The sequence below is a fragment of the Eubalaena glacialis genome, chromosome 2 (assembly GCF_028564815.1).
Source record: "Eubalaena glacialis isolate mEubGla1 chromosome 2, mEubGla1.1.hap2.+ XY, whole genome shotgun sequence".
In the NCBI taxonomy this organism is placed as follows: domain Eukaryota; kingdom Metazoa; phylum Chordata; class Mammalia; order Artiodactyla; family Balaenidae; genus Eubalaena; species Eubalaena glacialis.
Genome location: NC_083717.1, coordinates 9,032,616 through 9,098,517, shown reverse-complemented (window position 1 = coordinate 9,098,517; position 65,902 = coordinate 9,032,616). Strand labels below are relative to the sequence as shown.

The window sequence follows — 65,902 nt, the reverse complement described above, 5'->3', positions numbered from 1 at the left end:
ATGGGAAATGTGAAGAAACATGAGTGAGCAAAAGAAACTTTTACGGCTAATAATTTTACACAATTAAGTCTTTAAATATTATGTTTAAAAATAATTTTGATCTGGTCTGGCATGTAAGGAGCTTGGACGTCATCACTCCTATCCTTATAATAAGAAAAAAGCCGAACAAACTTAAAATCGTCAACTCTTTTAAAATCTTTCAGAGAACTGAGGTCACAGGGTAAACCTCTGCCCCCAAACTGGAGAGACAGACAGGGAGATACAGAGAGTCGCTGATTACCAGACCAGGGTCTCAGGAGCAGAAACCACAGTAGGGAGCTAGTACCTGAGTAGGAAAATGTAAACTGTAATTGAAGAACTGCTTAAGTCTCAGTGTGGATGAGCTTGAGAGTTAAAAACTCCAGGGGGAGCCCAGTCTTAGGGGGAACCCTGCACTTTCATGAGTTTTACCTCCACAAGTCCTACCAGATTCCCACAGTAAAGATTAGAAAAAACTCCCCCATAATTCCAGCGGGGGCCGGGGGGCAGGCGGGAGTAGACATTTTGAAATACACCAGAGCATTCTGTTCTTCTTAAGAAGGCTGCCCTCAGGGAAACTTTTTTACCAGAGCCTAACTTGCTGGGATATTATCAGAGCCTGACCAACCTGGGGGAACAGATACACCCAACTTCTGCCCCCTTATTCTTAACACCTAAGGAGGAGGGAAAAAACCTGTAAAGGTCACAGCCCAGAGGCACAAGCTCACGAAAGGACTAACCACAGACCTATAGAATGCTTCCCCTCCCCGCTACCCCTCACCACCACATCAACAGGGCTTCTGTATAATAACAAGGGATTACAACGGAAAGAACGGCACATCTTAGACTTTCTCTAAGAAGAAGTCTATAGGGAAACCCAGAGACAACAGTGGAGACAAAAACAAGGGCACCAGAGGAAATCTTAGCATATGACACAGCTGCAGCAAACACTAATCACGGTCCAACCCCTAGCCAGATAAACAAAAAACCCCACACCAAAGGCCTATTTACCTCAGTTCCTTTTACCTAGTTCATCATGTTCAGTTTTCAACAAAACATTATAAGGCATACTGAAAGACCAAAAAACAGTTTTTAAAGATAAAGCATCATAACCAGACTCAGACATAATGGATATAAGACTGGGAATTTGAAACAACCGTGATTAACATCCTAAGAGCTCTAATGGAAAAAGTGACAATATGCAGGAACAGAGAGGTAATGTAAGCAGAGAGATGGAAACGCTAAGAAAAAGTCAAAAGGAAATACTAGAAATCAAAAAGCCTGTAACAGAAATAAAGAATGCCTATGATGAGATCATGAGTAGACTGACCATGGCTGAGAAAAGAATCAGTGCGCCTGAAGAAATGTCATGAGAAACTTCCAAAACTGAAAAGCAATTTTAAAAAAAGAATGAAGAAGAACAGAATATCCAAGAACTGTGAGGCAGTTACAGAAAGTGTGCAAAGAGAATACCAGAAGGAGAGAAGGGGACAGAGGAATGTTTGAAGTAATAATGGCTGAGAATTTTCAAAAATTAATGACAGGTACAAACCACAGATCCGGGAAACTCAGAGAACACCACACAGGATAAATGCCAAAAAAGTCTTCACCTAAGTATATCATGGGCAAAAAGCAGAAAATCAAAAACAAAAAAAAATTTTTGAAAGAAGCCAAAAGGGAAAAATAACTTACCTGTAGAAGAGCAAGGATAAGAAATATATCAGACCTCTCTTCAGAAACCATGCAAGCAAGAAGAAAGTTGAGAGAGAAGAACTACCAACCTATAATTCTGTGTCCATGGAAATTATTCTTCAAAAGTGAAGGAGCAGTAGACTTTCTTAGACAAACAAAAGTTGATGGAATTTGTTGCCAGTAGACCTGCCTTGCCAGAAATGTAAAAGCTCTTCAGAGAAGGTCAAAAACTCAGATCTATAAAAAGAAAAGAAAAGCATTAGAGAAAGAATACATTAAGATAAAGTCTTTTATTTTTCTTATTCTTAATGAACAGATAACAGGTTTTGTCGTTTTTTGTTTTTTGGTTTTTCTTTGGCTGTGCTGCACGGCTTGTGGGATCTTAGTCCCCTGACCAGGGATCGAACCCAGGCCCTGGCAGTGAAAGCGTGAAGTCCTAACCACTGGACTGCCAGGGAATTCCCAAATAGAAAACAGTTTGTTCAAAGTAACAATAGCCACATGTATTTGGTGATTATAGCTAATGGATAAATGAAATAAATGACAACAATATTATAAGGGATGTGAGGGAAGAATTGGGGATACTCTGTTACAAGGTATTTTCCCTACCCATGAAGTGATATAGTATTCTTTGAAAGTGAACTTGGATTAGTAGTTGATGTATATTGCAAACTCTAGGGCAACACCACCCCTACCCCCCCCCAAAAAAAGTTTAAAAAAGTATAATTGATACACTAAGAGAAGTGAGAAAATGCAGTAACATAAAATGCTCCATTAAAACCAGAAAAGTAAGAAATAGAATGAAAGACAATAGAAGAAACAAAGAACAAGGGCAGTGAACAGAAAACAGTAACAAATATGATAGATATTAATCCAATTATATCAGTAATCACTTTAAACAGCATTGGTCTCAATAAACCAATTAAAAGACAGAAACTTTGAGAGTGGGTAAAAAAGCAAGACTTATCTATATGCTGTCTACCCACTTTAAATATAAAGACACATATAGATAAAATGTAAAGAGATGGAGAAAGATACAGCATGCTAACACTAATCAAAAGAAAGAGTAGCTATATTAATTTCAGACAAAGAAGATTTCAAAGCAAGGAAAATTATCAGGGATAAAGGGGCATTACAAAATGATATAGGGATCAATTCTCCAAGAAGACATAAAAATCCCTACTGTATATGTACCTAAAAACACAGCATCAAAATACATAAGGCAAAAACTACAAGGAAAAATATACCAATCCACTAGTATAGCTGGAGACTTGAAAATCCCTCTATCAGTGATTAACAGACCCAATAGGCAAAAAAATCATTAAGAACATAGTTGAACTGAACAGCGTCAATCAACTAGATCTAACTGACATTTATAGAATACTTCATAGTGTACATATGACAGAATACACATTCTTCTCAGACTCTTAGGGAACATTTATCATGACCACATTCTGAGCCATTAAACACAGAAATTTAAATTTAATTTAAGAAATTTAAAACAACAGAAATCATACACAGTATGTTCTCATACCACAGTGGAACTAAACTAGAAATCAATAACACAAAGATACCTGGAAACCCTCAAAACACTTGGAGATTAAATACACTTTGTAAATTATACATGGATTAAAGAAGTCTCAAGAGAAATTTAAATATATTTTAAACTAAATGAAATAAAATATAACATCAAAATTTGGGGATGAAATGAAAGCAGGGCTTAGCAGGAAATGTGTAGCATTGACTGCATATATAGAAAAGAAGATCTAAAATCAATAATTAATGCTTCTTTAAAAAAAAAAAACTAGAAAAAGAATGGCAAGTTAAATGCAAAATAAACAGAAGAAAATAACTAATACAACTGAGGCCAGAAATCAATGAAATTTAAACCAGGAACTCAATAGAGAAAATCAATGAAACCAAAAGCTGGTTCTTTGAAACAATTGATAAAATTGATAAACCTCTACCCATGTTAACTAAGAAAAGAGAAGACTCATTACCAATATCAGTGTGCCATGAATAATTGGAACTTGAAATTAAAAAAACACTATAACATCTATATTAACACCCCAAAATGAAATGCTTAGTTATAAATCCAATAAAATATGTATAAGATCTGATGAAAGAAATTAAAGAACTAAATGGAGAGAGATTCCATGTTTATGTATAGGGAAACTCCATATTGTTAAGATATCTTCTTCCTAACCTGATCTACAGATTCAACGCAATTACAATCAAAATCCCAAGTTATTTTGTGGCTATCAACAAACTGATTCTAAAGTTTATATGGAGAAGCAAAAGACCCAGAAGAGCCAACACACTATTGAATGAAAAGAACAAAGTTGGAAGGTGGACACTACCCAACTTCACGACTTACTATAGAACTACAGTAATCAAGACAGCGTGGTACTGGTGAAAGAATAGACAAATACATGAATGGAACAGAACAGAGAGCCCAGAAATAGACCCAGAGAGTCTTTGACAAAGACTGGTCTTTGACAAAGGGGCAAAAGCAATTCAATGGAGAAAGGATAGTATTTTCAACAAATGGTGCCGGCACAACTGAACATCCACATGCAAAAAGAAAAATAATAATAATAATCTAGTTGCAGACCTTACACCTTTCACAAAAACTAACTCAAGCCACAGACTGGGAATAAATCTTTACAAAACACATATCTGAAAAAGAACTGGTATCAGGATATCCAAAGAACTCTTAAAATGCAACAATAAGAAAACAACCCAATTTTTTAAAGGGCAAAAGATAATGGATACCTCACCAAAGATGTACAGTTGGCAAATAAACATATGAAAAGATGCTAAACAGCGTATGTCATTAGGGGATTGCAAATTTCAACAAGATACCATCTCACACTTATTAGAATGGCTACAATTCAAAACAGTAACACCAAGTGCTCGGGAGGATGTGGAACAACAGGAATTCTCATTCACTGCTGATGGAAATGCAGAATGGTACTTTGGAAGACAGTTTGGCAGTTTGTTGCAAAACTAAGCACACAATCCTTGGAATTTACCCAAATGTATTGAAAACTTACATCCATACAAAACCTGCACATGAATGTTCATAACAGCTTTACTCATAACTGCCAAAACTTGGAAGCAACCAAGATGTCCTTCAACAGATAAATGGATAATCAAACTATGGTGTACATCCATGTGATGGAATATTATTCAGTGCTAAAAAGAAATAAGCTATCAAACCACAAAAAAAAAATGCAGAAACCTTAAATGCATATTGCTAAGTGAAAGAATCCAATCTGAAAAGACTACGCACCATATGAATGGAATTGTATAATGCTCTGGAAAAAGCAAAACTACAGAGACAGTAGAAAAGGTCCGTGGTTGCCAGAGGTTTGGTGGAGGGCGGGATGAGGGGTAAGAGCACAGAAGATTTTTAGGGCAGTGAAACTACTCTGCATAATATACTGTAATGGTGGATACCTCCGTCAAAACCTATTGAATGTGTAACATAAAGAGTGAACCCTAATGTAAACTATAGACTTTAGTTAATAATAATGTATCAATATTGGCTCATCAATTGTAACAAAAAGTCCCATACTAATGCAAGATGTTAATAATAAAATTGTGTGTGTGCCAAAGAAAACATACAGATGGCCAAGGGGCACATGAAAAGATGCTCAACATCACTAATTATTAGAGAAAAGCAAATCAAAACTACAATGAGGTATCACCCCACACCAGTCAGAATGGCCATTATCAAAAAATCTAGAAACAAATGCTGGAAAGTGTGTGGTGAAAAAGGCAACCCTCCTACACTGTTGGTGGGAATGTAAATTGGTACAGCCACTATGGAGAACAGTATGAAGGTTCCTTAAAAAACTAAAAACAGAACTACCATATGACCCAGCAATCCCACTACTGGACATATACCCTGAGAAAACCATAATTCAAAAAGAGACATGTGGGACTTCCCTGGTGGCGCAGTGGTTAAGAATCCGCCTGCCAATGCAGGGGACACAGGTTCGAGCCCTGGTCCGGGAAGATCCCACATGCCGCGGAGCAACTAAGCCCACGCACCACAACTACTGAGCCTGCGCTCTAGAGCCCGCGAGCCACAACTACTGAAGCCCGCGTGCCTAGAGCCTGTGCTCCGCAACAAAGAGTAGCCCCCGCTTGCTGCAACTAGAGGAAGCCCGCACACAGCAACGAAGACCCAACGCAGCCAAAAAATAAATAAATTAAAAAAAAGAGAGACGTACCACAATGTTCACTGCAGCACAATTTACAATAGCCAGGACATGGAACCAACCTAAATGTCCATCGACAGATGAACGGATAAAGAAGATGTGGCACACATACAATGGAATATTATTCAGCCATAAAAAGAAATGAAATTGAGTTATTTGTAGTGAGGTGGATGGCCCTAGAGTCTGTCATACAGAGTGAAGTAAGTCAGAAAGAGATAAACAAATATCATATACTAACACATATATATGGAATCTTTAAAAAAAAAAAAAGGTACTGATGAACCTAGTGGCAGGGCAGGAATAAAGACACAGACATAGAGAATGGACTTGACACGGAGAGGGGGAAGGGTAAGCTGGGACGAAGTGAGAGAGTGGCATGGACATATATACACTACCAAATGTAAAATAGATAGCTAGTGGGAAGCAGCCGCGTAGCACAGGGAGATCAGCTCAGTACTTTGTGACCACCTAGAGGGGTGGGATAGGGAGGGTGGGAGGGAGGCTCAAGAGGGAGGGGATATGGGTGTATATGTATGCATATGGCTGATTCACTCTGTTGTACAACAGAAACTAACACAGTACTGTGAAGCAATTATACTCCAGTAAAGATCTACTAAAAAAAAAACTGTGTGTGGAAGGGGCTATATGGGAACTCTGTTCTTTCCACACAATTTTTCTGTAATCCTAAAATTGCTCTAAAAAAATAAAGTCTATTATTTTCTTTAAAAATGAAAAAAAAACACTTTTAACTATACATAAGATTATTTAATATGAACACATATAAAATGTGTTCACATTAAATTATAAAATCAAGATTATGGTGAAAACTAACAATTTCATTTGACCCATAATGAAAGGGCTAAGTTGGAATTGCTTTTAATGAAATATCAGATTTATTATGCAATCATTAATGGAAGAAAGCTGATAGAACAGCTAATTGCAGCTTTTAAGTGTAACAGGAATCAAGTATATGGACCAATATTCAAATGTTTTAGTGAAAGGACAGGTACCAAAACTGCTTTGCTATGAAAGGCAAAAAGTAGAAATAATTTTACCATCTTCTTTGGTATACTTTGACTTACAGAGTTTGTCATTTTAAAAATTATTGAAATAACATTATGTTCTCTTTGTGAAGATATTGGTCATCACTGAGTATTGTAAGTGTTCTTTCTTTCTAGCTAAGTAATTGCAAAGATATGAAGTATAATACAAAAAAATATTGGCTTAGGAACTCTCAGTAAGCTGATAGGTTTATGTAGCAATTTTGTCCTTTAAACATATGGAGCCATAATCACGGGTAAAATTTATTCTGCGTGCATAAAGTATATATTGTAGTTATTAACTCAGCAAAACCAAGGAAGAAATGTGTTGAGCATTCTCATGAATTAATTAAAACCAGCAAGGCTAGAGTTTTTTTATTGGCTTCTCTTTGCAAAACATCAGTCGAGACGGAGGAACATACCCTGTTGCTTGAAGTAACCTCTAGATTGTTTGAAAAGCAATAGACATTTATTGGGGCAACAAAGACAATATTCTGTTAGGAAAATTAAGGAGGCTGGGTTTTCCTTTCTCAGGAGGGCCATTCATCTCCAAGTAGAGCACTGCCTCTGAGGAAGGATGACAGTTTTCTCAGTAAAGCATTTTTGTTCAGTTAGTTGGACAAATTCAAGTTCAGGATAAGACTCTAGAGAATTCTGTGCCATAAAGCATGAGATGTGAAGGCAGATGTAAACAGATGTCTACAGAGAGGTGGTGTGGATGCTTTGGAAACCGGCTGTTACTCCCAGCAGAAGATCTGATTTTCTGATTTTGAATAGCATTGTTTCCTGCTGGGCCGAAAGGTGGAAGCATCGATTTAATCGTCTGGTGCATTAACCCTGGAAACATACTCAAAGATACTCTGCTTCTACAATCTCTACTTTAGAGAACTCAGCTGCACTCACTAAGCCTACACCTGCAGCCCTGATATGTCCCCTTGGCTTGGGTCACATATCTAAAGGTAGAGCTGAAATCTCCCCACCATCGCCTCAGGCTGAACTCACATCTCTACCCTGTCCAAAGCAAGCTCATCCTCTATAAGTCTGCCAGTCTCTCAGCTGTTGCCAACCTGGCTATCGTCCTCTCCTTTTCTTGCCAAAGGTAACTTTCCTCTGGTCAGTTACCAAAGCAGATAGGTTTCCCTCATAACGTGCTTCCAATTCGTCCCTTCCCTTCAGCTCTCACAGTCTGGGACTATCACGATCTCCTATCAAGCTTCTTTGTCTTCAATTTCTGGTGTATCCAGTTCCTGAGCACCCATCTTTTGAATTTTTTTTCTTTTTGGCCGCGCTGCACGGCTTGCAGGATCTTAGTTCCCTGACCAGGGATTGAACCTGGGGCCACCGCAGAGAAAGTGCCAAGTCCTAACCACTGGACCGCCAGGGAATTCTCCTGAGCACCTATCTTTGTTAGCTTAATCGTCCTAAGCATTGCCTTATAAAGTAGTAAGAATAAAAGTTATTACACTTTTAATGCTTACATGTGCTGGGCACACTGCATATTTTCAAGTTTTTCTCATGAATCCTCACAATACCCTATGAAATAACCATGACTGTCCCTGTTTTGCAGATGAGTTGAGGCTCAGAGAGATTAAGTAACTTAGCCGAGGTTGCACAGTGAGCATGTGGCAGTTAAAAATCATGCAGTCTTAACTGCAGAGTCTGAGCACTTAGCCACACCTTTCTCTATCCATCTACCTTCCTCCCCCACCTGCTCAAACAGGGTCTCTTTACCGCTTACAGAATAAAGTATTCATCATCTGCCACCCAATTTGTTTTACCTACATTTTAAAATGTTTCCACCTCATCTTTCCACCTTTTACCTCCTCATCAGCAAGACTGGTGCTCCCTGGTAGTCACCTTATGTTATTTGTCTTTTGTGCAGAGGTCGCATCTCCCAAACTAGACTAAATGCCTACAATATGGACCTTGTCTTTGTCCAAACTTGTACACCTGAGGCACTAAGTGACTATGGCTGATAACCAGTGTGTGAAAAGGTACTTGAAATTCTCATTTGATCCTTCCTGAAACCCTCTAGTTATCGCTATTATCAGCACTTTACGGATGAAGAAATTGACCCCCCCGCCCCGCCCCCGCCAAAGCTAAGTGACTTGTTCAGGAGCAAATACTCTATTCGACATTTTCTCTCTGTAAACATTTCTTGTGTGCCAGGCACCAGCAGCAAGAGAGAAGACAGAGGAAGAGCTAGGAAGATGAAAAAGACACGGTCCCCTTGTCTCCCGATGCTGACATTTTGGTGGGAAGAAGCAGAAAACAGTTATTCCCAACTCTGACGCAATTAAGGACCACGAACTCCTCTGCAAACAGTGGTTTCTACTGGGTCTAAGAATCTCATCTAGTCTTTCCTTCTCATTTTACAGACGGTGACGACGGTCAGAGAGAGGTAAAAGTGGACCAGATTTTTGTTGGTTTGTTTTTCAGTCCCATTATCTCAACTGAACACGAGGTTGTAAAATAACCAACCGAGCGAAATTATCAACCAGCCTATTCAGACCTCTGTACAGTCAACCCAGCCACAGGCAATCTGTGAGGGCAGGGGGAAGGTCTGCAGTGGGTTCCGCGGTTTGAGCCTCAATATGCAGGCTTCTCTGCGTCAAGCGTAAGACAAAACGAGGCGCAGAACTGGATGACACGGTCAGTGCCGGAAAGTGTCAGGAACTAACTTCTGACCTCCTATGAAAATACCGTACAGGGACAGTTTTACTTCCCGGCGCCGGTGGGGACGCTAGAACACTTACCGGAGGAAGCCAGGGCTTCACCGACCGGAAGTTCCCTTGCCCCCAACAAAGAGGGCGCCGGTCACGTGAGCCAATCAAATTGCTCTACGCAAGGGTCACCTTCTCCCCGCCCCCTCGCGGCCGTTTCCGCCAAGACCTCTGAAGTAGCCAATCAGTGCAGCCCCGAGCCGGCTGCGTCTGACGTCAGAGGCGGGGGGGCGGAGTCGAGTTGGAATTTTGGCGGGTCCGGCTGTAGAAAGGGAAGGGGTGCGGAGCCGGGTAAGATGCGGGTCTGCGACTGTTGAGGGACTGCCCGCGCGCGTCTGTGGGAGAGTTTAGCGAGCTCCGAGGGCGGGAGGCGCGGAGTCCGGGGGCGCTCAGGTGGGCGAGGCTGGAATTGGGCGAGCGCGGGGGCGACCTGGGCCGAGCGCGGGACCGGGCGCGGGGGTGGGCGCTGAGTGCTGAGCGGCGGAGGTTCCGGGGCTGGGGCATTGCGGGCAGTTCCGAAATGCACCGAGAGGTGCCAGGCGTTCGGCCGTCCAGGCTGTTTAAGGATCCAGTTTCTTCTTTTTAAAGGTAACCTTTTAAGACGCTTGCTAAACGCGTGGCGTCTGTACTGTGTCTTATTCATTCATTCATTTGCTCAAATTGATGATTTGCTAATAGTTCCTGAATGCGTCACCCATCACTTCAGCCTTCGTGAAGTTTACACTTTAGAGTGGCTAACAGATAACAGACAGGTACACCATAGTGGAATGTGCAATAAAGTCGTGAAAAGGAGGAGGTGAGAGGGTTCCAGGGGCCTGGTTAGATAGGATGGTCAGGAAAGGCTTAGAAAAATGGAGAGTTAAGCAGAGACTGGGGGATGAGAAGGAGCTAGGGGAGAGCTTTCCAAAGAACCTGAGACCCCAAAGCACTTGTGTGTTCAAGAAGTTGAAAGCAGGCTAGTCTGGCTGGAGCATCCTTCGTGGGGGGCGCGGGGGGGGAGGTGGGCGGAGTGGTTTTAGAAGAAACTGAGGAAGTGGAAGTAGGCGGGAGAGAGAGTAGCCATTGCCTCGTAGGAACTTTTGTAAATTTTGTTCTAAGGGCAATGGAAAAATCATTAAAGAAATTTTATCAAGGGAATACTGCCATCTGACTTAACGTTCCTAAAAGACTACTAAGGAAAGAAAAGATTACTGTAGCTTTTGTACAGAGGATAAATTACAGAGGGACAGGGAGACCAATACAGGAAGCTAACACGGTAGTCCAGGCAAAAGATTGATGGTGGCTTGGACTAGGCTTTTTGGCAGTGAAACTGGGGAGAAGTAAAAGATTTGAGCAATATACTGGAGATAGAACCCCTAGCACTTGTCAGATGGTCCTAGGTGTGAGGGTGAGGAAGGGTGCGTGGGTTTGTTCGGAGGGAAACAGGGTTGGTTATACAAATAAACAAGAACAGTTTGCTCCTACCTAGCCCTCAGGAAGCTTACAATCCCGCAGATTCCCCAGTAGACAACACAGTGCAGGACACATGATGGGTCCATAGAAATGTTTGTTGAATAAATGAAAAGAAAGCACCATAATTAATACTTGACATCGGACTTACCAAAGTCATATATATTATAGAGCCCATGTAAGTTAAGCAATAGCCTAGAAAAATTTATATTTTCTTCTTGCAGTTTTAAAAATCATTTTAAATGAAAAAAGGAAAGTGCACAGAATTATATGACTTTATCCTAATTAGCTATGCCAACTGTTCCTCTGAGCTTTGCTAACTAGTACTGAATCGAAATCTTGATGTGACTAAGCTGCAACTAAGTAGAACCACACAGTAGGCTCTTATGGACAATGTAGACCTCAAATGTGTTACAAGAAATAAAACAGATAATAGCCCTACTATTTAGACCAGCCTTCATAATACCTGTTCACAATTTGTCTCATCTGTGTAACCTAATATCAAACAAACTACTCTGTACCTCAACCGAGTTTCTGTAACCATAGCTTGGAGACAAGAAAAGGGACTGCTTTCATACTAGGAGGCAGATGGTGTTGGTGGTGGGGTGAGAAATAGCCAGAGTCTGGATGAATTCTGAGCTTGAGCCCCTACAATTTGTAGGATTCTGGGTTTGCTGTATATGCGTGGGATGTGAGAGAGAAGATTCAAGGGTGACTTTTCTTATGTTCATTTCACGCAGCCAAGGTCCTGCATTCCTGCCATCTCCTGGGCACCTGTTCCTCCCTCACAGTTCTCCATCTCCACTGTTCTCTTGACAGCATGGATGGTGAGTCCTGGCCATTTTCTCAGTTCCTCTTTGTTTCATGGAAAATCACTCTTGTGTTCATGGGCTTGTTGTTACTTATTCCACTTATAAAATAGTGAAAATAGCTGCCCTCCCCTCAAGCATTGTCTGAGTGTTTCAAAAGAAATCTCACTTCAGTCAGTGAATGTTATTTATTTTAATCAGGTGAGATTTCTGTTCCTGACAGCACTGATTGTCTTTCATAATAACGGTAGTTGACATGTACTTACAATATGCCAAGCACTGCTCGAAGATCTTACGTATACAGTTGGCCTTCCATATCTGCGGATTCAACCAACTGCATAGAAAATATTCGAGAAAAAAAATCCAGAAAGTTCCAAAAAACAAAACTTGAATTTGCTGAGAGCTGGCAAGTACTTACATAGCATTTTCACTGTATTAGGTATTATAAATCACCTAGAGATGAAGTGTACGGGAGGATGTGCATAGCTTATATGCAAATACTACGCTATTTTATATAACGGACTTGAGCATCTATGGATTTTGGTATCCGTGCGGGATCCTGGAACACATGCCTTGTGGATACCAGAGATGACTGTATTAACCAATTTTACCCTCACAGCAACTATTTCATAGACAGGAAGACAGATGTCTGGGTGACTTGTCACAAGTGAAACTGTCAGAAGCAAGGATTTGAACCCAGGCAGCCTCACGTCGGAGTTCACATTTGATATTGAAATCTGTTGAAGTGGTTTTAGTCTAGCTCTGACTTAAATTCTTATAGTGCTTTTAAATTTTGTTCAGCTTGCAGGGATGTGTGCAAAATATTTACCTAGCAAAGCGATGTTGCTCTAATTAGCAGAGCTTAGCCTGAGAGCAGCACAAAAATGATTGTGCTGGGTGTGAAGAGACTCTCACAAGTAAAATGCATTATTTTTCTGGTTGCGTAATTTTGTTTATTATTTTTCAGAATTTTTATTGGAGTATAGTTGATGTACAGTGTGTTAGTTTCAGGTGTACTCTGGCTGGTAATTTTAACCCCCAAGTTTATTACACTTTGCCTTTTAAAAAAATTAAAACCAAACGCTGAAATTCATCGCACTGTGATAATATGTGAGATTGATTGTACCATTGGTATAATGATAGTTTCCTATTTCTTAAAATCACCAAATTACCTACAGAGCCATTGATGTAATACAAAGTGTAACTTTTTGCTATGAGGTGGTCATGAGAAGAAGTGGTGAATGGGTCCGTGTTCTCTCAGAAATCACTGTGTCTAAAAAAAGTCTCACTTGGTTGGCATGGCTTCACAATTTGGTCCAGTATAGATGAAATCAAAGGGTTTCCTGGTGCTAGGTGCTGTTGAACAACATCCATGTTTACATGCTAGTAGAGAGAGCAAGATAATAAAAAAACAAGTAGGAAAATATCAGGTAGTTGGTAAGATGGGAGACGCCGGAATGAGTTTGGATGCTGAGAGGAATGCGCCTGGAGACAGGGAAGAACCGGTGATGTGGGAGAGAGCTGGTGATTGTCAACTGAAGTCCTGGAGAAGCTGAAAGTAGTGGGAACCAGTGTCTAAATGGAGGAATTGGCCAGAAATAGGACTCGACGCTTCATCTGTCATCGCTGGAGGAAAAGCAGAGAATACAGGTTCAGGTTTGGTAGTGAAGGATGATGAAGTCTGATTGCTTCTATGTTTTTTCCTATAAAATACGAAACAAGATCAATCAGCCAAGATTAAAGTGGGAGGAGAGGGCATCAGAGGTTCAAGGAGAGATGTGTGAAGGAGTTAGAGAATAGGAAAGCAAGTGTATCAGGGAAGTGTGAGGATTTTTAAGCAGTAATGACTGCCCGCTTGTTATTGGCGGGTGTATATTTAAAGTTAGACCAGTCATGGTGGTGGGTCTTTGTCCAGGAAAGTTCACCAGCTGGAGTGCAGGCAGGGAGGTGGTGGCCTGTTGGATTTCATCAGGGTTAAGAACCATGAGGGCAAGAGAGACAAGCAGGGGAGTTAAGAAGCTTTAGAAGGCAGTGATTATAATGATAGAACATGGATCCAAAGTGAGGAGATGGGGGATGAGGGTGGTAAAAACACTGTAGGAGGGTTGATGGATTCGGACATCTTTTTTTTTTTTTTTTTAATTTTTATTGGAGTAGAGTTGATTTATAATGTTGTTTAGTTTCAGGTGTACTGCAAAGTGAATCAGTTATACATATATCCACTCTTTTTATTTTTTTTTTCTTAAGATTCTTTTCCCATATAGGCCATTACAGAATATTGAGTAGAGTTTCCTGTACTATACAGCAAGTTCTTATTAGTTATCTATTTTATATATAGCAACGTATATATGTCAGTTCCAATCTCCCAGTTTATCCCTCCACCCACCCCCATTATCCCTGGCAACCATAAGTTTGTTTTCTCCATCCGTGACTCTGCTTCTGTTTTGTAAATAAGTTCATTTGTACCCTTGTTTTTTAGATTCCACATATAAGCGATATCATACGATATTTGTCTTTCTGTGTCTGATTTACTTCACTCAGTATGACAATCTCTAGGTCCATCCATGTTGCTGCAAATGACATTATTTTGTTCTTTTTTATTGCTGAGTAATATTCCATTGTATTGAATATATATGTACCACATCTTCTTTATCCATTCCTCTGTTGATGGACATTTAGGTTGTTTCCATGTCCTGGCTATTGTAAATAGTGCCGCAGTGATCATTGGGGTGCATGTATCTTTTTGAATTATGGTTTTCTCTGGGTGTATGGCCAGGAGTGGGATTGCTGGGTCGTATGGTAGTTCTATTTTTAGTTTTTTAAGGAACCTCCATACTGTTCTTCGTAGTGGCTGTACCAGTTTACATGCCCACCGACAGTGTAGGAGGGTTCCCTTTGCTCCACACCCTCTCCAGCATTTATTGTTTGTAGATTTTTTGATGATGGCCATTCTGACCTGTGTGAGTTGATACCACATTGTAGTTTTGATTTGGACATCTTAATAAAGTGGAGGAGATGGCGGATGGGAGCACTAGAGTGAGTTGGCGGAAGGATAGGAGGTGGGGATCAGAGTGGGATGCTTGAAATCAGGATCTCAGAGGTAGGTTGTACCTTTGCTGTGATGACACGGAATGACCTTGGGAGTAAGTGGCTAAGATGAGGGGAGGACAGGACCATTGAAGGTGAGGTCAGGAAACCGAGAGATGAAGGCATTGGCTGGATCATCTTTGTGCAGGTTGTAGTGACTGAGAATCGTGACAGCAGTAGAGATGGAGGGGAAGAGGGAGGCATCCAAAGGGAAATCAGTCGGTGACAGCAACCGGAAGGGGATCTTGATGAAAAAAATCTTCTGTCATGAACTGTGGCTTGAAGAAAGTTAAGTGGTTCCAGAGTGAACAGGGATAAGCAAAGAAGACGTCAGAGCCCTGGAGTTGATCGCCAGATATCTACTGCACGCCTAGTGCGTTCTGGGCACTGTTCCAGCATTTGCAGTGTGGATGATTAAAGAACTTCCACTCAAGAGGGTCACAGGGCAGCCAGATTTTTGTTGTAAGAGCCACTGAAGATATAGGAAATGGGCTGGTAGTAGATTCTGTTGGGTCCAGAGAGCAGATCCCAGGAGTTTGGGAGCAAGGAGGGTGGAAGATAGTGTCAGTGTAACATGGAGAAGACAGATGATTTGGGGTGGTGACCGAGGTAAACTGGGATGGAAGGCATCACGGGATCAGCCCTGGTTCTCTCATGAAAAGATGGGTTCAAGGCCCAGAGTGTGGAGCCACTAGGCAACCTTTTTCACCTGTGGCTCCCAGTGGTGTGGGCCCAGGCCTCTTCCGGGGTGTGCTCTATACAGCAGCTTGGAACGGGAGAGAGAGGAGGGCCTCCTGGCTCCGTTTGGGGATGTGGTGATCTCAACTGGCGCCTAGGGAGTCTGGTGGGCTCTTCTCTCTTGCTGCACCCTGCAGTCTTAGAGTCTTTGTTGACTAAGCAATTCAGACTAATTGTTATGCAACCTCTGACTTTAAGCTTTAGACTCTTTCATCAGATTCTAGGCCTTGAGTTTGACTATTGGCTCATTTCCTTCTGGTAAGGGAGCATAGAGCAGCGGAAAGGATATTGGTTTACTGATCTAGAGATCTCCATCCTAACCCAGGCTCCTGTGCTGACCTGTTTCGCCATGTGATCCTGAACAGACCCTTAGCCTCTCTAGGTTTCAGCCCCTGTCTTTCCAGCGAGGGGGTGCATCACATATTCTTAATGTTTTTGCTTTAAATGCCTCTAATTTTATAAAGGAATCATGCCCAAATAGGGGGAAAAAATGAGCAAACAGAATAAACAGATAAATCAAGAAAGAAGAAATCCAATTGGCCAGTAAACATAAGCAGTCCTCTACCTCACCAGTAATCCTGGAAATGCCAATCAAAGCAGCAAACTATCTTTTAAAATCATTCATCAGATTAGCAAAACATCTTAGATGATGTACCAGGTGTTGGTGAGGTAGTAGGGAGAAACTCTCACAAATGTGCAGGAAGGTAGATGCATGCTTGTGGCATAGTTTGTAGTGGGAAAAAATTAGAACTAGCCCGTTTATTGGAAAAAGGCCTTTATTGGAAAATGGGTGAGTAAAACATGATACAGTCTTACCATGGAGTACTATACAGCAGTTGAAAGAAATAAACTACAACTATATTTTGATTTGGATCAATCTTACATGCAATGTTGAATGAAACCAGGGTAGGAGTAACACGTACAGTGTGAAATAATCTATATAAATATTTTTAAAGCAACCAAATACTATGTTAACGAATACCTATATATTTATGTTAAAAGTATGAAGAATGGCCTCGAGTGATATAGCAAAATTATGACAGTGATTGCAATGGGGCCTGGAGCCAGCCAGTGGTAAGGAGTTGGGACAAGATTTGACATGATAAACTTCTTAAACTTTTATTTTTCCCAACCGTTTAATGTAAAAGCTAAAAGCAAACATGATAAAATGTTAATGATGGCTAATTCTGGGTGACGGGATATGAATACATTTAATATCATGCTTTGTAACTTTCTATAGTTTTTAAAAATTGCTCAAACAATTAAAAAGTGAGGGAATATATCCATCTAGAACCTAAATGTATACTTAGCGTGTTTTTCAGTTATTCCCTTGTGGGTTGAATTTCGTATGCAGGAAGTGTCTGATTAGCTGAAGTAGCACAGGTAAATAGATCTAGCCCAGTGGCTGGCCCACGGTGGTCACTAAGCAGATACTGGCTCCTGCTTTCTTAGCCCAGTGCCCTCCAAGAAGCACTGGGGGAGAGGAAAGGTAGAAACAAGAACAATAATTATACCAGGCAAAATGGTGAATCTGCCGAGTCATTTTAACTGCCTTATGAATGTTGAATGTTTTAACTCTGTTTGTCAATGGCTGTTTTTCACAGGTAGGCTTTCTTTCTTTCCTTTTTCTTCTTTTTCCCATAGGGGAGGAGGATGATTTGTCTCTGCTGACCGCACTGCTGGAGGAGAATGAGTCGGCCTTGGACTGTAATTCAGAAGAGAGTCAGTCCTTGACCCAGAAAGATGGTGAACCTGATGCATTCGATGAGCTCTTTGATGCTGATGGTGATGGTGAATCTTACACAGAGGAGGCTGATGAGGGAGAAGTGGAAAAGGCTGAAGACCAAAAGGAGAATTTGGATGCTCTCTTTGGAGACATGGAAGACTTAACAGATGAGGAAGAAGCTCCTACATCGCAATCAACTAACAACAGGGCCCTCCCTGCTCCTGCTCCCAGTCAAGGGAAGACTCATCAGGAATTGCAAGGTGCCTAACCACGTGCTTTCTCTAATTTCTTTACAGTAGCCCTGATGAAGACCGCCCATCTGACAGCTTTCCTCAAAATAGCTGCCGAGTCAGGGGTAGGGATAAATGACTTTGCCAGGAACGTTGTACGAGTTAGTGGAGCGAGCACTTAAAGCCAGCATCTGAGGGTACAGAGGCCCCCTTATATCAGGGTCAGCCAGGTGTGACTGATCCTTCGCAGAATGGCTCTAACATTTCTCACACTTATTACAGAAAAATAATACTTCAGGATTTAGCAAAGGGAGCCAGGGACAAGACTACAAAGCAGCTACACGTTCTATTTCAGCAGAAGACCATTTCTGAACACTCACATTGAGGACTGCCATTTTCTTATTCCTGGCATCTTTCTCATGTATTTTTAAATTACAGTAAAATTCTGCTCTAATCAATGGGCTATTTCTTCTAATACAGGAGCCAGCATTTATTGTATTAATTATGGTACTTGATTTACGAAATAAATATAATCATTTCTTGACTCTTAAGAACCTGTCAACCATGGACATGTATCTGTGATTATCTGTCAGTAGTACAAATTCATAACCAGCTTTGGTATTAGAGATTTGATTACTGGAAATAATCATGTTTCTTTCTCTGAGGGGACCTCTTCGAAGTGCAAAAGTTAACTGTGAGTTTTCGGTGTGTGATTCTATTGTGGGTCGCAAGGTTGTGGAGGTGATGGGTGGACGTCAAAAATCATTTCAGCGCTTTCATCATGTATCATATTTCCTCTGGTCTGGTTCTTAAATCAATATATTTTTCTTCCCTAGATGAATTAAGGAAGGTGCAAGAGCAAATGAAGTCCTTACAAGAACAGCTGAAACTAGCGACAATTAAACAGCCTGCAAGTCCAGCCCGTCTGCATAAAACCCCAGGTAATCAGACTAATTCTAAGGATAGTATGCATTTCTGTTACGAAGAAATTATAACATTACTTCTGCATCCAACTCCTGGTAAAACGGTTTTTGAGCCCCTTTCTAAATTTTCTTTACTAATTTCTTTTACTTTTAATCAAGTAGATAAGTCTCCACGTCCCCCTCTTAAGGAGAAGAAAGTTCAGAGAATTCAGGAGTCGTCGTGCTTTTCTGCGGAGCTTGACGTCCCTACTCTACCAAAACCCAAGCGGGTGGCTCGGACACCAAAGGTTTCACCTGCAGGTGTAGTACTTGAGGCCTCCCTGGTTTCTCACTGCTTGGGTTCTGTTTGCAGTATATTTTGGCAACGTCATGTATGTGTGTGTGTGTGTGTGTGTGTGTGTCTGTGTGTTTTGGTGTATCTTACATGCCCATTGAGAAAAGTAAGTTTCCTGGGAATGGAAACCATATGCTGTACTTCCTAATCTTTCTCTATATCTCAAAGTACTTAGAAAATCCTTAGGTAGAGAATAGGTATTTAACTAAATGCTTAGTGGATTCAGTTTTTTTTAGCTCTTATAGTCCTGTAGTTGACTTGAATTATAGTCAAGTATAACCACTGGGTTGAGTTCTTATGCTAGCAATCTAGAGATTTAATCTTCAGGCTGTGAGACTGAGGTACAGATCCCCTTATAAAATGATCAAGTTTTATTTGAAGCCAGGTTGTTTTAAACCAGAGGATCCATTCTTTAGAAAAGGCTTCTTTGCAGGAGTATAGAATGGTACTCAAAATCCTATTTCAGCACGTACATATATACACACAAAATAAAATGAAAAGGATTTATAAGCTCTATGTATTGGTTTTGTTGTACTGCCTTTTTGCCCAAAGTGATTATTCTTTGGAAGATCTGAGACAAAATGGTCTGGAGATAACATAGTTTAGAGTAAGCAACATTTTATTGATCACACATGTTCAAAGAGGCCCTTTTGATTACAGTATGATACATTGACACAATAGTACAGAATAGCTGTAGGCTCCTAGTGTTCATATTTATTTGATAACAAATTATATATTCCATGTATCCACTTATTAATAGTGTTTATCCCTTTAGGACCTTTGATATATTACTAAGGTGTTTTATTAGGCAGTGTCCAAAGTTGGCTTTTTAAGGGATGGGGCAAGGGCATGGTTTCTGGAGATTCTAAAGTTCTAGGGTTGTCCTGGCCCCTGGCTTGCGAGCAGTGATCCAAAGTCGCTTTGAAGGTAAACAACAATCTTACTTAAGAGAGAGAGAGATTTTATTAAGGAGAATACCCAAGCTTTCTGACCCTCAGGAGCATTATCAAATGCTTCTAAAATATGAAAAGTAACCATGTCAGAATACCCTGGGCCCCCTAATTACCCCCCTCCCCCAACCCCGCAAGTATAATGGAATGGATTGAAATGAAATGAAACAAGAAATAAGAAAACAAAGGGGAGCAAACTTTGGATGTTTTTCGGGTAGAATTTGACCTGTGCACACATCTCCACTAATTACTGATTTCTATAGGAGGGCTCTAATTCCCTCATGGAATCTTCTGCAGTGCTCTGTATATGGTGAATACTCAGTAAATGGCTTTGCCCAGAGGAACAGTGTTTTAGAGCAGCACTGCTACAGCAGCCACTGGCTACATGTGGCTAATTAGATAAATTCGGCATTCATTTCCTTAGATACACCAGTCAGTTTCAAGTGATCAATGTCCACCTGTGGCTGGTGGCCGCCACACTGGACAGCAGTGCTATAAAACATTTTCATACACAGCAAGCTCTTTGGACCACGCTGCAGAGATCTGGGGGTAGTACAGAAATGATCCTGTGGGCTTCCTTTGTTCTCTCAAGATTTGGTTATTGCATATGTTGATTAAAAAAAGAAACAATTCCATTTAATGTTTAGTTATCAGTATGGTTTTCTTTTCAATTTTTATGTTCATTTTTTAGAGCCCCAAAGCTCATCTTTCAGGATGACAGGTGCACCCTCCCAACCACTCCGAACGACTCCTGGGAACAAGCCTGGTGGGATGACGAGGGATCAGAGTGCAGGGACTCCCAGGAGCTCTGGGGAAACAACTCAGACAGTCTCCGTGGAAGCCTTCTCCGGCCTGAGGCTCAGGTCAGTAACTGTAATGGGCCTCTCACTCTGTTCATAGACCCCACTAGATGCCTCTTCCTCCTTCCTAGGGACTTGGCCTTCCAGAAATAGTGTGTTTGTACCGCAGATCCGCATAAGACCTACAGCTCTTGAACTTGACCATACTAGGCCATCAGCACTGGGTTTGACTCAGTATATTTACATATGAATAAGGAAAACTTTCTCTTGCTTGTGTAAAGAATAAAAGATATATGTTCATAAAAAAAGAGATCAGTAAATAATAAGTACTGTATTTAATCAGAAACTGATGGAAACAGTGATAGAGACTATTTTTAAACACCTAAAGGTATATACAGTTTAACCAGGATAGTAGTATCTTCTTATAGTTGATGTTAAGAGAAATAGCTCTGCTCTTTTTCTTCCTGATAACTTTTAAGGCCAATTTATATTCTGTGTATCTGTTCCATGGAGAAATTAAGATATTCAGTTAAAATAGGAATAAATCCCAGGATCGGTTCAGGGAAAAGCCTGGACTTGGAAATCTGTGCTTTGCATCACTACTGCCTTGCATCTCCATTATTACTGCTCTTGAAGCCCAGGGCAGAGCAGTAACCCTTACTCTGAAACCCGATTGCCTTTAGTACTGTCTATCTGAGTAGCCAAGTGCAACCCCTCTAGAAGACCTGAGCCTTGTCAATCTAAAATAAAACTGCTAAGCTCTTAAATAGTATATTATTAAGCAGGGGGAGAACAAGTGACTGCTAACATGCAGTGGAAGTTTATTGTAAAGACTCCGTACTCTCCAAAATTGGGGGAAAAATCAGTATCTTAATTACATTTGAGACAGAGTCGGAGGGACGGAATACAGTAAAAGCTCATTGATGGGGCTCAGGGTTCTTTTTCAAGGTAAATGTGGCCCTCCTGAGATGATACTGCCTTTCCCAGTTGAAACTCCCTACAGATAATGAAAGATGTTGCTGATGTGAGCGTGCTGAACATTTGAACGGAATGGAAGTAGACGAAGTTGAAACACTCAGCCAAAGCTTCTGAGGGGCCTACAAATTTAGGGGATTGCAGAATTGTTTGAGTCTCTGTAATTGTTCTACCTGAACCACAGAACCTAAAAATACTCCGAAGGATCACTGCCTGATAGTAACCTATTAACTTAAAGAAATCAGGCAAAGAAAGGATTTCTTCACCTATGTCAGTGTTTCCCTCCTGAATATTTTTCATTGTTCAGAGGTAGCTCTTGGACTTTCTATTCCAGAAGACTTCTGAAAGAGTCAGAAAGCATGTTTTTTCCTGTTTTCTCTTGTCCTTGAATAGGTAATATGATCAAACATGGAACAGATGTTAATATTCTACTAGAGAAAAACAATTTACAAATTCATGAGTTTTTAGCCACTCATTAGGAAAAAGAATATATTAATTGAAGCTAGGTTCAAAGTTTTTATTTATTATGTGAAAAGGTTGGCTTAAAGAAAACTAATTAGAAATAGTAGAACTTTTGAAATTCTTGCAGAATTGGTAGAATTGAAATATCTTATTTACTTAAGCAATTCATGATTTTGTATTAAAGTCAAGAGATTATTTTTAAAAGAATATTATAACTTTATATTAGAATTCATAAGAACTTAAAGAATTTGTGATCTTTATTTTCTACAGAGGTCCCAGTTCTACATCCAAGGAAAAGCAAACCTAGCTTTTAAAATTATCTCTTTCTTGTTTTTTGTTTTTTTTTTGCCACACTGTGCGCCATGTGGGATCTTAGTTCCCTGACCAGAGATCAAACCCGTACCCCCTGCAGTGGAAGCACAGAGTCTTAACCACTAGACCGCCAGGGAAGTCCCAAAATTATCTCATTTTTATCTGCTGTAAAAATATGTGCCTTGTCCATTACTACGTAACTACACCTCCCTGAAAACAGGTGCTTTAGAGATTTCTGCCAATTACATCTCTGCTAACCAATTTGCTACAGTGCCAGATAATCTCTTCTTAGAATAATAATCTACCAGTCGCTGGTTTCTTGACCCAGGAAGCCTCGAGTATCCTCCACAGAAATGAACAAGAAAATGACTGGCCGAAGACTGATCAGACTATCTCAGCTCAAGGAAAAGATGGCAAGTGAGAAGCTGGAAGAAATAGACTGGGTGACATTTGGGGTTATATTGAAGAAAATCACTCCACAGAGTTCTAACAGTGTAAGCCATTTTATTGATTTCTCAGCTGTTTCATCACAGATTGACAGTGGGGACTCATATGTTCTTGATTTGTTGCCCAGAGCCCATCAGTATTTCATTTTGAAGTCATTGCTAGTAAGTTCCCAAGTTGCCACACCATTGTTGGGTTGGTACCCGAGGGGGAGATGTGTAAGGAGGGCCCTACTTAAAGAACATCTGGTTGTACAGGCTTCTTGGGCTTTTTATTGTCCATGTCATTCTTTCTTATTTCACTTGTCATTGTTTGTTGATGCGTGTAGATGCCCCTGTGACACTGCAATCCCTTTTGTGCAAGGGAAGCAGGTCCTCAAAGAGGCTGAGTTCACAGATCCTTTGGAAAGCTTTACTAGGTGTAAGATGTCAATTGCAAAAGTCCTGAAATTGCTGACTTGTGCCAGTATAGTATGGTATATTTAATTTGATGGATATTACAAAAGATCTAGCAAGTTTTAAAATAACAGTTGACTGAGGCATAACAGGAAAATTATTTTATGGCCTGACAAGTCAGCAAATCTGGATGCTAAGCCTCTTTCTCCATTTAGCAGGAGTGGTGGCCTTAGGGTGGCCCCAAATCTTTCTTTGAGGACCTCCATTTCCTTACCTGTAAAATGAAGGAACTGGCTTTTGATTATCTCAAAGGCTGTCTCTAAAATACTGCAAATAATCTTGCTCAAAACTAATTCATTCTCCAATTTAGATCTTGGCCAACCTTAGATTTTTTTTATCAGCTCTGACACGAGGGCTTGAGTTTCAGATTCTGAATCCTACTCTAGCCCTGTTCTATCTCGCTAAATGTGAACAAGTCTGGTTTTCATTTGGTTAAGTTCCTAATTGCATCACTACTGGCTATAATGACATGGAAATAATAGGTGTGAAATTTATCTGAACTCCTCTGTACAAATCCTTGGGAGAATAATTAGAATACTTGAGTCTAGGCGATAGCTCACCATAACCTGTAACCATACCCACTCTGGGCTGCCTCTGAAATAGCTTGATTTAATGTTGTGTGAATTATTTTGTTTAAAAAAAAATCTGTAAACATGGAAGATGTTCATATTATAAGTGGGCAGCATTTTGAGTTGCACTTCTTGATATGTCATAGTATTTCCAAAATTTTACAGTTAAATACAACTAGTTTTCTTTAAATGATGCTTTTTTCTTCTAAGCTAAGGAAAGATTTAGAAACATTCAGCTGAAACCTCCTTATTAATAACATAATCAGTGATAAATAATATTTACTAAATTTATATCAGTAAGTTATTTTTTTTACTGAAGTATAGTTGATTTACAATGTTGTGTTAGTTTTTGGTGTACAGCAAAGTGATCCAGTTATACATATATATATTCTTTTTCATATTCTTTTCCATTATGGTTTATTACAAGATATTGAATATAGTTCCCTGTGTTATACAATAGTAGTCCTGTTGTTTAAATATTTTATATATCATAGTTTGTATCTGCTAGTAACAAGTTTGCTATTGGCTTGCCTTTCTTCACCTTCATTTCTAAAATGAGAAGAGTCATACCAAAACCTAGAGAAAGGATTAATTTATAATTAACAGACATTCTGATGATTACATATTCAGGGTAGGTTATACTTAGATATTTTTCCACAGTAGAACACTCAAACTGTAAATGGAGACATTGTAACCCATTGTTCAAAATTTATTAAAAATAAGAATAAATGTTTGCTCCAGGGGAAAACATTTAGCATCTGGCGACTGAATGATCTTCGTGACCTGACGCGGTACGTGTCACTGTTCCTGTTTGGAGAGGTTCACAAAGAACTCTGGAAGACTGAACAGGGTACCGTCATAGGGCTGCTCAACGCGAACCCCATGAAGCCCAAGGATGGTTCAGAGGACGTAAGGCTCTGTTTCCATGATTTTTTTTTGGTCTTTATAACTTAGCTGAGTTCTATCAAAAACATTTATATTGGTCTACCTCCAGGTAATAAGTCAAGCTTTTATATTCTTTTGTCTCCATTAAACTGGTTTTTTGTTTGTTTATTCATCTACCCTTCACCCACCAATATTCTGAATTTCAGACTACTCTAGAGTATTTTATAACAACTTCTTTCATTATATCTTTTCAAATTCGTTCCAAGGTTCCTGGAATTCTTTCAACTCTTGGGCTCAGGTTCCCTTAGATCTCCCATGAATTTCCATGATGGCATCAAGAAGCCAAGGGTTTATAGTTGAGGGAACTGTGTTCCATTTGTTAGTACAATCATAGCTGCAGCTTGTGAATTTTCATTTTTAAAGTGAATTTTCATCTTCTCAAGCATCATTAGAGTTTGGATACTACCTACTGATTCTCTAGTAAATTGCAAACTTAGATACAGTATGAATAGCAACAGTTTCTCCACTCAAGCCAGCAAGAAGCTACTGCTTCTGTTGTAGACAGATTATTATATCACAAGGAGTGAGAGACTAAGTTATTCCATTCCTTGCTTTCACAGAGAAGGGCAGCAAGTCTTCATTTATTGGTTAGGAAGGTGTTTGGCTACAAATAACAGAAAAACTTCACTACAGTTTCTTTTTAATAGTAAACCCTGGGGTTTGTTTTTCTTACATAATAAAAAATCCAGACATAGGCAGTGTGGTGCCGCCAGGGCTGGTGTCCATGAGTCTCTCAGCCTTTTCCTCTTGGTCACAAGATGGCTGTGAAGCTCTAGCCATCACATTTCCATTCAAGGCAGGAAGTGAGCCAGGCTCCTTGCTCTGCTTTTAAAGGAAAGCAGAAGCTTTCCCAGCTACCTTCCCTGCTGACTCCTGCTGAGTGGAGTCACATGACCATCACTAGCTACAAAGAATGCTGGGAAAACTGGGAACTGGATCCATCATCTAAGGCTGAGCGTTTGGATTCTGATAGCAAAGACACAGGAGAAAATAGATAGTGGGTGGAGAACTAAATGTGTCTTCTACACCTCCCATTTCTACAGCTGTCTTACGGAGCACTGGCTTCAAATTCCAGTGCACTGATAGAAAGGATAAAAAGCCTTCTTAACTCGCGCCAACTGTTGCTATATCCATTCTTGCTGTTGAAAGGCCATACCTTTGTCTGCTTTTAACTCCAACTCCCCCTTTTTTCTACAGGTGTGCTTATCTATTGATCATCCTCAAAAGATCTTAATTATGGGGGAAGCTCTTGACCTGGGAACCTGTAAAGCAAAGAAGAAGAATGGAGAACCGTGTACACAGACTGTGAATTTGGTAGGTTTCAGCTTTGTTGGGGTGGTTTTTGCTAAAGACAGAAACTAATAGGAATAAATTACAGGTACTTTACCTGTAATGACCTGTTTGGAACTGAGTTTCCTACATAACAGGAAGCATCAAAGTGAGAAAATTGAATGTGTGGTTAATAATGGCCAGTTTACAAAGCTGAGGGTGGGGGAAAGATTTAACCTCTTAGGAAAGTGATCTTTTATTGCTAGCTGACTAGGAGGTATAAGAAAGAGAGAATTTTAATTTGCCCTCAATTCTTTCTAGTGCTGGAGATTAAACACTAATGATGAAATACACTGAAACCTTATTTCAGTCAATACTTAACTCTATTATACCTTTTCTTAGAGCTTTCTTTTTAAAAAAATAAAAGCTTTATTGAGATAGAATTCACATACCAGACAATTCACAATTCTGAAGTGCACAATTTAGTAATTTTTAATATATTCAGAGAGTTGTGCAGCCATCACCACTATGTAATTTCAGAACATTTTCAGTACCCTTCCAAAAAACCCATATCCATTAGCAGTCATTCCCCATTCTTCTCTCCCCCCAAGTCCTGGCAGCCACTAATCTACTTTCTGTCTCTATAGATTTGCCTATTCTGGACGTTTCATACAATGGAATTGTATAATATGAGTCTTTTGTGTCTGGCTTCTTTCACTTAGCATAATGCTTTTAAGATTCTTCTGTGCTATATCCATGCTACAAAGCCATTTATTAGCACTTCATTCCTTTTTATGGTTGAATAATATTTCATTGATGACCACACTCTTTTTATCCATTCATTGGTTGATGGACATTTGGGTTGTTTCGCATTTGACTGTTACGGATAATGCTGCTGTAAACATTCATGTACAGGTTTTTGTGTGGCTGTCCATTTTCAGTTCCCTCGGGTATATATATGCCTAGGATGGAATTGCTGGGTCTTATGGTAACTCTATGTTTAGGCTTTTGAGGAACCACCAAACTGGTTTCCAAAGTGACTTTTACATTCTCCCCAGCAGTATGTAAGTGTTCTAGTTTCTCCGCATCCCGGCCAACACTTGTTATTGTCTGTCTTTGATTGCAGCCATCCCAGTGGATACTATCCATCTAAGGGGCGCTTCTTAGAGCTCTTTGAAAGGGTTAAATGACAGATTTTGGTTTCATCTCTTTTTATTTCCCTCATTCTTGTCTAACAGATGAACTAGTGAGTAGGACATAGGAAGGAGGGAGATAGTTGGAAAAAGAGGTCTCGGGGGAGTACTTGACAAATCACTTAAACCGCCACTGCCACCATCTCTGAGGTTCACCCAATAGGATAATACTTCAGAGTTTCTCCTTGTTCCTTTCACTGAAAGGGTAGCATGCGTCCAAGAGTCAACCAGAGAAACAGAAAACCTCACCAGAAACTGATTTTGTTTTATTTTTTAACTTTTATTGAGGTAAAATTCACATTATGTATAATTGACGATTTTAAAATGTACACGTCAGTAATATTTAGTGTATTCACTTTGTTGTGCAACCACCAGCTTCTTCTAACTTCCACACCTTTTCATCACCCCATAAAAACACCCCCTCCCTATTAAGTAACCACTTCCCTGGTGACCTGTAATCTGCTTTCTGTCTCTGGATATATGCCATAAAAGGAATCATACAACATGGGACCTTTGTGTCTGACTTCTTTCGCTTAGCATAACCTTTTCTTTTTTTTTTTTTTTAAATAAATTTATTTATTTATTTTATTTTTCACTGCGTTGGGTCTTTGTTGCTGCCCGTGGGCTTTCTCTAGCTGCGGCGAGCGGGGGCTACTCTTCGTTGCGGTGCGCGGGCTTCTCATTGCGGTGGCTTCTCTTGTTGCGGAGCACGGGCTCTAGGCGCGTGGGCTTCAGTAGTTGCAGCACGCGGGCTCAGTATTTGTGGCTCTCGGGCTCTAGAGCGCAGGCTCAGTAGTTGTGGCGCACGGGCTTAGTTGCTCCATGGCATGTGGGATCTTCCCGGACCAGGGCTCGAACCCATGTCCCCTGCACTGGCAGACGGATTCTTAACCACTGTGCCACCAGGGAAGTCCCTAGCATAACCTTTTCAAGGTTCATCCTAGAAGCTGATTTTACTTCCATTGTAGAAAGAGGGCAAAGGCAGTGAATGATGCCACTTTTTCTTTCACCCAAGTAGTTTGTTCTGAGGAGTTTAGGGGAAGAACTTCTCCCCCCAACCCCACTTTTTGTTTTTAATTTTTATTGGCGTAGAGTTGATTTACAGTGTTGTGTTGGTTTCAGGTGTACAGCAAAGTGAATCAGTTATACATATATCAATACATATATCCACTCTTTTTTAGATTCTTTTCCCATATAGGCCATTACAGGGTATTGAGTAGAGTTCCCTGTGCTGTACAGTAGATCCTTATAGTTATCTGTTTTATATATAGTAGTGTGTATATGTCAATCCCAATCTCCCAATTTATCCCCGCCCTCCCATCCTTACCTCGGAAAAGAACTTCTAGGTTGCTGCTTAGCTGTGCGTTGAGAATGGTCTCGGAGGTCAGCAGGGAGGCTTCTGCCCGCAGAATAGCTCTCTGTGAGACTGGGAGAAAGGAGCTGTGTCTATTAACGTTGTCCCCGGCCTGTCTCCCTAACGCTGATGAGCCGCTCTTCCTTTTTACAGAATGACTGTGAATACTGTCAGTATCACATCCAGGCCCAGTACAAGAAGCTCAGCGCCAGGCGAGCCGACCTGCAGTCCACCTTCTCCGGCGGCCGAATTCCAAAGAAGTTTGCCCGCAAAGGCATCAGCCTGAAAGAAAGGCTGTGCCAGGATGGTTTTTACTACGGAGGAGTTTCTTCAGCCTCGTATGCAGCCTCAATGTGAGACATTCTCAGGGCTTCTTTGGGGTCAGGGGTCTTGCTTGTTATCTTTTAAGAGTAAACCCAGTGGTTGTACGTTTCTGTCCCAGTCCTGGAAGACTTGTACAGGTTTTATCTTTCATAACGTGCTGCCTGGAACAAGATGGCTGAGGGCCTCTTTCATTCCCGGGAAGAGAGGAAAACACTCAGAAGGCGGGGAAACTAAGTCAGGTCATGATGGTCTTTAACAGGGAACCCACACTTCCTCTTTGGCTTCTAATGTAAATAGTGCAGCTTTGTCAGGTCTGATCGGCCGTTAAAAGTGTTAATCATAGTGTTGACAGACTTGAAATCGTTTCCCTCACGACTGTTAGTGTGAGGTTGCTGACCTCGTGGAACCCACATTGAATGTAGTGAGGGAATGTGCAGAGAAGCCTCCCGGGGGAGGGGGATGCTGCTGAGGCTGGCATGCCTGGCCTCTCCTCTGGGGGTCTCATTCTCTCCCTGGAGTCCCTGAGTAGACGATCGATGGCCTCGTCCCTGTTCTCTAGAAAGTACGTCTGAGGATGCGGCAGGTGGGGACCTGGCTCAAGGGAGCTAGCTACACTTGGTCCAAGAACAAAACAGATTTTGTCCTCGATCCAACACAAATTGGGCTAGAGGACTCTCACTTCCTGTATATTTTGTGATATCAAGCACATTTTTAAGATTTAAAATAATTTCTGTATTTTACCAAATTGCAAAAAGCAATACACATGTTATTTTTTAAAAATGTATGTACAGTGTAGCCAAAAGGAGACAGTAAAAACCATCTATGATCCCACCACCTAGATAATAACTGTTAGTTTTGGTATATATGGTTCTGGGGGTCCTTTTTTCTGAAATGTATAAAGTTTTAATAGTATAAAATGAGATCATAATATACCTATACTTTGCCAACGTTCTTTTTTCCCACATAAAATAATGAATTTTTCTTTGTGGAACATTCACTTATGGCATTATTTTTAGTGGCTACATGGTGTTCTTTTACATGGCTCTGTGGTAATTTAAATAATTCTCCATGGATAAACATTTATAGCATTTACAACTTTTAACAATACAAACAAAACTTCCGTTAATATCCTAAATTTTTGCATAGGTCTTAGGTAAATCCTAGACTACTTGATAAGTCCTAGTCTACTTGATCAAAGTGTTGGCATATTTTTTATTTCTTTTGCCAACTTGCTCTTCCGGAACAGCCTTCAATCAAATTTGTAGGTCGCCTGTTGTTTTATACCTGTGACATAATGCACACACCAGTTATGCTGTAGGGCCACGGTATTAAGAAAGTCTACTTACATGGTGATTTGAGAAACGTTGACAGTTTGTAATAAATGACTACTTCTGCACCTTCTTTACCTCACAGAGCGTTGAAGTTCAGTGATTTTCCTTTTTTGAGGGGGTGACTCTTGTCATTTCAGTGCAGCTGCTGTCGCACCTAAAAAGAAGATTCAAACCACTCTGACTAATCTGGTGGTTAAGGGCGCAGACTTGATCCTTCAGGAAACTCAACAAAAACTCGGTAACTTTGTTTCTAGATAACTATTTTTCTTTCTCCGGTTTAAACATGTAGTCTTCAGGATTGAAACTGGTTAGATCCTAACACTAAGTTACGCTTGGTGAGTGATGTGGCCTCAGCTGAACGAACCAAGCTTGGTTGGCAGCATCTTAAGAAAAAACAGCATATTAATCTTAGCTGTGTCTTAGCTTTTTAAAATGTCTTGATGGGGACTTCCCTGATGGTGCAGTGGTTAAGAATCTGCCTGCCAATGCAGGGGACACAGGTTCGTTCCCTGGTCCGGGAAGATCCCACATGCCATGGAGCAACTAAGCCCATGCACCACAACTACTGAGCCTGTGCTCTAGAGCCCGTGCGCCACAGCTACTGAAGCCCGCACACCTAGAGCCCGTGCTCCACAACAAGAGAAGCCACAGCCATGAGAAGCCCGCACACCGCAACGAAGAGTAGCCCCTGCTCACTGCAACTAGAGAAAGCCAGTGTGCAACGAAGACCCAATGCAGCCAAAAAAGTAAAAAATAAAATAAAATGTCTTGATGTATCTGGGTCTAACTCTTAGTGTCCAGCACTAGAATCAGTAGTATCAGGTTCCTAGTCAAACTCGTCGGTTATCTTTCATTAAAACAGGTCTAGGTCGGAGAATGCCACCTCCACCCTGACCTTGGGGCTCTGTTCATAACAGTGGTCAAGGTCTAGCATGGATCCTTATGCATAGTGCATATTCCAGGAATAGTGTATGAAATGACCCCGCAGGTATTAGTATTCTAATCATTTTTCAAAAATAAGATACATTTGTCTTACCCTTGCAGTCCTACTGGTCTGAGGTTAGAGGTGAAAGATTCTCTTTTCTCTTGATAGTCCATCTACTTCATTTACAAATAACTAAAGTTATGAAAGCAGAGTTTAAAAAGGGATAAGTCACATGACATAAAATACTCTTGAATTTTGAATCCTCTAACGCTGATATTTGTATATTCCAGGAATACCCCAGAAGAGCTTGTCTTGCTCTGAGGAGTTCAGGGAACTGATGGACTTGCCTACATCTGGAGCCAGAAACTTGAAACATCATTTAGCCAAAGTCAAGTCATCAGGTAGAGTCAGCCTGTACCTGCTCTAGTGTCTATGCGTGGGTCCCCACAGCCTCTCAGAACCCCCTCAGCCTGTGGCTTGTGTTTTAGGGATCATGGGGAGCCCGAAACCTGCTTTCCAGTCTATCTCGGCGTCAGCCCTCTTGAAGCAACAGAAGCAGCATATGTTAGAGATGCGGAAAAAGAAATCAGAAGAAATACAGAAACGGTAGGAGTCACAGATTTAATGTTCCCTGTTTAGATAGCTCATCTCGGGAATTCTGAGGATGTCTTAATAGATTTCAAAAGTGTGACTTTGGATTTGGGGTGGTTGGCTACCTTTTTAACTTCAGAAGTTTTTAAAAAATTAATTTTAATATAACCTTTAAAATTATAAAGCATTTAAAGTTATGTATTTCTGACTTATGCTGGTAAATCCTGAGACCTGGTGGTACAGGCTGCAGTAATTTATATCACTGTGGAAACGAGAAAGGAGTAACATATAAAGACAGTTTTGTGAAAAGGGAAAGTAGGCGTTGAGCTGTTTGGTGCCCGTTTCTCAGTTTTGCCACAGTTAGGTTTTTAATTACAGGCTGGGCCAATGCGTGGATTCTGCATTTGTTCAGGTCAGTGATAAAAATGAGGCACTGAGAATGGAGAGTCATTTCAGAGGCAGAATCAAGTGGAAATGGGTGTGGAAGGTAAACAAATCAAAGACTCTTGAACTCAAGTTATCCGATGGTAGTAAGAGCTGCTGTTTACAGTCACCCAGCATGCACTGAGCCACCATGCACTGAGCCACCATGCTTTACACTGTACACACGTCTCATCGGTCCTTACCATAATCTGCGAGGTGTTATTATCCTTGTTTTATGACTAATGTAACTGAAGACCAGAGAGTTAGTAAGTGGTGGAGCCAAGTTTGAACTCACACCTACCTGTTCTACTCCAGTGTTGAACCATTATGCTGTCCCAGATCTAGGCTCCTATAGGGTACCTAGTTCCATGGAAAAGGACGCCTATTACGAGTCAAGAGGAAATGCTTTGGAAAAATAAGAGAATGGATTTGGCCTCAGGCAGGTTAGTTTGAGGTGCTGGTGGGATATCTATAGAGGTATTCATCAGGGGCCTACAGGTGACGTAAATGTATATATATGGACATAAAAATGTATATGGAGTTGTGAACCTTGTAGGGAGTAGAAAGCACCCGTCAGTTTAAAGGCATTAGTTTGAAGTTTTTCAGAATTTTGCTGGCCAAACAAAACATACCTTTGGGCAGGATCTGCTAGGCAATTTGCAAACTCAGCCTGGAGCTTACAGGAGTGGGGATGTGGTAGGGAAGAGAAGACTGGCCCAGGATTATCTGGTACTAGTCCTGAGCCTGTCACTTACGAGCAGTGGGGTCTTGGGCCTCAATTTCTTTATCCCTACAATGAGAGGTTTGGCCTAGATGATTTCTGACCTTTGTTGTTTTTAAATAGTCCTTAAAGCCATATATAAAATAATCACTGTGTGAATTATAGCACCTTTCTGTTAGGACTTCCAAATGTAACAAATGTGTTATCTCTTCCCAGTAGAGGAAACAAAATACAGAGAGATTCGGTGAGTTCCTGAAGGATCTCAGCTAACCAGAGGGCTAGGAATACAGTCCACAGCTCGCCTTCAGGGCGAAGGTGCTCCACTGTCTGCACCCACTGGAAAGCCAGTTGATAAAAATAGTAATCAGTTCTAACCTGGTGAAACAATTAGCACTTATTCAATGAAAAATCAGTTAGCTTAAGAGATAGTGAGGCTAGTATTGTTTTTACTGTGCACTAATCTGAATTAATAACCAAGAAGGGAAAATTATTTTACTGACGACTGCTTATTAGCTGGTGGCCTGCCTGCGGTCTCCCAGTCTGCATGTTTTGTGCTCGTGTGCATAGTTTGTGACTGCCTATTTCTTTAAAGATTTCTCCAAAGTGCGAGTGAAGTTGAGAGCCCAGCTGTGCCCTCCTCTTCTCGGCAGCCCCCTTCTTGGTCTCCACCAACGGGGGCTGAGTTCCCCAAGCTGAAAGGAGCCCCAGCCATACAGATGCCAAAGCTTGGAAGAGACATCTCAGAAGGAGATGATGTCCTCTTTTTTGATGAGTCACCACCACCAAGACCAAAACTGAGTGTGTTAGCAGAAGCCAAAAAGGTAACTGGCATCTCTTTTCTTCACCACTTGAATTTGTATTCTGTGAGACACAGCTGATATTTCAAACTTTATATACCTGTGACCAGGAAAGACAATCACCTCATACCTATTTATTGATCATGATAATTAGAGTCAAAGGAATTTTAAATGATAATGGGTATCAACATAATGCCATTAATTTAATCCAAGAGAACTAGCTACTGTCTCCACACTATTTCTTGTCAGGCTGCAGGAGATAACCTAGAAGAAGATACTGTTTTACAGCTGGAGACCCTAGTATTAAGGGGAAACATTCTTGGAATTGTTGAGGCAATTGAATTGTCAAATAGTGGTTTAAAGAATCCTTCTTTAAAAGAAATCTTACACAGAAGCCCAGTCTGTAGACAGATAAAAGCTAAGCTGCTCTGATTGAAGTGGGAATTGGGGGTGGTCAGAACCCCACCTCCTCAGCAAGGTCTCTCTCTCCTCTTCCTGAGTCACCCTGAGCCCCCGACTTGAGCCTGTCTTCTCTTTATTTCTAGTTAGCAGCTAGAACCACATGAAGGGCAAAGGCTAGCTGCAAGCCACAGCCGTACCTACAGTAATAATAATAGCAGTTATGCACATATGATACTATGTGTCTGTGATATGTGCATACATGCTGTTTACTGTGTACAAGTACATGCTTGGCATGCATTGTCTCATTTTATCCTTAGAACCACAACCCTAAAAGGTAGGTTAGTGCTGTCATCCCCGTTTTATAAATGTAGAAACTGAAGCTGAACAATTAAGTCAGGTTATAAACTAGTAAGTGGCAGGGCTGGAATTCTATCCTAATCTGTCTATTCTGAAACAAACTTCCAGAATGTTTGTGTGGTTCCTCTGTGGGTCTAAAAGCCTACACATTAGCTGAAGGACTAGCTGAAGTTTAACTATTGATATTTAAATAAGCTGAGATTTGTTTTACTAACTTAGAGACCTGTCTTCCATTCTTCGAAATTTTAATAATTGTGTTAATAATGCTAAGTAAAATGTAGATATATTTTGCTAATGTATGTTTGAGAACAGCCAGAATTCACTGGTTAATCACTGGAAAGGGGTACAGAGCTACAGACGCCTATCTCATCTTTTAGATTTTTATCTCCCTCTCTTTTCTTTTTTTTTAGTTGGCTGCTATAACCAAATTAAGGGCAAAAGGCCAGATTCTTACAAAAACAGACCCAAACAGCATTAAGAAGCTAAAGGAACCCCAGAATGTCCTGGAAGTGAAGGAACGCGTAGAAAAGAACAACACATTTTCTCCTCAAGGTACTGCGAATAGGAAACTTAGCAGTAGGAAAGAGACACTACTTATAAAGGAAATGTTCCAAAACATAACCAGCCTCCCTGACATCAAAAGTCATTATTTTATTTCCATTTACCTATATGGAGAGTACCTAAGTAGAATTTCTGCAGTTGGAACTGATTGTTTTTTATAGTCACATTAAATTAAAATGAAATTATGCACAATTTGAAAACGAGATTTCTCATTGGATCTTTGCACATACATATTAGTATAAAGATTTGTTTTGAAAGAAGTAGAATTCCTTTTGTTTTAAATTGCCCTATTTTTATTTTTAAAACTCTGAAGCTGGCAGTGTCCTTTTAACATGAGTTTGTAAATAGGAATTTTGTTGTTGTTGTTACCTATTTTCATAATTGGCTCTTATTTTAAGGTGAAAAAGATTCTAATTTAGTGGTCAAGTCTGCCATCCCCTCCCGCATATTCTAGTTTGTATTTCTCAACTCAGTTCTTCTAAGAGCCATCCTTTGCTCATAACAAGTGGGGGTAAATGCAGTTTGAAGGGTCTTGTAGGGGGAGACGCAGCTGAGTCGGCGAGGCCCGCTGGCCCTCTGAGGTTCCTCTGTTCACTCTTTTTCTTTCTGCTCTAGCTGAGGATGAATTGGAGCCTGCCAGGAAAAAAAGGAGAGAACAGCTTGCCTACCTGGAATCTGAGGATTTTCAGACAATTCTAAAAGCAAAATCGAGGCACACGGGGATCCTAAAAGAGGTAAAAAAGAGCCCAGAAGGTCAAAGGTGACAGAGATGTCCTCAGACTCAGGCGCTCTGTCGTGGGCTAAGAATCTCTTCCTGTTTCCTCAGCCAAGATGTTAGTTGTATGTCAGTTTGTTTGAGTTTGTTTTGAAGAACAGGAATATTGCTAATAGATTTTAGCTTTGCCTTTGTTGCATTGAAGAATATCATTCAACATTATTTAAATTGACTTCAGTATTATAAAATGTTTCAGTCAATATTTTATAACTTTGAAGTATATTCTATAAAAATGTCAAATTAATGTGTTGTACACCTAAAACTAATATAAAATTGTTAAGTCAACTATACTTCAATTTTAAATGATTAACTCTTTAAAAAGTTTACCTGTAGTTATGGCTGTGAAGTTATGTTTTAATGGCTCTCCGCTATCTACTGTTTTCTGCCTTGCAGTATGGGAAGGGATTTTTCCATTCATACATTTTTATATGGACCCTGCAAATGCTCTAAATCAGTAGTTCTCAACCCAACACTCACAATGCCCCTTTTTAATAACAGGTGTTTTGTATTGTTCTCTTATTATCCTGAAATTAAATTTGTGGATAATGTAAATCACCTAGCTAGTAATTTCAAAAATAACAATATAATATCCTAGCTGTAATATAAAGAGGAAAAAAGGAAAATGTTTATAATAAAAATATGTATTTCATTATGTAAAATACATGGGCACAACTACCCTTGAAGAAGTAATAAAATAGAGGCTTGGATTTGTAAGCATATATAAATGGATTTATCAGGCAGCTAGCAATGAAGACTCAGTAGATGTGTTTTCTTAGTAACTTGAATACTGTGGGCCTATTTCTTTGACAATGTGGTTTATTTTTTTAAACTTTTGAAGACATCAAAGCACAGTTGTCTCTCCATATCCACAGGACTTTTGGAACACTCAGTGTATGTGAAAACCATGCACAAGTATTGTGGTGTTATATATAAAGCTGTTAGATTTGAGGGTTATAATCGGGTTTTTCATCCACATGGATGCCCTGTAGAACATTGAGAACAATCCTTTGATGTGTAAGGGACTGTTCCATGCATTGCAGAAGGTGTAGCGTCCGTGGTCCCCGCCAGTGGCAAAGGTTATGGTCACTGGGATAACAAAAGAAGTGCTCCCACAGATTTTCAAAATGTCCCCCACTTAGTGCCAATATGCCAAATGATCTGCCTTTCTTTTGATTAACAAAGGACTAACGAGACAATGATATAACTTTCTACTGGACTTGAAACTCAGTCAGGAGAGGTGCTCAAGCAGACCCCAAAAGGCTGTAGAGCTGAGTTCCTTGGTTTTTGTGGCCACCAAAGACCTTGCGCCTTTTGCCTGGTGCAGCTGCACTGACTCGAGCTGTGACCACATCCTGCCCTGAATGTCTCTCTGCCCTCACACCTCCTACCTGTGTTCCAGACAAGCAGGGATTGCTCCTGCCAAGTGCTTGGTCTGGAGAATAGTATCGAATAGAATGGGCGTCATCACTGGGGAAGCATCCAGCACCTCCCATAGCTGAATCTATATTGGAACAGTGCAAACAGTTCCCTTCTGGGGCACACTTGACCTGATGATGCTGTTAATCACATCAGTAGTTTAAATTTGTATTTAGTGTCTTACACGTCACCAAATGCTTTCATACCCTCTTTTTGCCCATTAAGGGCTTGTTTCTACTTACTGTCTTTTGGGTTGCGGTTCATTGATCCATGTCCTCATACAGTTAGCTTGTCTATTCAGTTCAGATTTGATTATTATTAAGCAGCTGCCTAGTCTATATCAGATTTGGTACAAGGTCTTCTGGGTGTCTTGTCATTCCAGGCCGAGGCTGAGCTGCAGGAACACTATTTTGAGCCCCTGGTGAAAAAAGAACAAATAGAAGAAAAGATGAGAAACACCCGGGAAGTGAAATGTCGAGTCGTGACGTGCAGGACGGTGAGTGCGGGAGACAGTTCTCCCCACGACCTGTCTGGGGTTGCTGTGACTCAGCAGGATGTGGAGAGTCTGGGGGGTGTGGGCCCACGTCTTATGACCAGAGTCCTGCCCGGGTCATTTAATTAGGCTGCAAACCAAATGGCGTCCGATAGCCCAGCACCGGGCTTCCCATGACCCATCCACTGAGCTCTGATGGTAGAGCCTTTGTATTGAGATGTTCCTCATTTGGCCACAGCTCCTGGTTCTGTGGAAGAGCCTCTTCCCCTTTGACCACTGGACCGAGTATTCTTATCTCTCCTCCTCAAGTTTTAGCACGCCCTCAGTCCATAGTTCCTAAGTCCCTGGGGCCTTGGTTGAACAACTTGATTTGGCATCAGATATCATGATCAACTACTGTTGTTCCCTTCTGCTCAGGGCCTAACCTACTAGATTGAATCTCAGGGCAGAGTGTGAATTGTATTATTGTCTCTGTTTGCAGAATTTTTACCCTGAGTCTATTAGAAAATTCAAAATCCTCTACTCCTCAACACTAATCAAAAATGGCCAAAAAAAAAAAAAGTTATTGCTGAACACTACTCCTTCCATTACCATTTCTTTGAAATATGCCTGCATGGCTAATCCGCTTTGTGAGCACATGTAAGAGGAGAAAGTGGTTTAGCTTACCCCGTGCAATTTTCTCTATCTTTATTCCTTTTAAAACCTTAGATTCTCCTTTACATTTAGGGGGTGGGCCAAAAGGTGGAGCTTCCTTCAGAAAGTTCAGACCGTGGAAAATCAGTAAAGCTTTTACTCCGTAGGACAGCTTTTCCTCTGACAACGTGGCTGTATTAGGACAGAGCTGGTGTATTCATTTCCTGTTGCTGCTGTGACAAATGACCACCAACTGGGTGGCTTAGAACAACACAAATTTATTATCTCACAGTTTTGTAGGTCAGAAGTGGGTCTCACTGGGGTAAAATCCAGGTGTCAGTAGGGTGCGTTCCTTTCTGGAGGCTCTAGGGGACAATCCACGTCCTTGCCTTTCCCGGCTTCTAGAGCTCACCTGCATCCCTTGGATCATGGCCCCTTTCTCCATCATCGAAACCAGCAATGGGAGGTGGGGTCCTCTCGTCACAAATCAACTGATTAGCAACTGTAATTCCATCTGTAACCTGAATTCCCCTTTGCCATGTAACATAACATGCTCGTAAGTTCCAGGGAATAGGGTGTTCACATCTTGGGGGGATTATTTTGCCTGCCACAATTGGCATACCATTCTGCTCTGCCCTCTTTGAGGCTGCCAAGGCCAAAAGTTATTTTTCTAGACTCCGTGTGATTACCCGAAATTCCATTGCACTGTCTGGCTCTGTTTCAGCCTTCACCCATCATTTCTTGTTCTTTTCAGTGCTTTGAAGGATCAAAATTAAAAGTAAATTACTTAATATCTGTCTTGGTTTTGCTGTGTATGAAAGAGGAGTGGTAATAAGCTTATAATCCTTCCCAGTGGCCTTGTAAGAGAGAAGGGAAGAGCGGCTCAGCATCCTTCCTGAGTAGGCCCCGTGGTCGTCATCTGTTGTCTTACAGTCAGGGACTGCAGTGAAGACAGGGCAGACCAATCAGAGCTACTTAGAGATTGCCAATCCTTTTCTTCCTTCGCCCTAGCCATTGTCTTGATGTCACAGAAGGTTATTGTGTATTTTACACCTGAAATAGGGGCAAACATGAGAAAAAGTGGTATCAGTAGGGGGAAAGTCAAGAAATCACATGATCACTGCAGCCAGAAGATAATAGCTCCGCCGGCCCCTGCCTGGTGGCGATGAAAGAACGGAAGTTCTCGGGACAGGCTGCCCTCGTGGCAGCTGGCTCATTTCTCCTTCGGAGCTCTTGACCGGACATGTGCCTTCTTTCTGCTGGTCCTGTGCAGTGCGCTTACACCCACTTCAAGCCTCTGGAGACCTGCGTCAGCGAGCAGCACAGCTACCAGTGGCACGACGGTGTGAAGAGGTTTTTCAAGTGTCCCTGTGGAAACAGAAGTGTCTCCCTCGACAGGCTCCCCCAAAAGCACTGCAGGTATGAGAATTGCTGGGCTTCTTGGTCTCATCCAGGCTTCCTGAACCTTTTTCCAATTCCCATGTGATGCTGTTCCCTTGGACCTGTGGACAGTCCTTGACCCCGGGAGGGTCACCCTTGCTGTGTGCCACCTTACGGCTCCTGGGTATCCCCGAATGCTCCTGGAGGGAAGGGACCCTGCCCCTTTCACAGCTGTATCCCCAATGCTAAACATAGTGCCCGGTGCATAGTAGGTTATCAGAAATGTTTGTTGAATAAATAAATGGAGCCTGTGTATGGTGGGTTGGTGAAATATGTGTGTTTGTGGGGGGCTCGGATAGGGAATCTTTTTTCTCTGCTGTAAAGAGTTATTTGTTTAAATTTTTATAATATGTGAGTATGTGTGTTTTTTTTGTTTGTTTGTTTGTTTTAATTTTTATTTATTTATTTATTTATTTGGCTGTGTTGGGTCTTCGTTTCTGTGCGAGGGCTTCCTCTAGCTGCGGCAAGCGGGGGCCACTCTTCATCGCGGTGCGCGGGCCTCTCACTATCGCGGCCTCTCTTGTTGCGGAGCACAGGCTCCAGACGCGCAGGCTTAGTAGTTGTGGCTCACGGGCCCAGTTGCTCCGCGGCATGTGGGATCCTCCCAGACCAGGGCTCGAACCCGTGTCCCCTGCATTAGCAGGCAGATTCTCAACCACTGCGCCACCAGGGAAGCCCCAGTATGTGTGTTTTAAGGGACTTTTTGCTTTTACTTTGGGGGTGGAATTTCAGATACAGAGGCAGAGCTGCTGTGTTTGACTACTCAGGGGGCATGATTCATGTAGAACAGCCTGAGTAATACCTGTGCAGTTCGGGGTGCAGTTTGTAGAACATTGTCCTTGGTGCGTTCAGTGCTCTCCTAATTTATGTATTTCTCTGTCCCCTTCCTCACTCACTATGAGTGTTGTTAGATATCTTTTCTTATTTTCCTTTGATTTATCAATGTGGTACATTACATTGTTAAGTTTTTCTGAAGTTGAACTTTCCTTTTTTATTCCTTGGATAAACACGACTTATCTTGATGATTTTTTTATTTCAGCATACTGTTATAATCAATTAGCTAATATTTTATATGTGATTTTTATATCTATTCATAAGTGAATTAGACCTTTTTTTTCCTTTTCTTATATAGACCTATCTCGTTTTGGAACCAAGATTATGTGAGCCTTATAAAGCGAATTGGGCAGCTTCCTGAAATAACATATTAACTAGCAATTATTTCTTGAAAGTTTAGTAAATCTCAGCTGTAAAATTATTTAGGCCCTGTTCTTGGAGGAAAGGAGTGGCTTTGATTACCATTTCAATTTCATGGTCTCTTTTCTACCAATTTCAGCTTTTTATATTTTTCTAGGAATCCATTTCATTTAGATTTTCAAATTTATTAACATTTAGTTGTCCCTAATGTACTTTTTTCAGTCTGTTACTTGCTATATTTTATTAATAGGTACTTACTATATTTTGTTCTGTTGTTTTTTTTCTTCTCTTTTTCAGAGTCAACCTTGATAGAAGTCTCTTTGTTCTGTTAACCTTTTCAGAAAACCATCTTTTAGTTTTCTAAACATTTATTGATTTTCTTTCTGTTTTCCTGATTTCCACCCTTATCTTTATGTACTTCTTGTTTCTTTGGGTTTGCTTTGTACCGTTTTGTGTACATTCTTCAGTTAAAAGCTTAAACTCAACTTATTAGTTTGTAACCTTTCTTGTTGCCTCATAAGTCAATTATTTTTTTAAATAAATTGAAGGTTTGTGGCAACCCTGAGTTGAGCAAGTCTATTGGCACCATTTTTCCAACAGCGTTTTATTTATTTATTTATTTATGGCCGCGTTGGGTCTTTGTTGCTGCGCGTGGGCTTTCTCTAGTTGCAGCGAGTGGGGACTACTCTTCGTTGAGGTGCGCGGGCTTCTCATTGCAATGGCTTCTCTTGTTGCGGAGCACTGGCCCTAGGCGCGCGGGCTTCAGTAGTTGTGGCACATGGGCTCAGTAGTTGTGGCTCGCAGGCTCTAGAGCATAGGCTCAGTAGTTGTGGCGCACGGGCTTAGTTGCTCTGCGGCATGTGGGATCGTCCCAGACCAGGGCTCGAACCCATGTCCTCTGCATTGGCAGGTGGATTCTTAACCACTGCGTCACCAGGGAAGTCCCCTCATAAATCAGTTTAAAGCTACTATTTCCCTCTAAATAGTTCTGCTTTAGCAGTCACCTGCAAAGTTTGATGCTTACTTAAAATTATTTCTTAATGTCTTGGATGATTTCCTTTTTGACCCAAGAGTTAGTAATATATATGGGATTGATTTTATCTTTTTTGTTATTAATTTCTAACTTTATTGCGTTATTCTTGAAGGACATAATTTGTATGATGTTGATTCTTTGGAATTTGAGGCAATCTCACTATCACCTTTTCACCAGGATATTCTCACTACCTTTTGGTTCGCTCATTTCGTTTTGGTTGTTATTTCCTGGACCCCGAACTTCACTCTCATTTCCAGTTTCTCCAAAGCTGATTTGGGATGAGGGTGGGGGCTCGTTCATCACCTTGTCAGGAGCTGGTTTGTGCATATTTTTACAATCTAGGTTAGAATTGTTCTAAGCAGCTATTTGTATATTGATATTTGACTTCTCTCCAAAGTATTGTAACAGCAAGAGCTTGTGTAAAACATTTGATTATCAGAGAAATGTGTTCATTGAGGATAAGCAGTAAGTACAACTCAAATGGAAGAACACGATGCCTTTCAGCCTCCAGGTGGCACTGTTATTTTTGTTAACGTCTGCTTTCTCTGGTCTCTCTCTTGTCAATTCTTGATCTCAAGCAGAAAAGGGCAAACTGTTTCTGTAAAAGGCAGATAGTAAATATATTAGGCAGGCACTGTGGTTTGTTTTACCGCTCTTGTGGCAGCCATAGGTGATGCTCAAACAAGGAGGCTTGGCTGTGTTCAGCAAAACCTCACGAAAACTGTGGCAGGCTGGATTTGGCCCTTGTGTTATAATTTCCAACCCCTGACAGTAAGCTGTGCGTAATATCATCACTGATCTGGTCGTAGGCCACGAAAGTCTCTCAGTAGACGTTCAGCTGGGGAAGGTGGTGGAGAGGCTCGGCGCTAAGTCCTCTGGCAGCTGATGCTCAGGGCGGGAGTGGAGTCTAAGCCAGATGGGGAGGAAGGATGAGGCTGGTGGGGTGGCCCCTGCGGCCCAGACCCTCTCAGATCCAAAGCTGCTGGGAGACATAGTCCCATGGCTTCACTATATTTCTTTTCTGTTTCTCTCTCTCTTCTCCAGAGTAAACTTTATAGACAGTGAGCTTTCCCCATAGCATCCGAATGCCTCCTCAGGGTTGGATTCACCTACCATGTTAAAAAGTGAGAATGAGAGTCTCCAGGCCCTTTGAGTGAAGAGAGTGAAAATTTTTGGGTTATGAAAAGATTTCCTTCCTGTTTTGTTGGTTTCACACCAAATTTAACATTGACCTTTAAATGGAAAATCAAGATATCACTGTCTTCCCTGTTCTTACTACTGAAAAAGCGGGGGGAGGATTGTTCAAACCAGAAGGAAGAGTAATCCTTTCTTATCACAGCCTTTTAGTTCCAGAACAGGAGAAAGGGGCAAGCCATAGGCTGCACGTAGCTATAGGCTGGCTTCCTCAATCCAAGGGTCTTCCCAGTGACCAGCACTAGAAACTAAGCTTGCACTCATCACCTATAGCATGTGTAGCCCTGTTATACTACCATTTGAAATTCCTTCTCTGAAGTATCTAGCTTATTGCAGAGTTGAAGACCATTTCTCAAATCACTGGAGTATTTTCAGTAGCAAAAGAGCATAGCCTGGAATATGAATGTCACCTTGATCAGCTTCTGCTTAAATGGGGAAGATCTTCCCCCAAGTGCAGGGAGCACTGTTATCTTCTTGTGTATGGGCCCATAACCTCACTGCTGAGTCAATCCCATCTTTTCTGTTTCAGTAATTGTGGCCTCTTCAAGTGGGAACGGGACGGAATGTTAAAGGTACGTCATCTGCAAGGTGATGGGTTTTAGTGACCCATGCAAATAATATTGACCCATTTCTTATTAAACTATTTTTATTTTTCTAGGAAAAGACAGGTCCAAAGATAGGAGGAGAAACCCTGTTACCAAGAGGAGAAGAACATTCCAAATTCCTGAATAGCCTTAAATAGCCCCGACTTCAAACAGGTACCCACAGCCTACATTGCTTCTTGTGGTTCTGGAAAAGCAAGAGTATTGGCTCTGAATTGCCCGTGTTCCTGATTGACACAGTCAGAACGAATACTTGCTAAGCCTACAACTTTGCCTCCTTCCTCGGTTGTGTTGGTTTAACATCAAATTTAACATTGACCTTTAAGTGGAAATTCAGGGTATCATTGTCTTCCCTGTTCTCAGTACTGATGGCAGAATTCACACAGTTTTTATGCCCCAAACTGGAAGGTAGATAGAGAGTTGTGTTTCTTTCTCTTGGGTTGTAGAGAATGCAGTGTCGCTTCTTAATCACAATAAGGTTCTGGTATTTATATGGACACCCAGAGACAAAAGAATGAATTTAGCTCAGGTAACCTGCCTAACTTCTGGGCTTCAGTTTCCTCATATGTAAAATGAGGAAGGTTGGACTAAATGATCTTGAAATGTGTCTGAGCACTCAAAGTCTAAAAATAATATGATGTTTTGCCATCTAGAAAATTATGACCGTCGCCCTTGATATAGTCTTGCTGTATTGATATTAAAAGCCGGGTTCCTTCTGTTGATTCTACTGTTACCTCTATTTTGTTCTTGGAAATCAAGTCACCGACCCACTTGGCATTTCAATTCATATCTATATGGTCTCTGTGCTGTTACAATATCGTGGAGCTCTGTAATGGAAATGCCTAAAATCTCATCATTTTAAAATGTGGCTTTATTTAAATATGGCTTAAAGAAAGTGAAACCTCTAACCAAAACAAACATAAAATTTGAGAAGCCATGAAGCCCAATTGGAAAACAGAAACATCCCACAAGGAGAATCCTCTGGAGTTTGGGATTTGCAGATATGCTTTATCATACACGTTAAGAATTCTAGGTCGGGGATCACTGCATGATGCAGGGTGAGGGGCAGCCTGGGACTTGTGGTTACGCCCGAGTCTCAGCCCTTCCGCTCGCTAGTTCTGTGACCTCAGCCGAGGTGCCCATCCTCACTTTCCCTGTCTGCAAAACGAAGGTGATGATGTCTCGGTGGCGCGGACTCATGTGAGATGGCGCGTATGCGCAAGGGCTCAGTAGGTGCGGCTTTTGTTACGCTTCCCAGGTAAGAGCACAGAGACCCGAGAAAGCAGGCCCTGAAAGGAGAGTTTGGTTGCGGGTCAGGGAGGTGGTGTCGCAGGTGAGGCTGGAGAAGGAGGCGGTGGCAGACCTTGAACTTTGCAGTGCCTCCTTGGCTGTGGTGAGGACATGGGTCTTGGTCCTGTGTGTGCTGGGACCCACGAGAGGGTTTTCAGCAGGGGCTTCTGTAATACCACTCAGCTGCTGCGTGGAGAATGAGGCGGGGGCAGGGGTGCTAAAGGCAGAACAATGCTGGCAGATCGCAGCACTTGAGGGAAAGGAACGGCGGCCTGAACGGAAGGGTGACGATGGAGGTGGACAGTGGTGGATGGCCTTAAAGGAACAGGCAGATTGTGCTGGAGAGGGAGGCCAGGGTAGCGTTCCGGGTTAGGGAACTAACTGCATGGATGTTGAGAGGAAACTCTGAAGAGGTGGGAGACAGACAGCCCAGACGTTCAGATGCACCAGGCTTCCCACCCAAGGGAGATCAAGGCGGCGACAGGAAGCAACTCTGGGGCAGCTTGGGCCACAGGGCAAGACCCATACTGTCTGAGGTTCCCCCAGAGGTTGCTAAGGGCACGTGGGAATGTGGACTGTAGCCACCATTTTGTACAAACATTAGGTGCTCAATATGCTTCTAAAGAAATAGCAATTTTATGAGGACCAAGGGCCAGAAGAATGCGGTCAGCATTCCAGATAAGGCAGGATGGGGTTTCACTGGGTCAGCTCCATCTTGTCCTTCAGCCAACTCAGAGGCACCCAGAATGTCTTGGGTCTTTGCCCTGAACCAGCCCAGGCTTTGGGGTCACCGTCAGGAATCGGTATATGACTCTGGCAGAGTGACCGGCAGAAGAGTAGATGGGGAGATGAATGTTACTCATGGAAGACCCTTTCCAGGTCGTTCCTCAAACACAGCACAGTATTTATGGGTGAAATGATAAAAATGTCGAGGATTGGCTTTCACAGCAAAATAAAGGGATGGAAGGCAGCAACGGGGGTTTCGGTGAACCAAAAGTGGCTGAGTTACTAATTGTTAAAGCCGGGTCGTGGGTGCGTGGAGACTAGCGCTCATCTCTATATTGTCACTTATGTTGTAAGATGTCATGATGAAAAGGAAAAAAACAAGATAAGCAGCTTGAGCTTGCTTTCTCTGTGACGCCTGCCCAGTGTCCCTGGGAGCAGTCGACGCTCCTTCCTCCAGGTTGTTGCTGTATTTTGAATGTTGCTGTGGCAGGGAACTTATTGTAATGGGTTTGTTTATCCGTGTCACCTGCTAGCTTGTATATTTTAGTGTGGTTCAATTTCCAGGTGCCAAACACAGTGCTGCCCTACTGGTGCTCAGTGAATGTTGGGTGGGTGGAGGGATTTTACAAACTGTGAATACAAGGAACTTAATGTTTTCTGAATTGTTCAAACAAACAAACAAAAAAATAGAAGTATAGGTCAAACCTCACGCAGGTTACCACCAGAAAATTCCATTTAGGAGAGTCCTCTGCCTGGGCGACCTGATTTTCCAAATACCATTTGACCCAAGTGAATGCCACTTAAAGATTGGGTCAATTGGTAGGATTATTATATTGGGATTTAAACTGTAGCTAGGAATAATTTAGGTTTCCCCCAAGATGGTATTATAGTAGGGACATAAGGTGGTTGTGAGAGATGGTTGATTTAGGTTTCCGAGAGCCAGAAATAAATTTCACACGCCTTAGGTTTCATCAGCGTCTGCCCTCTGTGCGTAGAAGGTGCTGTGTCTGACGCCTGTGTTCCCCCTAAGGTCACATCCTTATAGCTATATCTTTAGGAGTATTTCACTTTCCAGGAGGTGTGTGTGTGGTTTTTTTCTTTAATTTTTAACAGAGAAAATGTTTAAGTTTCAAAAAGAACCAAAAGCACTTGAAATTCTGATATTTTTGATGGCTCATTTTGAGTAGATGTGTTTGTCCCATAAACCTAAAAGAGAGCTATGGATCTGAAGTAGGTCACAACTGAGCAGCTGCCTGGACACTGAACGCCAGGTTGCCCTTTGAGGAGCCCCTTCCTATGTAAGAAACTTGTTCTTGTTTGAACCAAGGGTGTTGTGAGAGTCCAGATTCACTTGTATATTGTGTATGAGTCATGTAGTAACATTCTTATAAAGGTTGATGGGTGAGCTGAACCTAGATGCCCTCTGTTTTTAAATTTGATTTTTACATTTTAAATAATTAAAAATATAAGTGAATTACTTCTCAGTTACTCTAGGTGTTGGGGGGCTTCCACTGGGGTTGCCTTGTGTATGTGTGTGTGTTTTGTTAGAATATTCAGGGATGGGAAGGGATGGGTGGGCTGGAGGGGGCACTTACTTGTTTGCATTGAAAATATGATTCATCGTGAGGCCAGTCTTTAATCCTACCACCTTCTTTATCAATGCGTATTAAATGCTTTCATATAAATCCAAAATGTGTGTTTTTTTCTTATGCTGTCTTTGGCAATGTAGAGATTATTGTATAATCACGGGCCATCAGAAGAGAGTAAGCACACGGTGGTCTAAGTTAGTACACAAAAACTGGCCATGTCCTTCGTGGTTGATCACAATGTTCTGATCTTTACAATAGATTTTTTTTTTTTCTATGCCTTTTTCCTTTCCTTTCTTTTTTGGTTTATTTTATTTATTTATTTATTTGGCCGTGCCACAGGGCTTGCAGTATCTCAGTTCCCCGACCAGGGATTGAAACTGGGCCACGGCACTGAAAGCCTGGAATCCTAACCAGTAGGCCACCAGGGAATTCCCTATGCCTTTTTCTGTTTAGAGGAATTAAGTGGCTTTTTAAAGAAAATCATCTTTCTCTTGAGTTTTGTTAAACTATACTTTCCCTTTCCAAACAACAAAAGGAAAACTGAACTAATGTAGATAACAATGATCCAGAATAGCAAATAAGAAGCTTCTGAATGATTGGTGTGGAATTGTCCCCAAAGGGAACTTAAAACATTTAAAGTTTCCACTTTTAAAAATTTCCCAGTTTTCAACTTTTAAAAACATTACAAGTTGATATATAGCTAAGTTGACAGGCAGTGATTGAACGATTGGGTTCTTGTGTAAAAGTTGATGATAGAAGTAAAGCTTGATGTTTATAAGAGATTAATGTGTCTGACAACATTAATTTTTTAAAATCAGGAGACTAAGTCTGTTTGCCTAAGTTGTCACTGCTAGCAGCCCATCAGAGCCTCTGCTCTTACAGGTAAAACAGACATCTCAGGGGCCATGAGGAGAGATTTGGAAACAGCACCGCTCAAAAGAAGGATGACTGGCCCCCAAAATGAAATTCTGTATTTGCCAATATTGAAGGAAGAAACGGTGATATATCTAAAGAAAATAACAGAGAGGCACAAAAAGTGGAAGAAATCAGTTGGCATAAGTCGACAGCAGTTTGTGAAAAAGCTGTGGGATTTTAGAAAATTAAAGAAAGACAAGAATGTAGCCACACAGCTGAACTCTCCAGATCAAAATGGGGAAGAGGCCTGCCATGTCCTGCACAGTCAGACCATGTATCCAGTAAAATTGACCTGCATTTTGGAGAAAAGCAGGACATCAGTAATCGAGGTGGTGAAAACTCAAAGCCATTTCACCGAAGAAAGGAAGAAAGAACTAGAAATATATAGAGAGTGGATTTTTGTTATTCACAGTAATTATGTTTCATAAAGTCACCAGCTGAACTAGCAGATACCCAATCACTGCTCCTAGAGGAAATATAGGCTTAGGTTCCCTTGAGCCTCTGGTCACGTCTTCTTCACTGGATCAATACATAGCCTTGTATTATATGTGTTTCTGTTTAAAGACACCTTATTTAATATGTATCGTCGATTCATTAACATGGAACTCACAGCCGACAGCAGTGTATCTCCTAATGGAACAAAGCTGATCTCAGCACATGCTTTTTCTCCAGAGGGTGCATCCCAGCCTTCTTGCCCTCAGGAACACTTAAGCACTATGCCTGTGGGCCATTTTCAGCAGCAAAAGTACACCAAAGGAGCACAAAAATGTGATGAACGTGGCATGAAAAGGACATCTTTTTACAGCATCAGAGCTGAAACCAGCAAAAGTTGTTGCTTTGTTCTACCTCAGCTGAGAACAACTTAGATTTCTCGTTGGTCTGCACATGTGCATGTCCTTAAGTGACCACAAAAACACCACATGTATTGCTTTTGGAGTTATAAATTTTAGCAGTTAGGTGAATTTGGAAAAACATGGAATCCACAAATAATGAGGAGCAACTGTGTAATATTTCCCAAAACAGGGCCAGATCGGGAGTGTCCCCATTTTGCAGATTAGAAAATTAAATGATTTGAAAATATGGGAAGAAACCAGGATTGCAATCAAGTCTGTGGTAATGTTGCTTGAGCAGAGACTTCTCTATTGGTATTTTTTTAAGTCAACTTTATTAAGGGCTAAATTTCACACAGCAAAAGGCACACATCTTAAGTGTACAGTTTGGTAAATTTTGATGAATTTATACATCCACATGACCACCACCACAAGCAAGATAGAGAACATTCCCACCACCCCAAAAAGTTGCCTCTGCCACTTCCCAGTCAGGCCACATGCCCTGGTCCCCTCCATCACTGATCTGTTTACAATCTGTTTAGATCTGTCTTTCCTAGAGTTTCATATAAAGGGAATCATACTGAGTGTACTCTTATACTTCACGCAGCATCTTTTGAAATAAATCCATGTTATTGCCTGTGTCTGTAGTTCATTTTTTATTGTTGAGTATTTCAACTGTATGGATATGTCACTATTTATTCACCTGTAGATGGAAATTTGGGTTGGCTTGTTTCCAGTTTGGGGCTGTTATGAATAAAGCCATTAGCAATATTCAGGTATAAGTCTTTCTATGGATATGTTTTTGTTTCTCTTAGGTAAATACCTAGGAGTGGGATTTCTGGTAAGTATGTTTAGCTTTATAAGAAACTGCTAAACTGTTTTCCAAAGTGGTCTTTTACATACCCACTAATGATGCATGAGAGTTCCATTTGCTCCACATCCTCACCAATACTTGGTATTGTCAGTCTTTTCAATTTTAGCCATTCTGATGGGTGTATGGTGGTATCTCGTTGTGGTTTTAATTTGCATTTCCCTCATAACATCTTTTCCTGTGCAATTGGCCATTTGTATATCTTTTTTGGTGATGTATCTGTTTACTTATTTACTGGGTTGTGTTGTAAGAATTCTTTCTGTGTTCTGGATACAAGTGCTTTTTGTGGATATACGTATGCTGAATATTTTCTCCCAATTTGTGGCTTGCCTTTTCATTTCTTTTAACAGTGTCTTTCAAAGAGCATTTTTGTCATTTTGGTGGAGCCCATTTTATCACTTTATGGTTCATGTGTTTTGTATTCTAGCTAAGAAATCTTTACCTGCCTTAAGATCACAAAGATTTTCTTATAGAATTTTTTAATATAGTTTTAGCTTTTACTATTAAATCTATGATCCATTTCAGATTAATTTCTGTATAAGCTGTGAGGTAAGGGTTGTGGGTCATTGTTTTCCAAACGGACATTTAGTTGTTACGGCACCACTCAGTGAAAAGATTATAATTTCCTCATTGGATTATTTTCACTCCTTTGTCAAAAATCAGTTGACCATACATTTTGGGATCTACTTCTGGACTTAGTTCTGTTAAATTAATCTGTATTTCATTCCTTATGCCAGTACCATTCTCTTAATTACCATAGCTATATAATAAGTCTTGGAATCGGGTAGTATTAGTTCTCCGGCTTTGTTCTTTTTAAAATTTGTTTTGGCAATTCTAGGTCCTTTGCGTTTTGGTGTAAATTTTTGAATCAGCTTATTAATTTCTACCCCAAAAACCCTGCTGAAATTTTTATTAGGATTGTGTTTAATCTTTAATATTAAGATTTTGTATCTATGAATATGTCTCTCCATTTATTTGGGTCTTCTTTAATTTTCTCAGCAACGTTTAGTGGTTTCAGTATACAGATCGTATATATATTTTGTCTTTATTTTTCAATAGTTTTGATGGTGTCATAAACGGTATATTTTTCCATTTTAATTTCCAATTATTATTCTGCATACATGCTAGTATACAGAGATACAGTGCATATTTGTCTATTGGCCTTGTGTTCTGGGACCATGCCAACTTACCTACTAGTATAGCAGCATTTTTATACATTTCTTAGGATTTTCATATGGGATCTTGTTGCCTGAGAAGTTTTAACATTTCATTTCCTGTTTTTATGACTTTTTTTCTTGTTCCCAGTGTGAGGAGGAAAGCATTTTCCTTCACCATTAAGTATCAAGAAAGTATTTTGAGTAAGGTTGGAAAAGATCTCTAAATAATGGTGTGGGTTTTTGTTTGTCTTCTCTTATATTCCCTGGAGTGATGTTATCAATTGAGCATTAGTGGGCTTAACCTTGAGAGGAGGAAGTGGATTCAAGTCCTGGGCTAAGTACATTTTCAGGTGGTGATGCTGACTTTATTACATAATTATTAATCATGCCAAAACAAAAGTAGTGTCCAATTGTGTGTCATTTGTACACTTTGAGTTAAAGGTACAAGAAAAGCTGTCTTCACTGACTTACTAAAGGAATGTACTATTCTCTTTTTTTCAACAGTGATTTCAAGGGACCAATCTAATGGTATATTTGGGTTTTTTATCATCTAAATCCGCTTACAAAATACAAAATATCTTGCACCTTGCTACTACAATTCTGTGCTGGATACATGATAAACAACCAAACATGAGCTAATAAAATCATACTCGAAGGCTCCCGGACCTCACTGCCTCATATTAATGACGTTGTCATTTTATTTAGAAAGTTTTTAATTTGGGAGCCTACACACTAAATCATTCAGGCTCACTAGTGTGTTATTTGAAACTCATTATTACAGGGTCTAAATTAATGAGAAATTATCTAGAAAAATATTTTTCACTTTCGCTTTATGTATTAAATCAGTGTTCTTTTCAGTCATGTCCCCTCAAATATCGCCGTTCCCATAGGAAGCTTTTTCTTTAAGAAGGCTTTATGAAAACTGCTTAACTGTAAATTAACTATACAGATTTTCAGTGGTAGAAAATTAGTTTAATATGTAAAGTAGGCATCACTGGTCAAAAATGAATTTTAAAGTTTAAAAATAAAAATGGAAAAGAAGTATAGCTGGATACTTAGTTGTGCACAGGTCACTTGAAGGATGCTCAAGACTTGGGGATGATGGCTTTCTTTGGGAGACAGGGAAACGATACTGAATTCTTTTTTGTCCTGTGAAAAATTTAAATCATGTGTATACATTACCTATGCACAATATTTTTAATTAAAAAAATCAGAATAACGTGGAAAGTGGACAAAACTTTTTTTAAAGTGGTAGTACACTGTAAGATCACAGAGTATACCAGTTACAATTGTGAACTAGAATATCTGTACTTAACCAATTTGCTTTTGGACAAATCCCTTGAGAACTTTTAAATTATGAAAAACTTGCCAAAGAATTAGAACGTAATGGTTGAAAAGGAATTAGAAATGAATTTTCCCAACTAAATTTTTTTAAAAAGCATATGACACTTTTTAAAAAAAATTTTTAAATCATTCTGGCTCTCAGGCAAATTACCACCTCCTTCCAGAAATCTAAGTAAACAAAGGCACATGATGATAAGTTACAAAATCTCCCCTGGAGCACACACACTCTCAAAAAAATAAAAGAAGAAGGTGAAGGAGAAAATAAAATGGCAACATACAAAATTAGTGGAAAAAAATAATGAGTTTTCACCAATTCATCGTTTGACAAAATTTGTTTTCAACCACTTACTTGGAACCCCTAAAGGACTTGGGGATGGTAAGGAAAGAACAGAGAAGAGTTAGTTAGAAGAATGTCCCAAAGGCCACCCTTTTGACAAAGCCTGTCTCTGAAAATATAGATCCTCCGTTACTAATTCCTATGAAATTCAGCTACCCAGATTCCAGTCATGTTTCCTTTGGCATCCTTCTCCCTACCCAGGAAATGGCTGCAACTGGTTCTGAGTGAAGGAATTCTAAAACCCTGAGGTATAATGGGGCCCTTGTTAAGGATGGGGTAGAAAGAGGTAATAGAATTCTTCTTTCTGCCAGAATTCTTTATCTAGAGCTGACATGCCAAGCCTGGCTCTTGAACAAACAAGGAAAGGCTGTTTTTCTTTTAAACCGGCCACTCACCCAGACCATTCTTGGTATTTGACATCTGTATGGCCCCAGCGTTCCCTCCTGTGTAAGCAGCAGGCTTTTTGAGCCAGGAGGCTGCAGAGTATGGCCTTGAGTCAGACTCCATCGGCTGCCGTGCCCCTGGTTCCCGGCCCTCCTGTCAGAAGGCGTTGGGTGTGTGATTGTCACCATAGGAGCCAGACTGTGGCTCCTTTGTTTCCTGGCTGAGGTGAGAGAGCAGTGCTTTGCCTTTTCTCTGTTGTACGTCTGGGTGTGTGAAAACACATGCACACCCTCGTCAGTTGGGGTTACCAACCTAAAGGGTCAGGGGCTGGATCTTCTGGCTTGGCATCTGGCTCCTGGTCAACCAAGAGGGCGTTTCATGTGGGTAGAGCACAGGCCCACTTGGATCGCTGGCCCAGCAGCTGGCAGCCCTGACTCAGGACCTGAGCTAGCAGTCAGCAGAACTTGCACCTGCCCCGTGACAACCCTGTCTCTCGCTTCCCTGAGTAACCGAGCTGAGGAGAGGCACTGCGGCTCCTACATGCCTGTAGCAAGAATTTCCCATCTGTGCGTGTGGCCGGGTGCCATGAGGAGCCCCACCCCCGAGAGCACAGGCCCTGGACCAGGGGGTCTGTCCGGCCCGTTTGCTAAGGCTCCCTGTTCTGCTCTTTTCAAGGGTACGGTAGGAAGCAGGTGGGATGCGTGCGTGAGGCTCCTGCCCTGTAGTTCAGAGAGGACCATCTCTGACCTGTGTTCCCCTTAAGCTGACTGATTTCTCCAGTGTAGACCAGAGATTGCAGAGATGGAGGACAAATAGCAGAACTCCCTTTTGGTCTGTTCAGCTTTACGCTCCGAAACTTTGGAATACTCATTCCTCCCAAATAATTTCAGTCTCATCAGCTAATAAGAAAAAACAGTAATGAAATATTGAGGCATCTGCAGAGTTTTTATTTCATGCCAGTTCCTTCCACTGCTATCGCCTTCTCATTTGAAGCTTCTGGTACTTGCAGTGAGAGCTGTGGGGAGCAGTGGGCTTCCTGAAGAGCCTGTCTGTTGAAGACAGGCCCAAAGGCGGGGGGTGGCCAGTGGGAAAATGTGGATCGTGTAGGTGGGGTGTTCACTGATAGCCTGGTTTCAGATAAAGTGCTGGCTCTACATGAGGTGGTTTGGAATGTGCATAATTGCTTGATCACTAAATGTTTTTAAAGATTTTATCCCAGTCTTTTAAAAAATTACTTTGCATTCATTGCACAGTGTCCAGATCTAATTAATTGTTCCACCTCTGGTGGGGTATTTTACTACAGTTGAACAGCTTTTCTTCAAAACAAAGTTGCCCTTTACTGTTCTGGAAACCCAGCCTCCAAAGCAGGCTGGACCAGCCAGCCTGGGACCCAAGTCACGGGGGAAGCACAGGGCCCAGGAGCGGGGCAGGGAGATGGCCAGGAGTGGGTGCTTATTCTTCATCCAGAGTCCGCTTTATCTTCGAGAGCTGACCCCACAGAGGTGCCCACTTAGGTTGTTCTTGAGTTTTCTGTGTTCTTAGTGTGGGATTCCTGAAGGTAGTTGGGAGCAAGGCTGGAAGTAGCCTAGTGCAGAGTCTGGGGCAGGAAGGCAGAGCCCTTGGGACAGAAGAAATGGCACTGCTATGGGCTGAATTGTTTCCCCAAAAAGATATGCGGAAGTCTAACCCCTGAGACCTGTGAGTGTTGACCTTATTTAGAAATAGGGTCTTTGCAGATGTAATCAAGTTAGTGAGGCTGGTAGGGTGGGCCCTTAACTCAATGACTGTTGTCCTTATAAGAAGAGACACAGAAACACAGAGGGGAGAGTGTGTGGAGACATGGGGAGAAAAGTCCGAGTTACAGTGAAGACAGAGACTGGAGTGACGATGCCACAAGCCAGGGAACAGCTGAGCCCCCAGAAGCTGGAAGAGGCAAGGGAGGACCCTCACCTGGAGCCTTAGGAGGGAGTGTGGCCCTGCCCACACCTTGATTTCAGACTTCTAACCTCCAGAACTGTGAGAGAATAGATGTTCATTGTTTTAAGCCTCCCAGTTCTGGCACTTTGTTATGGCAGCTCTAGCAAACTAATACTATGAAGAAAAAGGAGATGATACTAAAACTAAACCTTATCTGCTGTCTCGTTTTGGTTACAGCTGGCCTTGCTCTTACCCTGGCCTCTGAGTGATGCCATTAAGAACCACCGTTGAACCTTAAGACTTTTTTCAGAGACATGAGAAGTACCTGGGCTTACAGAATGGTTTTTCCCAAACAGTTGCATTAGCAGGTCCCTTCCAGTCACGTGACTGCTGAGACAGGCTGCGGAAATAGTGAGCAGTGCTCCTGAGTCCAAGCTTCCCGACACCCACGTCGGTGAGAGTCCCAGTGTCACCTGGGAGGGACCAGCTGGTGCCGCTCAGTGTGAGATTCAAGAAGACGGTACAGAGTGTTGACTCAGCGTTTTTATTCAGAAACTATAAGCAGACACGTGATCTTTTCTCTCTGCTGTGATTCTTTCATTGTTCTCTGGGCCAGGAGTCTCACTGTGGGAACCATAGCGAAGCAGTGGGAAACCACCATGGGGTGATGCCAGGAGGCCCCACAGGCCTTGGCTCACCTCAGAAATTCACCTGCCCAGAAGCGCAAGCCTGGGCATTTCCGTCCACGAGAACAGAAGGCCCCAGGCTGAGGCCCTGGGAAGGGGCCTATTTGTATGCAAAAGAGGTGCCCGAATACCGAGGGTGGGCGGGTGTGTCAAGTGCCATCTTCTGGGTGCATCCGGCTGAGGTCAGATATGGTGGCGGTTGTAGAGATAAGATGGGTACAGGCCGTCATTATGCCACTGGCGCCACTGCTCGATGGCCTCCCGGCTTCTCTCTTCATGTTCTGGGGATGAGAGATGAAGTCGTCATGTGAGGATGGAGGGCTCTGATCTGGGGGCAGCCACCGAGTCCACCCAAAGCCCCCCCCCCGCCTGTGACATGTGACATGAACCACTGTGCCTGCGTGCATGGGTGACAGACAGAATGTCCCAGCTGGAAGGGCCTGAGAGGACGCCGAATCTAAAGGCCTCGTTTTAATACAGATCAGACCCAGATAGGTGAGCATCACAGAGCTGATTGCCAAGAGTGCGGAGACCGGGGTCCTGCATTCAGTTCAGTGCTCCTTCCCTGTACAGCCAGCGAAGGGGGGAGAGCCGCGTGCAGAAACTGGCCCAGAGACACACCAACTAAGACAGAATCCAAAATCGCAGCAGCAGAAAAATAGACTGCAAACCATACTGTTGAAAAACTCACGGAAATGATTGTCAACATCGAGTGATGGGATTATGAGTAAGGTGTTCCTTCTTACTGTTTCTTAGCTTTAAAAATAAAGTTATGTTTTTAAAGCTAACTGGGGAAAGGGGTGGATGAAGCAAGTGCAGGAAGATCTTGATAATCCCTGATTCTGGGTGATGGTTATATGAGGGTTTGTTATACTATATACTTTTCCATGTATTTGAAATGTTTCATAGTAAAGACTAAAAAGAGCAGAAGGGAGTTTTTAATGAGTAAGAAAGTCCTGATTTTTCTGTCTTTGATAAGACATGTTTCTGAATAACGTCTTTGTGAAGCTATAGAATTAGGCTCCTGATGCCAATTCAAGAGTGTCTGTCACTCACTGTTAGGTACCATTAAAGCACGAGCAGATATCCCAAGGCTATCGGTGTGTAAAAAGCATCCTCAAAAAGTTAAACAGAATTACCATTAACCCAACCTTTCTTAAAATAAGAATAGATGAATAGATAAAATGTGAGATGATAGATAGATAGATAGATAGATAGGAATGTATAGATATGTCTGTATGTATTATTCAGCAATAAAAAGGAATGAAGTTCTGATATGTGCTATAACATGAATGAGCCTTGAAACATGCTAAGTGAAATACACCAGACACAAAAGGACAAATATTGTGTGATTTCTCTTCTGTGAAATATGTAGTATAGGCAAATTCGTATGGATAGAGAATATATTAGAGGTTTCCAGGGGCTGTGGGGAGAGAGGAGTTAATGCATAATGGGTACAAAGTTTGTTTGAGGTGACAGAAGGGGTTTGGAAATAAATAATGGTGATGGTTGTGAATGTACTAAATGCCACTGAATTGTACACTTAAAAATAGGTAAGGTGGCAAATTTTATGTTCTAGATATTTTACCACAATTTTTTTTTGAGTATTTGGAGAAAACGTTGAGAGGATAGAAAGTTAATAGAAGATAATAGCAAGGATTCAAAACTCAAAATGTCTTCCTTGCCTGTTTTCTCAAATGTGGGCTTCACCAAAAAGCCTGTGACCCTGACTTGGTGCTAGTGACACGCATCCTCTGTGGGATTGGGCAAACAGGAAAGCCTGGTGGCTTCAGGATGTGGAGGAAGTGGGTGTCCCCGTGGTCCTTAGCACCTGTGAGAGCCAGGTGCCTGCAACAGGAAGGGCCCTTGTGACCACGGGGTGTTCAGGCGCCATGTCTGCTGGGTATGTTTCCTTCTATGTGAGCTTGGGGTCGGCGCTACCCTGGGTGCTGAGAATCCTCTTAGGGACTTGGTGCCTCAGAGACAACCTGGAGCTCAGAGTCAGGCCAGGCTGTTAGCCTTGGGCCATTCACACCTTTCTCAGGCCACGTAGAGCAGCTACCCTTGGCCAATCTTGAGAGCATGATTTTGACATAGAAGTTGATTTTTTCTTCCCAGGTCATGCCGAACTCTTCTTAGACCATTTCATTTAGACAAAGGGAAGGTCTCCCTGGTAAAGACCCAAGGCCTGGACACTGTAGCCTTCGTGTAGGGACCACTTGTGGCCAGGCGTCATGCAGCCAGCCTGGAATGGCCTGACCCGGGCTTCCAGCTTTGAAGGTGGAAGCAGATCTGGCCTACCACGTAGGCCTTAGAAGTGGGAGTTCAACACTGTTTATCCTGGAGCTTTTGGAGGCAGAACTCAGTTATTTTTGCCTTGAAGTTGGTGGTTTTGAGTAGAGTTACAAGCTGGAGCCACAACAGAGCCGAGTGAGGCTCTAACCACCCCCCCCCCCACTTCCCCAGACAAGGGCCAGTGTCCTGGGGGGGTTGGTAGAGGGACCTTTGACTAAGGTGGGGTTTTCAGGCCCTCAGCAAGGTCACTGGTGTCCAGAAAGCTCCCTTCAGACCACCTGCCTAAAATTCCTCCACTGGAAACCCAAGTCCTTCCCGTCACCCGTGGTATCTCTCAGCATTCGCTTTTATGCAGCAAGCACCTCGGGGAGAGAGTGATCATCCGCTGCTCTCCAGTATTCTGAGAATAGGTGACGTTGTCAATCAAGAGAGCTAACCGAACCCGGGGTCCTGACCGACGGGGAATGTGGGCGCCTCAGAGAAGGGCTCTGAGCGCTGCTCCCGGTGGAGGTTTCCGGCAACCTGGCCTCTGTGCATGGTCTGTTCCAGGGCAGAGGCAAGGGAAGGGGGGAAGCTGAAGTGAGCTTCACCTTTGTCAGCGTTTACCCTCGGCCAGGCTGGGCCCCCTGCACCTCTTTGCCTCTCCTTCTTTCATCAAGCTCGGGGCGGGGGCAACCCCCACTGAGCCGCTCTGCATTACCCCCTCCTTCCCTCCATCCTCGTGGGCCAATCCTTGGATTGAAGAACCTCTCCAAGACTTCTACGCATTTGGTCTTCCTTGGGTACAAAAACATGGGCTTTGCTGGCAAACTCGCCTTCGTTTAAATCCTTCACTACCTACGTCACCTTGGTTATTCATGTATCCTTTCTAAGCCTGAGTTTTTAAAACTGTAAAATGGAAATTGTAAGACCTGAGATGCTGGTCGTGAGGATCACGTGGTTCCGTACAGTGTCTGGCAGGGCACGTGCTCAGCCCGTGACAGCGGCTGCTGTCAGTACAGTCCCTGAAGGCCTGTGCCCTGCCCTGCAGCTTCTTCCTCTACGGGCAAGGCCTGAGGCCCCTGACCTTAGTCTCCTCAGCCCGTGACAGCGGCTGCTGTCACTACAGTCCCGGAAGGCCTGTGCCCTGCCCTGCAGCCTCTTCCTCTGTGGGCAAGGCCTGAGGCCCCTGACCTTAGTCCCCTCTGGCTTTGGTGGAGGACCTGGCATCCCTCAGGTGCCTAACCCCTCATCCTAATCCATCATGGGAGGGAAAACAGTGAATGTTTTTCATCCAGATGCTAGGGATTTGGACCTGAAACATTTAAAAATGCACAAAATAAAATGCTGCTATTAATACTATGAGTTAAAAAAAAAAAAAACACACTGAAGGAATTTTAGAGGCCACATTCTCATTTTTTAAATGCTTCTCCCCAAATGCTTCTCTCCAAGCTGTCCACCAAGGTAAACAAATCTTTAACAGAAGTATTTGCCTCTGAATTACAACAGTCTGAGCTTTCCCCAGGATGTTTGATTCACTGGAATCCTGCCCAGCACCTGTCTGCAGGGCTCAGCCAGGTGCCACCCACAAGGCCATGGGCATGGCCTGCAGCCCCCTGATACCTGGTGATGGTGTCCTTTCCACTAAGAGGTGCCCTAAGGGCATATTACCTCCCAAATCCACCAGAGCAAGCAAGCGAGGGGTTGACAACTTGGGAACTGAAATTGCAGACTCTCTCTAACAAAGGTCACCTTAACTGGGGTCTTATGTCCAAGCTCACCTGCATCCAGGAACTTACTCGGAAGCATTTCAATCTTGAAGTTTTGGAAGAGACCAAAAAAGGAATAAAAACACACATTGGCCTGCCTGGTCTGATCCCTATTACCTGTTCTGTGGATTTTTTGCTATAGGTGACCCTTGAGGGCACTTAATAGATACCAAGTTGAATCCCATCCCCCATGGGAGGCTGGGGTTCAAAGGCAGAGCCTCCCTCCCCCTCTACCCTCCCCCACACCCAGAGGCCTGGTTGAAACCAGCATTCCTGGGGGGCGGCTGGAGCCCTGTCTCCCAAGGCCAGAGGGTGGGGATGAGGTGTGCTGACTGTCTGGTGAGAGACACAGAGGCAAAGGTCAAGGCTTTGCAAACAAGATGCTCGGGAACACGCAAACCCCGCAGAAACTTGCTCTGGGTGAGGGGAGCCGGCCCGTGGGCTGTAGATGTTGACGCTGGAGGTGGGGAGGATACAGAGCGGGGCCCCGTGACCGGAGCCTTCTCAGTTCACTTGTCCTGGTTTGCTTCCACTGGTCACCCGGTGCTGATGATAATAACTAGGTAAATGAAGGCCTCGGTTTTCCAGGATGGGCAGTTCCTAGAGCCACGACATTGATGGAAATCCAAGGCCCTTGAAAGTGAGTTTGAAATCCTCCCAACTCAACTCTAACGGGAACTAAGCCACGAGTGCAGGTGCTAAGACAGAACACACCCAAGTAGGAGGAGAAAATACGATCAACCAAAAACTCCCCCAGCCCCACAGTCTCCAAGCCAGTGGTGATCTGTCCTCTTCCATTTCTTCTCAAGTTCTGTAGCCACTTTTGTGACTTTCTCCCTTTTTTTCCAAGACTCCCATAGATATGAATTGAAAGTAGAGCTCCTCTTACCTCCCTCCTCTAGTTAAAATTTAGGGATAAGTACAGGCAAATCACATGGTTCTCCTGCAAAGCTCCACTTCCCCGAAGTCACTGGCTGACGAGCTCTTACCATTGTTTTGCTCCTCCACGAAGTTCTCAAACTCGTTCCTTTGTTCCTCGTGATGTTCTCTCCGTAGCTCGTCCGCCTGCAGCTTCAGCCTGTTCTCCGCTGGGGGAGGGGAAGAGGCGAGAGTTGCCCCCAAGAATAGGGGCAGCCACACGCATTTAGGGGGACACCAATCATTCTTCCTGAGAAACTTAATCAGGTGCAAAAGGGGCTGTTTGTGAGGGGGTAAGAGTGGAGCTTCACTGAAATGGTTCACTCCTGACACAGACTTTAAAACCTGAGGGACCTGGGGGAGCGTCCCATCCAACTGCCTCATTTTGTGAGTGAGAGGACAGACCCCCAAAAGGTGAAGCCATTTAGCTCCAGGTGTAAAATGAATGGTGTATCCAAGCATGCTGGGCCTCTTAGAAGCTAGGAATTTGATGATAGAAATGAATTCTATGAGGGAATAATCCAACTTAATTTCACATTAATTAACCTGCAAGTCCATTCAGCATCTTTGCGCTCCTGTCATGGCCAGAATATATGCTAAGCACTGGGATTAAAAAGTCAAGTAAGAAAGATTCTGTCCCTCTGCCTAGGAGGGCTGTAATCCACTTAAGGAGAAAGATATGAAAATAAATTACACCCAGATTTTGGCTGCTGTGATAGAAATCGCCACGGGGCGTAATGATGGCTGTGGTCGAGGGAATCTAAGATGATCCTGATATTCATGCCCTTAGGTGATTCTCTCCCCTTGTGTGGATTGGCCTAGTGGCTCACTTCTAATGGGCAAAATATGACAGAAGTGATGGGATATGACTTCTGAGATTAGGTTACAAACAAGACTGGCTTCCGTCTTGGGTTCGTCGGTCTGTCTATCTATCTATCTATCTATCTATCTATCTATCTATCTATCTATCTATCTATCTATCTATCTCTCACTTTTGCTCTTGCTCGGAGGGAAGCCAGCTGCCATGTTGTAAGCTGTCCTGTGGAGAGGCCCACTCATGGCAGGAACTGGTGTCCTTGACCAGTAGTCAGCAGGACTTGAGGCTTGCCAACAGCCATGTGCGTGAGCTTGAAAGCAAATCTTCTCTCAATCAATCAGGCCTTGAAATGAATGCAGCCCAAGCCAATACCTTGACTACAGCCCATAGAGACCCTGAGCCTGAGGCCACCAGCTAAGCTGGGCCTAGACCCCAGAAACTGAGACAATAAATGTTTGTTGTTTTAAGCTGCTAAATTTGGGGCACAGCAGTAGGTAACTAGTACAGGATATGGGGTGATCAGGTAAACTCCCTGATGATGACAATACCAACCTCAGGTATCCCTTAGTTTGTGAGGCAATGCATTCCAGTAAAGTTGGCTGTAAACTTTTTTATGAGGAGTCCCAGTTTCACATTATAAAGCTGAAGGTACACCTCTGGTTGGAGAAATACCCCCAGTGATAACTGAAAACTGTCACTGAGAACACGTAAACATTCCTTGGCTGTTGAACATGAAGCTCACCAGAGGGAACCTTACCTGAGCTACCAGGTCACAGCTCACCAGCAGGTGCAGCTGTCCCTCATCTGCTCTAATGTAGCCCCCTCAAAAAACCTCTCTAGATTTTAGATTTTTCAATGTAAAATAAGTTTCTAGGTTCATCCATTTCTGCCCTCACACCTTTACATCTTTAGTCTGGCAGAAGCTTAGAGATAGGAATTGCCTGTTTTCTGGTTCCAGATTCAAGTTTATCAAAGTGTTGCCTGCCTTTACTGAACCTCAGACATAATTGGGCATTGTTCTACCCATCACCGGAGTTGACCAGGTAACAGCAGATTAACTCAGGTGTATCCTAAGTGTTCACCAGGCTGTCCTGGGTTCCCACGACTGAAACCCCGAGCTTCCAGAGCTTCCAACCCGGGTGACAGATCTCTGGCTTAATCATGCATCTCATTGTTCTGAATCCACTTAGAGAATGGAAACTATTTGCCTCTTAAATTCATGCACGTTCCCTGCTGGGAGTCTGCCAAAAGGTTGCTTCTCATTTCCGTCAAGAACTGCCCAAACTCCATCATCAGTCTTTAAAGTGTTTCTTGACATTTGCTAACCTTTAAATCCCAAATTGTGTGAGGCCTGGAGATTTTCCCAGTGTGGTTGTACTTCTCCACTTAAAAAAAAAAAAAGGGAATTTCATCTCCAAGCATTTTCATCTCACTTCTTGCCCATCATTTGAAAACAGTCCTGTTATTTTCACTGAGCAAGTTACCTTGCTGAGTGTGCTGAGAGGCACAAAGAGTTTATTCAGACAGACACATAAGTAATGAATCAAGCCTTGGACTCAGAGTCTGTCAGAGCTGAGTCCTTGGAAGAATCTAGTTCAAGGACAGAAAACTCAAATCCCTTCAAGGGTCGGCAGGTCATGGAAATGAGGGTCTCTGCCAAGCAGGGGATACCAGGACCTACTTCAGGCTGAGAAGGAGACATACTTCCGAGCTCAAAAGCCTCCCAAATGCATTGGAAGTGAAGACGTCTAAAAACACTGCTGGCAGATGTAGAGAATGGACTTGAGGACACAGGGAGGGGGAAGGGGAAGCTGGGACAAAGTGAGAGAGTGGCATGGACATATATACACTACCAAATGTAAAATAGATAGCTGGTGGGAAGCAGCCGCATAGCACAGGGAGATCAGCTCTGTGCTTTGTGACCACCTAGAGGGGTGGGATAGGGAGGGTGGGAGGGAGGGAGACGCAAGAGGGAGGAGATATGGGGATATATGTGTATGTATAGCTGATTCACTTTGTTATACAGCAGAAACTAACACACCGTTGTAAAGCAATTATACTCCAATAAGATGTTTAAAAAAAGAAACTAGGAAAAAAAAAACAAAACAAAAAACCACTGCTGGCTGAACACCCCTCTTTCAGGGGCTTATAAATAAGGAAATGGGCCCAGGGAGAAGAAGTGGTCAAGGCCACTTAGCAGGAAAGCTGTCACCAAACCCACATTTCCAGTTCCCGGTCCCGTGTGCCCTCTTCCCTGCTTACAGCGCTGCTCTCTTGCCTGTAGGGTACACCATGAATTACCCGGAAAGCACACACTGAGCTATTGTGTCCCTTCTCCACCGAATAGATATTTTCCCCTTAACATTTTTTTTTGGGGGGCCTCGCTACGCGGCATGCAGGATCTTAGTTCCCCGACCAGGGATGGAACCCATGCCCCCTGCAGTGGAAGCAGGGAGTCTTAACTGCTGGACCACCAGGGAAGTGCCCCCGGCCCCCGACCCTACCATTTTTAACTTTCAGAAATTGAGATGCAATTCATCACTTAAGTGCATTCAGTGTGGCCCTATCCTCTTTGCTTCTTACCCCAACAGCATAGCCAATCAAAGACTGACCTACAAAAAAAAATAAAATAAAATAAAAAAAAAAAAGACTGACCTACAGTCGAGGGAACGTGATGTAACTTCTAATTCAGAGCTGCAACCACTGAGACCCAAGGGCCTAGTTTGAGCCCTTGGTCTCTGGCGGTCCCCGCAGCCCGGCTGACTGTGGGAGAGAGAAGGAACACGAGGCAAGAGCAGAAGGCAGGCCACCAGCATCCTTACCATTGACCTTTGCTCGGGATCTGAGGGACCGCTTGCCTCGCTTCTTGAGGAAATTCAAGGCATCTGATTCCTGCATGAAAATCTTCTCTTCCACGCCTGAAACCCGAGAGAAGCCGGTCACAACCGGCACATGCTCACCAGGGCTACCTCGGGAGCCCCCTGGGTGGCCCTGGCACTCACCTTCCTGCACCTCTTGTCCTGCCAACCGCCTGGTGCCCACCGACACAGCTGTCCCCTCCCGCAGGACTGTGGGACGAGAGCACAGCGTGAGGGCTGACGCACCCCAAGAGGAGCTCTTACCCTGAGCCAGGACAGGGCAGTCCTTCCCAGGGCTGTGACTTGCCCTGGAGACCTGGATGCCTCAAATACCAGCCACAGAGCCTACTTCCCCAAGAAACCACCAGGCGTGCTGGTTTCTCTGTACTGCATTGTGTTATACACACAGACACATACACACAAACACACACACACAGGTACAGCCTTCTTAACAGTAGGTACCCCCTCTACCTGGGCCACCTGAGCAGCCTCACCTAACACCAAGTCCATCCTGGAGCCTCCCCATACTCACTGGACAGGAGCACAACGGCCGAGAGACAGGAGATCAGGAACAGCTGTCTCCAGGCCATCTTTGGAAAGCCCGAGGCTCTGTCTGGGAACTACAAACAGAGAGGGTTCTACAGATCCTGAGGCTGCCAGGTCCTCACTTCTGTGTCAGGCAGATCAGGAGGGAGAGAGAGAGGCAGGAGGCTGGGATGCCACTGGGGCGGGGGGGGGGGGCAGGGAGTGGGAGGGGTCCCGGCCGCGACTTCCATTGGCTGCTCCTGCCAGAGCACCGGAGTTGTTTTTGGCACCTTGCAAACCACACAGAAGCAGAGTCTGTCATCGGAGCCTCAGCCAGGACAGTTCTGAAGTGGCCTTTCCAAGATCCGCACCCAAGGAGTTGCCGTTGGAATGCCCAGCCTCAGAGTCAGGATTCCAAAGACCAAGGGCAGATTTCAAAGAGCCCCTGGCATCTGCTTCAGGGGAGGTGGGGACTCTAGTCCTGGAAGCTGAAGCATGTGGGGAGGGAGGGGGGGCTCAATGGGGGACTTTGACTCAGCTGTCAGGCCAGCAGGGACTGTAAAGGCTGGAAGACCCCCCCTTAGGGTGACTCTGGCCTGGACACGTGGGCCATTCTGACAGTAGCCCCCGACTTGACCCCAGCTGATGCTCACTGTCAAGCAAAGCACAGACCCCTTGGCCTGGGGTCCCAGAGCCCTTTCCAGACGTCGAGAAAGAGAGGCAGTCAGCCTTCCACGGGGGAGGGGAGGAACACAGT

The 65,902-nt window shown here is 42.5% G+C and overlaps 2 protein-coding genes across 2 annotated transcripts; one reads left to right on the top strand and one right to left on the bottom strand.

The window, feature by feature from the left end:
* The first annotated feature begins 11,942 nt into the window (after window positions 1-11,942).
* Window positions 11,943-44,153, top strand: MCM10 (minichromosome maintenance 10 replication initiation factor). Its single transcript, XM_061178492.1, has 19 exons — window positions 11,943-11,978; window positions 17,430-17,771; window positions 18,578-18,682; window positions 18,827-18,964; window positions 20,640-20,811; window positions 22,826-22,991; window positions 24,707-24,874; window positions 26,108-26,224; window positions 28,880-29,079; window positions 30,519-30,619; window positions 31,597-31,707; window positions 31,795-31,912; window positions 33,634-33,862; window positions 35,008-35,149; window positions 35,774-35,892; window positions 37,732-37,845; window positions 39,749-39,894; window positions 43,866-43,908; window positions 43,995-44,153. Exons 1-19 carry the CDS (start codon window positions 11,972-11,974, stop codon window positions 44,076-44,078), a joined length of 2,622 nt encoding a protein of 873 aa, XP_061034475.1. The 5' UTR covers window positions 11,943-11,971; the 3' UTR covers window positions 44,079-44,153.
* Window positions 44,154-56,167: 12,014 nt separating this feature from the next.
* On the bottom strand, window positions 56,168-65,210 carry UCMA (upper zone of growth plate and cartilage matrix associated). The gene is made up of 5 exons (XM_061181574.1): window positions 65,153-65,210; window positions 64,765-64,830; window positions 64,585-64,680; window positions 61,017-61,115; window positions 56,168-56,265 (listed from the first exon to the last, which is right to left on the bottom strand). The coding sequence occupies exons 1-5, from the start codon at window positions 65,208-65,210 to the stop codon at window positions 56,168-56,170; spliced, it is 417 nt and encodes a 138-aa protein (XP_061037557.1).
* Between the last annotated feature and the right edge of the window lie 692 nt (window positions 65,211-65,902).

Excerpts from the sequence above, each read along its gene's own strand:
- MCM10 (XM_061178492.1), top strand. Across the intron at positions 29,080-30,518 it reads GCCTCGTATGCAGCCTCAAT|TGCAGCTGCTGTCGCACCTA; the intron begins GTGAGACATTCT and ends TTGTCATTTCAG. Across the intron at positions 31,913-33,633 it reads TCAGAAGAAATACAGAAACG|ATTTCTCCAAAGTGCGAGTG; the intron begins GTAGGAGTCACA and ends ATTTCTTTAAAG.
- UCMA (XM_061181574.1), bottom strand. The coding sequence starts at position 65,210 with ATGGCCTGGAGACAGCTGTTCCTGATCTCCTGTCTCTCGGCCGTTGTG. Across the intron at positions 64,831-65,152 it reads GGCCGTTGTGCTCCTGTCCA|TCCTGCGGGAGGGGACAGCT; the intron begins GTGAGTATGGGG and ends CTCGTCCCACAG. Across the intron at positions 64,681-64,764 it reads AGGACAAGAGGTGCAGGAAG|GCGTGGAAGAGAAGATTTTC; the intron begins GTGAGTGCCAGG and ends CTCGGGTTTCAG.